The following is a 66,218-nucleotide window of genomic DNA, read 5'->3' on the forward strand; positions in this document are numbered from 1 at the left end:
GAAGGAGAAGGAGGATAATATTTTAGTTCAGTAACTATGGTAAACTCCTTCCAACCAAAACAAACAAGCATGCCACAGTATTTTATCCACACCTCATCCATCTTATCTTTGTTTTCATGCATAAACCTATGCTTGAGAAGATTATATACCCCTTTCATCTGAAAACGAGCATGTTGTCCTCCGACAAATCAAGATATTGCCTAAGTAGCTTTCGCTGAAATAAGAATCCCATTTTTGTTCTCGAAGTATTTTTCTGAAGTCATCAAAATATTTTTCCATGGCTGACTTAACCACAAAATCACCCGTTAAATCTGTGGTACCATGGCACTGCATTCTCACAGGATAACAATCAATGCTGAAGGTTTTGACCAACTCTTTGGCGGAAGAGCTATTAGCATTTTGATCATCTCTTTTGAAACATTCCTCCTCCCCGTGTCCATTATATTTTGCTCTTTATTGAGATAACGCTTGTAAAACAAGCTCATAGAGTGGTGGATGTAGCCTAACTGCTTCACTTGTTCCTTTACTTGGACTTGATTTGGTTTCTTTTCTTTTGGGAGCCATATTATCTTAAATTAACAGGAACATAAAATAGATTATAATTGATTAATGCATCGTTAAAAAGGAGTAAATCTAATATGTACAATAGTAAAATAACAGTTCCAACAGACCACACATCTGTTGCACCAGGTATGTTATCTGTTGCAAAATATAACTGACCTATTGCAACAAATGAGTAAACCATTAGAAACAATAAAAATAGATCATTAATCTATTACACCAGATAGTTTATCTGATACAACATATAACCAACCTACTACAATAGATGAGTAAATCGTTGGAAACAATAAAAATAGATCACTAATTTGTTGCACCAGGTAGTTTAATTGTTGTAATATATAACCAACCTGTTGTACCAGATGAGTAATTCATTGGAAACAGTAAAAACAAATCACTTATCTGTTGCACCAAAAAGGTTATATGTTGCAACATATAACTAACGTGTTGCAACGGATGAGTAATTAGTTAGAAACAGTAAAAATAGATCACTGATCTGTTGCACCAGAAAGGTTATCTGTTACAACATATAACCAATCTGTTGTAATGGATGAGTAATCTGTTGGAAATATTAAAAATAAAACACTCATCTGTTGCACCAGGTTGGATATCTGTTGCAGCATTTAACCAACCTATTGCAGCGGATGAGTAATCTGTTGGAAAGAATAAAAATAGGCCACACATCTGTTGCAACAAGTAGGTTATCTGTTGCAACCTATAAACAACCTATTGCAACGAATGAGTAATCAGTTGGAAACAATAAAAACAGATCACCCATCTGTTGTAAAATGAGTTATCTGTTAGATTTTTTTCAAACGAAAGAGTCGTCTTTCGCAACAGATGAACGATCTGTTAGATTGTTCATCTGTTGCATCAGATTTTCATTATTGCATCTGATTTACATCTGTTGCATCAGATGGTTCATCTGTTGCATTAGATGGTTCATCTATTGAAACACCATTTTTATCAACAAAAACAACAAATCAACCCAGCAACACCAACACAACATATACACACACACTAATAACATCAACGGTGACCAGAAATCACCAACAAATCGAATCAACAGTTCAAAAATAAGAAGAAAAAATGCCAAAAATTAGGGTTTTATTTAGTCTACATTTCAAATTTAAGCAAGACATATTGAAATTGTTAACCAATACTAGAAGAGAAGTTGACTCAAGTTTCTCTGTTTCTTCATAACTAAAAAGACATAACTTTTTACCCCGTGAAAGAAGAAATGGGACGACGAAGAACTCGAAGTTGTTGTCGTTGGAGAAGTCTTCACGTCAATTAACGGTTGAAAGTCGAAAAGAAACTCGCCCGATTATTTGTCGCCGGAGGTTGAAGGGGGAAATTTTGCAGAACTGTTGGTTGGGACAGAGTTGAGAGAAGCTGTCGAGAGAGAGAGGAGAGAGACTGGTTGATTTGGATGAAGAGAGGTGTGGGTTGAGTTGATTTGTATTTTTGAAAAAATTAGAAAGTTCTGATAATATTAATCAAGTCCACAATTAACTTAATCAAGTTTCATAATTATGTTTGACCCTTTAAGTTGGTCAATGTCATCAATCATTCATTCAACACTTAAAAGATACATTTCCTTCAATTTTCTCATGAAAGAAACAACAAAATCATTTTTCAACATCAGATGTTGCCCGTTTATGATGGTTACAATTAATTTGGATAATGTGTGTGTTTGTTTGGGAAGAGGGTTAAGTTAATTAGATGGGTTTGGTTGGTTTAAAAATAGATTAGATGAGGAAAATTGTTAAGCTAATTGAAATTAGTTATTTTGGGTGGATTCAATCCAATTGAGGTAAATTTTATTTAGTTTAATAATGTTAAGGCTAAATTTGACTTCGTACTATCACAAACGGTAAAGTTAACTAATTAATCAAAATAGAGGGATATTTTTAACCCTTTTTTTCCAAAAAATAACATATATTGAACCCGTACTGGTACGGAATATCATATCTAGTAATACATAAAACAAGTTGGATGTTCATGAATTGTACCTGGAATATGACGTTTGAACAACCTTGTTAAAAGAAGCTAAGACAGACTTGAAGAGGAAGAAGCCGAAGCAGGATATAAATTCACGTTAGGAAAGGCCTTATGAAATAGCTCACGTACAGTTTGGGAATCCTGTTGTTATAATGCACGCTGGAACGTTGGAATTCGAGGTTGGGAGAGCTACTTAAATAAAGAAAAATCCTGTTCTTTTTAAGAGTCGGATTGGTCTTCCCTCTTTACCTTAGTCAAACTGGCATGAAGCGTACTTGCAAGCACAACATTGTCTCTTAGTCCTCTTTTTTCTTCAAATGGCCAAACTCTAACAAATAATGCAATGCTTAGGGGTGACAGTAGTGGAAGTAACCAAGTCTCTGCGCAAGAGCTAATTGGGTCAACTCTTATATAATAGCTAGGGAGACGAGAGGATCGACCCCTTCAAAAAATTTGTACTAACAACTTTATATGCTTCATGCTCACACTTGTGGATTCTCAATGGAGTATATACCTATGTGTCTTTGCATGAAGAAGACTAGTTGGTGCACTTGCATTTCATTATTTATACCAACCTTTCTCCTTGACCTCCCATTTAATTTTTTGTTGAAACGCACAATTTCATGTTTGGAATAAGGGAATCTTAGTAGCTTAGTTGGTTAGTTACCTGAACTTTCACCTTGTTGGTGAGGGTTCGATTCCCCACATTGTAATCCCCTTCTCCTACCCCAATTTAAATAAAATAAAAAATGTTTGGAACAAATTATTTGGACTATTTAGGTCTTGATTGGATGGTTTTAATTGAAAGACAGAAGGGTTCAGATGGTTTTGAGTAGCGTATTTCATCATTATTTGATTCAAAGAGAGGAATTTCGTCTACAAGCTTAGGTAATCCATGGTTAAATAACCCCACTATCCACTGAATTTAATGCGTAATGTATGAATTTTTGGATTAGAACATTGGGGATGGGTTGCCCGACCTTTAAGATGTTAAAATTGTCAGATATTATAGTGGATTTGAAATATAATTATACATTGATTAATACTCCTGATGTTATGGGAAAGCCGAAAACATAATCAATTTATGATTTTGACCTTAGAGCTGCGGGTTTGACTTTTTGGCTGACTTTGAGTTTGACTTAGACTACATTTGTTTCTATTAAGATTGTCGTTTGAATTTAAATACATACCTGATTACTAAGATGTTGTCTGTAGATCTGAAAACTGAATGATGACTATTTGTTTTTCAACATCTGAATATGCATAACATTTATCTGTAAACATAATAAATATAAAATTTAAATTTAATAAAATGAAATCATTATTTGATTAAAAAAAGTGAAAAATTGATAATTATTAATGATGATGGAGATAATTTGTAATGATGGTGACAATGATAATAGCTGGTATTAGCAGATAGAAATGGTGGTGCTGTTAATTATGACGGTGAAAGTGATTGACGTTGTGGTGACTGTCACGATGGTGACGATTAGTAATGCGGTGTTGTGATGTGAAATTGGTTGATGTTAGTAGTTGGAGGTGTTGATCGTTGTGGATGAAAAATGTAAGCACAATAGTTGACAATGTATTGGTGTTAGTTGGAGACGCTGTTAGTTATGGTGGTGGAGAGAGTTGTTAATAGGGATAAAATATAGCAATGATGGTTGTTAATAGTAGTGATAGAGGTGGGGACACCAGTGACATCAGTGGTGACCGAAGAATGTGTGGAGGTTGATGATGTGTTAGTGGTAGTTGGCGGAGATGCTAGTGGTGGTAGATGAGTTGGTTGGTAGTAGAGATTGGCCGGTGGTAATTGATGACAGTGGTGGCATTGAAATTGGCGTGTCGTTGACAGTGAAGGCGGCGGTGGCTATAATTAGAATAATGGTGGTGATAGCTGTGGTAGTGGTACAATAGTACGTGGTAGAGATAGTGGTTGTTAATGGTAGTTGTGATAGTAGAGGTGATGGGTAGTGTTGATAATAGTGGCGGTGATAAATGTGGTTAGCGGTGATGACTGGTGATTGTGGATAGAGTGGTGGTAAATATTATCCAACACAAAAATACCTCTTAATTATATTAAGACTAGATTACAGATTTGAATGATTAAATTCTCTTTAGACCTATTAAGAGTTGAAATCATAATAAAAATAATGCACTTAAAGATTTGAGATTTGAACCATGCAGATTCAGATCTCCATTAAGTGCAAAAAAATAAGGCCCTAATATTAAAATTGTAATATGGATATTGACGGACTCATTTAATATAATAAAGTATTCTCTTGAATAGGTCAAAGCTTATGTGATCGACTCGAGGCGAGAAAAGGTAATTTCCTTGAACTACAACAAAAGTTGTTGAGACACACCCCAACTTATAAGAGGTCCTGCTAATCCCCCTCCCCCCTCCCCCCTCCCCCAACCAACTAAATTATACCATATTTTTGTCAACCTTAAATGCCAACGTGGCACACTAATTCAGGTAAATGAAAGACGGTAGTAGACACACACATATATTACACAAAAGGGCCCCACATTTTACTAACTAAACTCCTTAACTTTTCCAAAACACTCTACTTACAACACTTTACCAAAAAGCTAAACCGACATTAAGAAAAAATCATCAACACTTTTCAAATCAAATTACTTTATCAGAATCACTTTTTCAAAATCTAATCCGAATCAGAGCGATCGATTTCACCCCACTTGATCCTAAATCACATTGTTCGATTGGTACTTAGTATGTAAGCTATAGTTTGGACCAACTTCGATTTCTTCAAAAAAGTTTTAGAATTTATTTTCATCCTTAATCTTCAAAATCTAAGAGAAAAGGTTAGTTCTTTATGACTTATAATTTATTTTAAGTTAGCGTTAGGAATGACAATGGGGTGGTGTAGGTATGGGGCAGGGCGAGTTCTAGGATATGTGGGGCGGTGTGGGTTTTAGACTATGTGGGTGCGGGGCGGATTGAAGTAATTTTTTCTAAATAATACGAGGCGGAGCGGATTGCGGGTATATGCAGATTTAAATCAAAGAAAAAATCTAAAATTTAGTATTATTCTCGCCAATCTACCTAAAATTATATGTATTTTTTACTTAAAATTTTATGAAACTTAAAACGACATGTATAATACTATGATTAAATAATTTTATAATTCTTTTTTAAAATTTGTAAATTAATTTTATAACTCAAAATATCAAACAAAAATTTAAAGGTTTTTCCTTATTAAATCACTTTACTGTGCATAACTTATTTAATTTATCTGTAGCAAGAACTTAAATAATCAGATAAACTGATTGATTTCTAATTTTAATTTCTTGATTCATCTTAATGAAAATATGATATTTGATCATTGCTTGTACACCTGATACTTCTCCGATAATTTCTTAATGAAAAGTGATATAATAGAAATTGGTTGTTACTATTTTCTAATTGCAGATTGAAAATATTATGGTTTGCAGTACAGTTATAATTTTTTCAAAAAATAAAAAAATAAAAACATAGGGGGGTGCGGGGCGGATATGCGCGGGTATGAATATGGGCAGATTTAAAGGTGATGCAGGGCGGGACGGGGCAGGGCGAGGCAATTTTTAAGTTTACGGATTTAGAAAAAATTCGAACGCACCCGCCCCGCTCCGTTTCATTGCCACCCTTAGTTAGGATTTTAGTTATATTATGGTATATTGTGTTAGGGTGTAGGATTGAACATTGAAAAAATTAATAACATTTGATGTTTTATTAATATGTTACTGAGTTATGATTGATGTGTAATTTCGCAATGAAGGTATAATATTCGTCTTCTGATTTGTGTTACCAAGCATATTTAGTTAGGATTTTTGTTTCTATGTTGATTTATGATTGAATTTTTCAATATATGTTGATTTCTAGTAGATTTTTTGTTACTATGTCGATTTACGGTTTGATTTTTTACTATCTTAATTTATGCGTCGGTTGTGTTTCATGTGCATGACTACACATATTCATAAAGTCGACTAAGATAGGTTACCTTTTTAAAATTGGAACAATGATAAAAGTTAAACCTTTTGTGTTATTGTTGTTCTTTCTAAATATCCATAAAAAAATAAGAATATACAAACATAAGACAAAATAGTTGGATGATGTGTCTTTATGTAATGCCCTGAAAATGGTCTTGAGACGTCACATGGTGCTTAGGACCACAAGTGATCCCAAGCTAACCTTTCTACTAGCATAACTCATAAGCAACTGAATAATATGTATAAAATGACTGAGTTTATAGCGCGGAAACATAATAATGGTGGAATCTGTGAAAATACAATACTGATACAACTTTTACATTCTGATAAGGTCTGAAAGAGGGACTGAAAATACATAACTGACCCTAACTGACATCTGTGAAGCCTATACTGTACTGACTATAGATAGTTAGGATGCAACCCCAACTATCATTAATCAATATATGAGAGTAATGAAGTAAAGTACATAAATAGCATCTATCTAAAGTCCCCGAAATAGGAGGACTCGTCATCTACTGGCTGGAATCTGCAACTGTCCGATGCTATCTGCACATACTACAACTTGTACCTACATTATGAGAAAATGTAGAACATATACGTATATGTGGATACTCTTTGAGGATGTACTGAATATATGGGGGTGAATGCATAAGTAAAACATAGGGGTCTATGTAGGTCGGGTTGGTTCGATTTTTATTAAAAAAAAAAATAAACCAATCATGTCGGTTTATTAAAACTATAAACCAAATCAAACCAACATAAATTTAATTTTTTCGGTTTAAGTTTTAGTCGATTTTTTTGAATTTTTTGATTTTTCGTTTTTTTGGGTTTTTTTAATAATATTTAGTTTTTACAATTATATTGTGATCGAAGACTAGATCAAATATTTTTTCACTCATGTGCTAATGAAAAACCATAATTATGAAAAATGAGGAGCGAAAAACTCTCTTGAAAATAAAAAGTGAGATGAAGACTGAAAAGTTTAGGTTTTAAGTTTATATTGGGTTTTGGATCATTTAATTAGTAATTAATGGACAAATATTACAACTTAAAGACCCAAATTTAAATATATATCTACATCTACTTTCAAATTATTGAAAATTACTAAAACTAGTTGAAAAAGTATTTAAAGAGTAGATTATAATTAATATTTTATGTATAAAAAAATTTGAATATTATATCTAAACTATATTAAAAGTGTGAAGGGCCTTAAAAATGACGTTTGAACTTTTTTTTCTTCATTAGAAGCCTCTGCAATAGATAAAAACGTCTTTTTACTATTTTTCTCAATTTATTATTTAATTAGATTAAAGACTCCTAAAATATATGAAAAGAATTTAATAACTCCTAAAATATATAGAAAGAATCCTGAAAAACTAAAAACTTCTAGTACTTCATAATTTAAAATCATAAAGAAGAATAAGTAGAATATTTTGAATAAAATTGCAGGAGAAGTCAAAGTTAAAAAAGGAAGAAATCGTTGTGCACGTAAGAAAAAGGAGGCGGAAAAATTTATATTTAATTATATGATTTATAAAAGGAAAACTTTATAAATAGCATAAATTTAATTTATTGTTCCTACGCATGAGTTTTAGGATTTAATAACATATATTTGTTGATTTTGATTATTTAATCTAGGTAGTATTTAGTACTTCTAAAAATAGAATTTGGCCTTATATAAGAAATATTATTTATAATTCTATTTAAGTAATATTTTGGATTAAAATTTATACGAAACAAATTCTTATATTGTACTTTTGCTTTTTATTTTAGTTTTGATTCACGTGTTTTCTTACTATCATTGTCATCATCCCTTTTACCTTTATTTATTTCTTTTAAATCATACCTTTAAAGATTATAGATGAAGAATAATAATCAACAATTGACATTGATTCTCTCTTTTGATAATTTCTTGTGTTTCTCTTTTAGTTGAAAGTTTCTGATCGAAAAATTAGATAAGTATGTTGTCGCCGAATGAAGTTGTCAAAAAGCAAAGGTTTATTGCTCTTTTTTTCTTTTACGTTCTTTGCGTAATCGTGACATAATTTTGATTATCGTGACATAAAAAAGGCTCCAATCCCATTTTTCTTTTTTTAAAAAAATATATCAAGGTCACGAATTAGGATAGGAGGTTAAATTCTTTTTTATTTATGAGTCATGCTTTTTGTAATATCGTAACTTTTATGTACAATTCAACCACTATAGAAATGCATATTATTTGTAAGTGAGACATATTAATTGTTATTTATGTTAAAGAAAATCGTAATACTAATTTATGAGAATAACGTAAAAAAGACGATTATGGAATTTCAGAGAACAAAATAAAATCGAAGCAAAAAAGTTGTTTGTAGTATAGTCATTTTCACCAATATCACATTATGCATAGTACCCTCCTCTATCGAAGGTTGGGTTTGATTGATAGTTTATATGTGAATGTCTTGGTTGCTTGTAATCACATGTGGATATTTGATCTTCATAATCTAGATTTAAAGATTTGATGATATAGAGCCACATATAAATGTAGATGTAGGAATTCGACTAAATATAATTCAAATATCTACTTAAAAAATCTGACTATATAGATTTGAGATATGAACACAAAAATTCGACTGATATTTATGTAAGGAGGAGGATCCGAATGCTTATATATAAAAGACCGTTATTCAACATTCTTCATTACAAATTTTTAAGGTATTATTCTCTCAATTATTTTTGCCTTCGACAATATTGCATTTTTTCCTCTAGGAATATTTCTTTTATCATCTTTTGTGCATGTAATTGATAAGGTTTTAATTTTACTATTGTGTCCAATTTTAGTCTTTTTTGGGCATAAGATTTGCAAGCAAGCACTGTTATTATAATTAGATATCTTTTTAAAAATTTATAATCCACTCTATTTGAGTAAATTACTATTTAACTTTTTATAATAAAGTTATATATAAATATCTATAAAAGCTTTCGCAATAGACAAAATCATCTAATTTTAAATAATCAAAGGTTACACGTGCGAGACACGTGTGGTTAAACTAATATATATATATATATATATATATATATATATATATATATATGTCGGTTTGATTCGGGTTCGATTTGACTTTTTTTTGATTAACACCAAACCAAACCAAGAATGGTCGGTTTTTTTTCTAACTCCAAACCAATCAAACCAAACCATAAGTCATTTTTTTTCTCGGTTTGGTTTGGTTCGTCGGTTCGGTTTGACTTGACGGTTTGGTCTGTACACCCCTAGTAAAACATTATCATCACATTTTATAAAATCATTCATGCTAAATGTAAATGACTCACATAAGCTGGAATATTTGAAATACTGAAATCTGAAATCATGAATAGCAAATCACACTTTATAAATCTAGTGAGTCATAAAATTTAGTTCTAAAAGTTGTGCTAATGTTCTGTCTGTAAATCATACTGTCTAAGTGTAAAAAGTGCTCATTTCTGAATCTGAAATCTGAAAGCTAAAATCTTTAACTATTATCTTTTCTGTAAGGTATAATCTAAGTAAAACTTGTGAGCCTTTACACTTAATCTTCTAAAAGCTTTTCTGTTCTTCTTTTACTATTAAGGAGAATGCTTTATCTTAAAATCATTGTTGTTAGGCTTTTAAAATTTTAGGGAAAAACCGTTCTGCAAGGAAGATTCTCTTAACCAACATAAACCATGCGAGCTATATGGAGTCCAATGTCTCATCCTCCTAAGGAAGAAACCTCATGTTGGGGAGAGGTGTCATACTCTTCTCAGGGAGTATAACCTCAGCTTAAATGATCACAACTCTGCCCACTATAGACACTTAATCTTAATCCTGTGGTGGCACGTAGTTCTGGGACATGAGACCTTGGAATCATACCCAACTCAGTGCTAAATACTACTCCCTTTAATTTGCTACACTCATCTCTTTGGAAATCCACTTTAAAACTCGCATAAGGGTTTATTATGAAATAAGTTATGCATTTATCTGAATCAATCTGTAAATGAAGCTATTTTGTTTTCTGAAATCTGTAATAAATCAGTAAAGTGGATTCTAAAACTAATATGAGGATCAAAAGATCAAAACTTTATTGTAAATCTGATATAATCAGCTCATAAGATGCCTAAAGCATCATTTTTCTCATAGTGGATTCTAAAACTAATATGAGGATCAAAAGATCAAAACTTTATTGAAAATCTGATATAATCAGCTCATAAGATGCCTAAAGCATTATTTTTCTCAAAATCTCAATATATAAACTTAGGGCATAAAACCCATGTATCAAACTCATGTCAAAATATCATAATAATCATGCTTGATAATGAAAAAAATGATAATCCATCTCAAAATCTGGAAATTTTTGCAATAAGCATGAAAATATGAAAATAAACATGCAATTCAACTTCAAAATATCTCAAAATCTCAAAACTTTGCAAATAGCAATAATGGGTATGAACCCTAATTCAAATCTCATGTAATCTCATTCAAAATCATGTAAATTTGTGATTGAAAACTAAGTTTGGGCACAAGGATGAAAGGAGATCCTTGTTGAAAACCCCCACATACCTTAGTTGATGATCTTAGATGAAAAGCCTGAATCTTGGATTCCTATGATGCTTTAAGAGATTGAGTTCTTGGAGCTCTTGAATATCTTGTCTTGGGAATCCTCAATCTAAAGCTTTCTTGGAGAATCTATGGTGGAATTTAGTTTCTTGGAGAAGGGCTTTTGGTTTCTAGGTTTTTTGCTTTTGAAGCGAATGGTGAATAATGAGCATAAGGTGCTTAGAACAAGCTTAAATCTTATGTTTGGACGAATTGGGAGCTTGGAAAAAGTCCAAAGTACCCTCTTTAAACTCCTAAACGAAGCTGGAAAAACATAACTGGGGTCCCGATTTAATGGGCCATCGTGACGCGCCACTATCGCGGTGGCTCACTAGAATTTGACGATTGGAAAATTGGGGGCCTCCGCAACGCGAATCTATCGCGTTGTCCCACTAGATTTTGACAATTGGGATATAAAACTTCAATGCGACGCGCCACCATCACGGTGTCCTATAGGAATGCCATTTTGGCCTTTGGCGCGGAATATTATTCATTTTGGAAGCTATCCCTTAACTTTCTAGGAACGAATTTAAGCTAGAAAAATATGGGATATTACACTTTATCACTTTAATAAACAACTGTAACGCCCCGAATCTGGTACCCGAAATGCTACACGGTGCTCATGACCCTGAAGGACCACAAGCTAACCCATGACTGATATCTATAACTGAGCACTGAATAATATACTACAAATATGCAGAATGTAAGCTGTAAGGCTATAAGGTTCAAAACTGAACTAATACTGAATATAAAAAAAAATCTGTAATGGGGTATAACAATACCCAAAACTGAAATAAACTGTCTGAAACATACTGTAGTCTGAAAACACTATAGTTTGAAAGCCTCTAAACTGTTTAAAATCTGAAGAGTTGATGGGATATGTCCCCAACTAACTCCGAAACTATTGAAATAATAAATTAATAAAATAATTATGCTATCCTCGAATGATGAGGACTTACTGGTAGTCTGGCTGCTGAACATCTGATCTACTAAGGATGCTCGGGAGCTCGTGCTTCTAAACTTATGGTATAAAACACCATAGCGCAAATGCGTCAGTACGTTGAATGTACTGGTATGCAAGTGAGGTAGGCTAAATGCAATGGTTCATATGCATGAACAATACTAACTGACTGAATAATATGAACGTAAAAATACATAAATGAATACGTAACCGTAACTAAGGTCATGACAACGCTGACTCATGAATTTTGATAACATAGATTTACTGATATCTGAGTGCTAATACTGGGATACTGAATGACTGAGTCTATTGAGTACTGAGGAACTGATACAAGAAATACAAGGAACACATGAAAACAACACCAAAACAGTCCGCAAATCTTAAGGATCCAAGGACCTTTTTGAAGACTCCTCTCGGATTCAACAAACAAAAACAAGAATACAAGGGTGTTTTTGACACCAAAACAGTAGCAACACAACAACAACAAGAGGAACAATAGACAAATTTTGGATTCCACATTAACAACACAAACACAGGGTTAAAACATCAACACTACTACAAGATTACAAAGAAATAAAAAGATAGATAGTTAGACAAATTGAAGGTATAATCTTACCAACCTAAAAGCCTATTCCACTCTTGGACCTTTAACATCATACACAATAAATATCTAACTCTTACGTTGGTACAAGAGTGACCACAATCTCCCAACCATCCAACATTTCCAACCTTGAATCCAACACGAGTGATTCCACACTCAAGTTGATTAACCTAGTTACAATTTTGGCCATGGAAGGGCCATTCTCACAAGAGAGATGTTTCTAAGTGTTACTCTTTCATATTCAATAAAAACTAAGACTAAAAACCCTAAGAGGTTGTATATATAGTGTATTACAAAATAGAATACAAAATGACCATAATACCCCTCAAGGGTGAGGTGCCCATCAAGTGTAACTTAGGGGCTATTTTTAATGCATTTAGGACCTTCTTTACACTTCACTTGTGCACTTCCTTGGACAAATTCAATAAGCACTCATTCTCGTCCATCCTCGTGGTCGTACTTATATCATCCAGATTCAATACGCACTCATTCTCGTCCATCCTCTTGGTCGTACTCGTATTATCGAACTGATGTCATATTATAGATAAAGGAAAGACTATTTCTGACATTTCTGATTATGAATAACTGGTTTGATTGACTGTATCTGACAGTCTTAAAACTGAATACTGATAACATGAGTTTCATATAATCAATATACTATTAACTGAGTTCGTGATAACATGATTACTGAGTCTAAATACTGATAATATGAGTGATTATATCTGACAGCCCTGATATCTATAGAACTAAACAGAGTTCTATTACTGAGATTGGATCTGAAACTGAGACTGTGGGAGGTAATCATCTAATCGACATGTCCCGAAACTGAACTGGTGGGGTCCAACTTGTAACTCCACCTGGAAAGATGTCAGTACCGTGCCATAGATAAAGACAAGCTGTGAGTAAACCCTCTCTGATAGGAAACTCTTCCATCAACCCCTCCTGTAAGGAAAAACTCAAATGAGATGTATTAGTAGCCCTACGCATAGGGGTGCATCTCAACCTACGCTGGCTATGTAGTTCTGAAATACAAGAATTGCTTTTAAGGATCACACCCTCCACTGAATAACAGGTGAGTCCCCATTCTTGGGTTCACTCGATGCTGAATCCCACTCCCAACTGAATAGAAACTGAACTGAACTGATACTAATGGTATTATTTAGCGAAGCTAAAATGAGTTCACTAAGTTCCGTTGACTTACGGAATGCTACTGAGATCTGAGGACTGACGGAGAGTACTGAAGTTATTGAGATTTCTGGGAATACTGAGGTTACCGAGATTACTGAGTACTGATATTACTGAGACCACTGAGGTCACTGAGATTACGAAGTAGGACTAGACTAGTACTGAATTTACTGAGTTTTCCTGAGTCATGAGACTGACTGAATTCTAAGGATCATGGCTTGGCTGAGAGTATCGTGAAAACATGACACTGGCTCTAGGCACACAGCTAAATTGTTGGTTACAAGTACCCCCAGGACTCGATAGCATGAAACTGACAGAATCATGACACTTCTTGAACACATGACCAATATCAACAATTCATAATACATTAATTTAGGGATTTCATGAAGCAAATGGTTATCATAGTTTTGTACATGAATGGAATTGCATATAAACATGTCATACTTTCATTAACCTAATCTGATGGACATTCCACCAATCACTCATAATGCACACAATATCATGGAGGTCATTCCTAGTCATAGGGTAAAGCATGCATTTATCACTTGGGTCACAATTAAGCTATAGTGCATAATTTCTATTCTCTTAATCATTTTATGAAACACCTAGGATGCATGACTTAGGGCATAGGCAAGACCCTCAAATTAACACAACAAAACTCCATATTTCAACTTAATTTCACATGTTTTAGACCACATACTATCATAGGTTCATAAATAACACATAAAGATTCCAACTTGGGAATCATTCAATCATAGTCACGTGAACATAATCAACCCACAATAAAATATTCACAATACAATGTTTAAAACTTGATTCTTGGGCTTCATGGATGAAAGGAATCCATGAATGAATACTGTGCATACCTTAGTTCTTGATTCTACGAAGATTGATGGAGAGATTCTTGAATTGAGTCTTGAATTTGAATCCCCAATTGAAAACCCTAGCTTGTTCTTGAGAGAAACTTGAGAGAAACAATATATTTTGGGTGAAATATGGCTGAATCACGTGTTATTGGGTTTATATAGGGGTGGGAAAATGACCCTTTTAACCCCTGGATGAATATTTAAATTCTATATAAATTTCTCGTTTTGGACCTATGGTGCGACGCGGAGCTATCGCGTTGCCACTTTATTTGCGACCTGAAAGTTTGGCGGGACGCGCCACTATCGCAGAGCAACACTGAAAATTGACAATTTCTATTTAAGCTGGCTCCGCGACGCGCTGATGGCTCAGGTGATACACTTTCTCACTAAAAAGGCTCTAACTCTTCGCTCGAGTGTCGGATTTGGGCGAATTTGATATCGATCGAAAACTTATTCAATTTTTCACATGACAAATAGTGAAAATCTTGAAAATACCACATGTATAAAAGTGAATTCATCTTTAGAACATGTCTTTAATATTTCTGGGATGAATTTAAGTTAGGTAGAAGTACGGGGTATTACAACAACCAAATAGAACAAGACTTGAAAATTGTTATGCTGCTAATCCTCATAAAAATCTGTCATTTTTTCTTGAAATTTTTAAAGACTTGTGGTGAATGAATATTAATAATTTTCTTCAACTGTTATGGTTCTAATAATATTATTCTTTGCATATATGTATGAGTGGATTTACATATATAACTTTAAGATTGTATGATAGTGAAGGTGCAAGATATATGGGTGGTTTAATGAGTGGATATTTAAATGTTAATGTGGATACTATTTTTTATTTTTAGATGAAGGATTTTATTAGAGAACTAGGATATAACCCTAATTGCAAATTTAGTATAAGGTCATCCAATAGTTGCATTTTATGAGACATAAATAATGATGTTATTCTGTTAACAATGTGTAAGTCTTTGCAAAATGAGGCTATTTTGAATGTATCTATGCACATGCTTGAGGAGAAACCTTATGGTGCTTTTTATAAAGTTGAAGACCACTGAAAATAGTGCTAGCTAAAAAATAGGAGATAATGAAGTAAGTGAGCCTTCTTTAAATAATGTGGTTCCTGTAGCTTTAAATATTGTCTCAAATATTACTTCCACATCAAATTAAATTGCTCCAAATACTACTGATTCATCAGATTCTAAAGATAGTGACTAATCTGTAAAAGGATGTGCTAAATCAACTGATGATAGTACTGAATCTAAAAATGAGAAAGAAACATATTTACTTGGAGATGATGACTATGAAAATGATGTCCATGAGGAGATAAAAGAGCCTAGGGCTGAGTAAAGGTCTTTTTTAGGAGAAAAAAAAGAAAAGAATCTCTACAGACACTGAAGAAGTACCATGTGTTAAAGTTGGACCAGATTTGAATTTGATGAGACTACCACAATGAAAAATACTTTAGAAGGAAGGTTAGGGGGTGATGAGCCATATTATGCTAGTTCTGATGCTGGTAGCATGAAATTGATACAGATAATAGTTGTTTTGAAGAAGGAGATAACATGAGTTTGAATATGTCTAGAAGAAGGAGAAAAAAGTTGTGACTGATAGAGTGACACGATCCAAAAATTCAAGGGTCATGATGACACGTGTTGTGGTGAACCTTGACAAGTAAGCCTATCACACAAACTGATACAAAAGAAAAAATAATAGTAATAATCCAAGTAAGGCTTCTAGAATGAAGCCGAACCACAAAATATAGCAAAGCGGAAAGACATAATCAATAATACTATAATCCCAAAATCTGGTGTCATAATGTAAGATCATCACTAGTACAACTCAAAATTAAATACATAAGATATCCAAATCAGGAATACTCTATCTCTGAATATGAATAGACATAGTCTAAATAAAGAAAGATAGTAGTCAACTCCGAAAGCAAGAATCCAACCACTTCCTCGAATAGCTTCAAAGATAGCCCAAATCAACCACCGTGAGGCGTACTCGAACCAGATTTTCACCGAAGTGGCATAGTAGGGGTGAGTACAGTCCACTTGTACTCAGTAGGTATCATAGGCCAATTGAGCAAAGTAGGAAATAAAGCATATAAAATACATACTAAAGGTACGTCACCTGCAATAAGAAAATGTCCCACAACGGTAGTCCACATCGTTTCCACTAATAGTTCTATAATATTTACATACATCATAGAAAATATGAGAAAGAAATACAAGTAAACCAATATTACACATACAAGTACTAGAGAAGGAATTACACATAGAAAAGTATACATCAAGAGAAATAATACAACACAAATAAAGGCACAATGTAACACAAATGTAATGAATATGATGATGATGATGGTAATGAAAATAATGATGATGTGATGCACGAGGTTGTCGTACAACCTCTGTATACACCTACGAGGCTAAAGATTTTCGAAGTAGTACCCATTGGGGGTTTGTCAATCCATATACAATCCATATTCAATCTATATCCCTATTTCCTCTCCGACACATTCTTTGATAGCGGATTTTAAGGATGTCACATTTTCTATTAGAAAAAGTCAGTATTTTCAGCACTTCCAGTATTTCCACAGTGGTACCAATGTTTCATGAATGTATATGATATGAGAATGTAGTGCTCAACTAACCAGAATGAGTATTTTCATGTCCAAGCAATATGCCGACCAAGTGACCCAACAATCCACTCAATATTTCCAACCATCCATGAAAAATCGTATGCCAACAGAATGAAATACATAAAAATACACCATTGATATCACATTAGGGTTTTTCATTAATCAAGACACAGTTAATTTCATGTACACAAGGCCAACAATATCATATAAGACCCCACACGATCACACATAACAAATAATATATCAAAAGCATCAAATAACATTATTATAGAAGCCCCCACACGGGCATAACTCAATAATAAATTCATTTTCATGATTAGTTTCTACACCCTTAATATGATTTTGCATCAACATTCACTACCCAACCCAGTCTGAAGAAATTTAAGTTATAACCTACCTCGAATGCCGAAAATCAATCCAGAAGCCTTCACTTTGAAGACTTACATCTTTCGAACGGACTCGAAATCAACTAAAATATGAAAATATAGAATTTATGCATCAAAATAAAGTCAACGATAGCCATATTGCCTATTTTCAAGTCGGGGTCAAAACGGAACCCCGAAAAAAGTATTTAAAAAAAAGGTAAAAATCATAATTTTATTTTTGAAACATGCTTCTCATATTTTTAGGAGTCTACATATAAAAACTCAAGTAAAAACGAGTTAAAAATGAGACCTGAATTGAAGAAAATTATGTTTAAGCTTTACCGGTAAAATTTTCAAAAATTCTTTTTAAAATCAAGAATCTAAAGTTGTTTTGAATATGAAATTGAGAAAAAAAATGATAATTATAATGTTGTAAACTTATCCAAGTGAAAATGAGATTTGAATCGAAGAAATACAAGTATTAGGTCTTCCGGGCCAAAATCCACAATTTTCCACTTTAATCCGCATTAAGACAAGAATTGGATGATAAAATTGGAGTAAAGTAGTTGAAATAGGTTTTTAGAAGCTTACCCAAGCTTTAAAATGGAAGAAATTGCTCAAAAGTGTGAAACCCTAAGCTCCAAGTCTTAAAAATGGAAAAAAGGCAAAACATGGGTATATATAAGGTCTAAGTCTCTGCAGACCCATCGAAATTCATCCGAAATCACGTGAATGCAAACACAATATGTTACCTTATTAAATCCGATACTCTGAACTCAATGAAGATATCAAATTTTTGAAAAAAAAAAAATCATTTTCACAAAGTTGACCCCCAAAATTAAATTTCACAACTTTCTGAACCGAGGGTCGAAATGAGTTTTAAAAGTCATAAAACTACACCAACCATGTTACTAATATAAATCGATGTTTTGGATTTACTGGCGCAGACCGTTTTATCATCCGATGCGCAGATCAATAAATATTGATCAAAGTCAATTATAAGGCTCTCAAAACCACCAAAAATTACAATTTCACTTAAGTCAAGTTAAAATGCATAAAAAATCATGCCAATCATACCCACATCCAGAAATACCACAAAACAACCATAGAGACAGATAAAATGATCAAATCACACAAAAATAAACATTTCACAAAAATCACCAAAAATCAAGGTCGTTATAGTGAAGTATGATCTTAACTGTGATAAGATTGTAGTTGTGTGACAATTGGGTATGACTTTTGCAAGTGTAAAAGAGTTAAGAGGGGCAGTGACTAAGTACGCAATTTAGAAAAGAGTTCAAACTGATAAGTATGTCAATGAGCCAAATAGAGTTAGGATGATATGCAATAAGAAAAATCGCAAATGGTTATTGTATGCAAGCCTTGATACTAAATCCAATAACTTTGTTATTAAGACTTACATTCCATTACATATTTGTGATAAAGCCACCAGAAATTACTTGTGCAATACAAATTCTTGACCACAGTTATGAAAGAGGATGTAATTGAACAACCTAATATCAGAGTTTTCAAGTTGCTACAGTTAATTAGGAAGAAGTTTAAGATGCATGTAGATAATACCACAACCAAGAGAGTTAAAACTATCAACTGATCCGGTCCGGCCCAGATTTGCTTACCGGGCTTGGGTCTGGTCCCGTCCCCTCCTTAATGGGCTGATCCATACTAGGCTCAGGTCTGATCCAGTTCTAACCCCTCCTTAACGGGCTGGTCCGTATTAGGCATAACAGAAAAAAAAAATTCAAACAGCCCACCATCGACCCACTTAAAATTATTAACCAATTTGACAGGTTTTGGATTGAATCAACCCAATCTAGTTCAATAAGTGCCGGTTATCGATCCTTAAAGTAAAAAAAAGGCTAAATTCGAATTTTCATGATTTTTTCAATATATACGTTTAGTATATACTATATACACACAAATATACATATAATATATAGTTATATAGAAGTACTACTTGAAATAATATATATTCAATATATACTACTTAAAAGACTACTTGAAACAATATACATACAACATATATACGTACAATAAATATTATTTTAAACAATATACATATATATATATACATTCAATGATTCAATATATACTACTTTAAAAAATATATACACATATATATACAATATATACTAAATACTACTTTAAATAATATACATACAACACATATACATTACATATTACACTACTTTAAAAAATATACACACAATATACATATAGTATATAGTTACATACTACTTGAAATAATATACATTTGATATATACTACTTAAAACACCACCTGAAATAATATACATACAACATACATACGTATATATATACATTAAATATTTACTACTTTAGAAAATATATACACATATATACATTCAGTATGTATTACTTTAAAAAATATATACACATATATATACAAAATAGACTAAATAATAATTAAAAATTAAAATATTACTTTAAACAATATACATACAACACATATACATTACATAATATATTACTTTAAAAAATACACACACATATATATACAACATATGCTACTAACTACTTAATATAATAATACTTGATACACTACTTAAAAGATAAACTTGTATAAATTTTTTCTATGTCAATACTAGTATTATAAGTGATATTTGCTATGTTTATTATGTTTATGTAAAGTTTGATAGTAAAATATATAAAGTATTTAATTCAAAGAAGACATTCAAGTTAAATGAAAAAAATATATAGGAAGTCGATGAATTTTGTATTTGATTGATTGCAAGATGATCCAAAACTTATAAGTTACAAGAGATTGACAATTCTACAAATTTTGCATCATTTTTTCAACTCATTCATATTAATATTAATGGGAACTGTCTGAGGATAGTCAAAATCAATGGGGCTAAAGCCATGCATCGGACTTGATTTTGTTGAGTTCTACCTTGAAGTCATAATTTCTTCAAGATTTTTTTTGTTTGTCGGCTCCACCTCCGTTTCTTGATTTCTTCGTTCCGATCTAATCCAATCTCTAAGGCAAACTTAAAACATTCATAGAATTGCCTCTCAATGAATGTCTGTTGTTTCCAAACTGTTGCCTTCCCTGACTAAAAACGCTCTCTGATGCAACGATTGACATTAAAACATTCTATATATCTCCAACTAATCCTGAAAGTACTGAACATTGTCTTTCATTATTCTTCCACCAATTCAGCGCATTGATCCTTGCTCTACGATCCTCTATCGGCTGTCTAAAATAATACTTAAGCTTTTCTCGAGAAAGAATTCCGTGTGTTGAAGACGGCACCCTATCCCAAATATTTAAATAAAAAAGTGATCGGGATAACTACTATGTGCCTTTCTTTTAAAAGATGATCGCTCCTCGGGACTTGGAGAGCGTAAGTTAGAGTGATATTTGCTGATACAACATCGTCAAGAAAATCGATATAATGGTTGTATAATACGTTCATAAATTGTTCGCATCACCCATAACCATAAATAAAGAAGGTTCTTCTTCAGGTTGTATAGCTACAACATTATAAATAATAAAAGTAAATTTGGACATAGTATTATTGTTCATACATGGATTCATTATAGCTCCAACCAAGTAAATACAGAAAAACGGATAAAAAGACTTTTTAAATTTATAGCAATAGCTTCTTTGTAACCTTCTTTATCCTTATATTCGTTAAGCAAACAAGTAATGTCGGCTAAATAAGCTAAAATATTACAAACAGAAGGATCATAAACACCCGAAAATTCAATCATAGCTATATAAAATATTTTTAAAAATTTAACAAGATCAACAATCTCAGCCCAGTTAGAATCATGTAACACACTCTAAAAAACAACCAACAAATTGATTAAAAGTCATTGCAATAGGATCTTTATAAACAAGGCAAGTTTTTAAAAAATTATAAATAACATTCCATCTACAACTACTTCTTCATGCATTAATATCGGTCTAAGTCCACTTTATTCCAAAAAAAATTAAATTCTATCTTTTATTTTTTATATGATTTCCTTGAATAAAGCAATCGCAAGCCTAATATTTTTAATATAAATCTCAAAAAATTCAAGACAAACTTTTATAATTAAATTATATATTTGACAAGCACACTTAACATGAAATATTTGAGGTAATGGTAGTGAAAGTTCAACTTTTAACAAGTCAACAATAGTTCTTACTGTTAGATGCATTATCAAAAAAATACATAATACTTTTCTTTCAATACCATAATATTTTGCAGTTTTAGAACTAGATTCATAAATACATCTTCCAGTGTGTCTACAATCTTCATCATACAAAAATGTTAAAATACATTTTTGCATAACATTATTATTATCTATCCAATGACAAGTAATTGTTAAATAAGCATTTTTATTAATAGCATGACCAAGATCTGAAGTTAGAGCACTCTACATGAAATATTTTTTAATAATGCTGATAAATAAAAACATATTGTGCATGGAATATATAAATATTGGACTGACAAGTACTTCTAGGAATACCTTCAAACATGGATTATAAATTGCTTGAATATAATGAATAAAAACTTTGAAAGAAGCAAAAGAGAAAGACGAACAACCCACAACTATCATTTTGACTAATTTTTTTCGATCCTTCATTTTATTATAATTTCTAACTAATTGATCGGTTTTTGGGTTCAATCTATGTTGAGTTGGCCCCCTAACAGTGCCACTATACTTTGCCGCAGCTAGCCTTATTGGTGTTCATTTTTCAAATGTCTCATCTGTCGTACCACATTTCGACACGAGTCAAATTAACGTACAACATATTGAAAACTTCTAAATAAAACTAAGAAAGTCGCCACCTAATTAGTTCTACGGTGAATTAGGACACCTATTATAAATTAAGAGATTAAAAAAAAATAAAGACTTCATTTTAAGATGTACTTATCCTATGATTCTAGGAAAGGGTTCTAATTATCCTAAATGAAAGAGATTAGGCATCCTAAAGGATCCGCTAACTACGGTTAACTAGCCAAACTTAGGTTAGAAATTTAAAATCAAAGCAAGCGGTAAGATTTGAAAAGGCGAGTAATTAAGTGAGAAAATAATTTTTATTTCAAAGTTATTGGTGGAGAAAATATTTTCCAAACTTAAAATTGGGGAGCAAACTTTAACTTAGAAAAAGAAAGCTCTATAGCAAGGACTTGAAAACGATCATTTATAGTAACTAAAAATTTGACTCATTTGCTTTGAAATCTAAAAATAAAAGCTTGAATAACGTTAAAAATAATATAAAACTAGTAAATATTTCAATTATATTAAGTAAATTAAATCAAGTTTTGATGGGTGAGTTATTTGCAAAATTGAAAAGGTTTGACTAAATTAGTCATTATTCCATTGAAAGTGTTAAAAGGTTCTAACAACTCGACTAATCATTCTAAAAGGCATGTTTTTACATACCGAATTTTAACATTAACAATACAAATTAAATACCGAAGCCTAATAACTATGCTAAGCTCAAAATCTAAGAGGCTAGAAGCGAACAAATAAATTTCCTACAATACTCAGATTAATTCAAACAAGAACATACAAAACACAAATTTCAAATAATAACGTGCGAAATATTAAATGAAAATAATGACAAATGTAAACAAAAAAAGCTTTAAAGAGGGGAAGAGGCACTAGACTGCTAAGGGAAATATGCAATGCAATATTTATTTGCTTCTCTGATTTGGACAGAGATGGAGTGAATCCAAGAGACCCCAAACGTGCTCCCAAGTGTACATGTGAAATAAGAAAAGAAAAAGATTAGAAAATCAAACGTGAATGAAATAAATAATTAACTAAGATAATACCATATGACCCCCGCAAGCCGGCTATTTTAAGAAATGGTTTCATTGACTTTTATAACCAACTACTACAAAAGTTTAACACATTGATACGTATGAAAGAAAAGTTCAAATAACCGTGGGAACAGCTAACCTTAAACTCACTTTACTTTATCAATCCTTTTTTTGAAGGAAAGATTTAATACGACTATTAATTGCTTAATACAAAAAAAAAAAACCTTCAAGACACTGTGTGTCCATAAACTCAACCCTCGAATTAATCTTGCCAAAACTAAAATTCTATGACTTTAATAAAATAAAAAAAGTAAAATGTTAAGACATAAAGGGACTAGTGAGGACAAGAACTTCAAACATATTGGGCATAACATCCAGCAAAAACCATTTTTAATGAACAAAACCAAACCTTTTGTGATAATCTCATCTAAAACATATTCCAACAACCAGTTCTAATGCCTCAAGTATCAAAACATGAAAAAACAAGACTCTAAACACAAAAACAAAAAGGGTGTTGGATAAAAACAGAAAAAGAACAAACATACAGTGAGAGGCAAATGAAGCTACCTATTTAAGAGCTAAATCAGACTATATCAAGCAAACATCTAAATGAATATAATCAAGATGGAATATCACTTCTCCTTGAACTTTAACGAGCAACAACATCACACCAACATAAACTCGAAGCCAAAGTAAAATTGATATTCATAGAAACCAGGACAAAACAAGAGAGAAGAAAGCACTAAGGGGAAGAAATTTTACATATCTCAGGTGCTTTGAACACAAAACAACTGCATTGAAATGACAAATATTATGTGCAAACACTTAAAATAAATATGGGAAGATCTTAAGAAAAACGGCTAACTTTTCCTAAAAGTTTAAGACCTTGGAAACGCTTTGCACTCTAAGTCAAAGGCTAAAAATGTCTTGGGTGTGTAACCAAGTAGATAAGTAACTATGATTGCGGCAACATTCAAAGGGAAATATTCAGATCAGATGCTAAAAACAGCCCCAAAAAGCATGCTTTAGAAACAGAAGTTTATAGACAACTATTGTGCTTAAAACTTCAAACTTTACAAAGAAAAAACTATTTTAAGCTAAATGAGCACATGGATACTATACTAGACAAACCGGACATGTTAGGGTTTTGAAATCCTTTAGAACCCTTTTTCATACAAAATTAGAAAGCTGTCAGAACCTTATCAACATACAAAAACAAAACAACACGTAGATAAGTCACTATTTACCATGTTCTGAATATTCAAAACTGACAGCAAACTGCCCTTAAACAATTAGTTATATACATTTGAAAACTCAGACGAATTAGATTAGCGTGTTCATGAACTTTGTGATCAGTAATGTACAACCAGCCAATACATATAAACACGTTCACATATTATAAATGGAAGAAACAGGGAAAGAAAGTAGTTTTTCTGAATCTAAAGGAGATTAAGTAACGATTATGTTTCAAAAGGATCAAGAATGCGTAATAGGGTGGGGTTAGCTCCTGATTTTAAAATGATAACTTCGGACTATACACAAGCTAACATATTTATTAAAAATTCACCGAACAAATGATTTGTGAGTATGAAACGATGAGAAAACCAAATTCAAATTCTTGGTGCTACGTTTTATACTATTTTTGACATTGATTAAATCCATATCCGATATGAATCACATATACCACATGTTTACACATAAGCAGTCGCATAGTGACAAGCAAGGGGGACGAGTAACGAACAAATCATGACAGAATGATTCAGCATAAACTTGAAACTCAAAACAATTCACATGTCCACAAATTCAGTGTAAGGAGAGGAAGGGGAGGAAAATGGAAGTGACACAAAGGATGAATTTACGTAATAGACTTAACATAGCCTACGTTTTCCATTTAAGCACAACCTCCCCCCGGCCATGTTATTAACTCTAAACCAACATGTTATTACCCATTAAAAGACAAGCACATCCCCGCGGTGATTAGCTTGAAACAAAAGGAAGCTCATTCTCACATCCTCAATTTTAAAAAAAATGGCTAGAAATAGCTGATCCTACTATGAAACTCATGGATTCACATAAACAATTTGAAGCGAAAAGCAGGCCAAAAGCAAAGGAATAAAGAGGAATTTCACATTATTTCACACTCTTAGGTGCAAACCAGCCTTTTCTTTAAACACACAATTTAAAAAAAAAAAAAAAAAAATTAAAGAGACAAACATGTCCTTGAGCTCGATTTCCAGAGAAGCAGCAGCACCTTGGTCAAACATGTAACCAGACCACGTGTTCGTGTAGTCAAAATAAACAACTTGGTGTAATTGTGTTTTAACCTTTAAAGCCTCATCATACTAGTTTAGTGGTTGCTAATGCATTGTAAAAACATAGCCAAGCAGGGAAAAAACTAAGTTGCTATTACTATGATCAGAACATCCAAACCAACATAGCAATAATCTTATAATGGACAGTTAACCACACATATGCCCTCATACCTCATAGAGCTAGTTCGAACTAAATCTCATGTCGTAAATATTTCACAAACAGTCAATCTAATAGGGACTAGAAAACTATTTCCATTTCACATTTTTATGTTCATGATTAGCCACACAAGAATGACACACTCAGCCAATCAACAAAATAGCCAAAATTGGACATAATGTGACTAGACGCGGTAGGATATACTCAGTAATTCACAAGTTGCAAATACACGTGATCTCAAATCCATAAAGCCTTTTCATTTCAGATTTTTATAATTTGAGCCAGTCGGCTATCATCTCGACTAACCACATGATAAAGGATTAACAAACTAAGTGCAACGTAATTAAGATAGGATAGCGTTTACCTTGAATGGGCCAGGAAACTAGGGCTTACCCGTCGTCAAGATTTGAAACTCAAACTCCGGATTCGAACTTCACATGAATAATTTCCGAAATGAAAGAAAGTTAGAATCTGTGGCCCGTGCAAGGAGAAGTTATTTTTTGTTTCTCTATCTCCAATCCAAAAATCCTGTCCAACAATGACTTTGAACCTTGGTATTTATAAAGGCAAAGTTAAATTTTGAATTCTTGGGAAGCAAATTGAATTTTTTAGGTTTATCCTTTTCAGACTGATTTGTAGGGAAGAAGAGATGGTTGGGAGCTATAAGGCTTGAACCCATCGGTTTAAAGGGATAACGACCTCAAAGTCTGAAGGTCCTTGAATTTTCCCCACTTCTCAGAAATTGCAGAGCCTTGGGTTCAACAAGAAGTGAGTGACGGAAGGGATTTGATAGCGATGGAAACGTAGGTGACAAAGAAGATAGACGAGAGGAAAGGTGAAGAACACCAGAACTCGCTATTATCCAGTGGTCTAGGCTGGTCGCCGTTAGTAGATAATAGGGAAGATACGCTAGTTTTGTTGAGTTGGAATGAGATGGAATGATAGAGGTGAGGATTATTAGGCTGGTTAGGTTAACGGGGCTATTAATTAGTTGGATTGGATTTGTGGGTTAGGAGTTTTTTTTTTGGGGGCTGCTACTTCGGCTGAAAAAATAGAGCAAATGGCCCAAATATTATTGTGAATAAATGAATTATGTTTGTAAAAAATCAAATCTTTCGCAATCGTTTTCACTTAATTAATTTAACGACACTTCTTCATCCTAATTAATGTTCCAAAAGGTTAGGGATGTAGATGGGTACAAGTTGTGGTACTCTGGTAGTGAGAGGCGTAGGAATGACGTAGGTATCTTAGTGGACGAGGAGCTTAGAGGGCAGGTAGTGGAGGTTAAAAGGGTTAGTGATAGGGTGATGACTATCAAGTTGATTCGAGGGTCTTCTTTGAACATCTGTAGTGTGTATGCGCTAAGACGGGCTTAGACGAAGAGGAGAAGAAGAGATTTTGGGAGGTTTTGGACGAGGTGGTAAGGGGCATGCCTAGTTCAGAAATGATTTTCATAGGGAGGATTTTAATGGGCATATCGGGTCTCTGTCGATGGGTTATGATGATGTGCATGGAGGCTTCGGGTTTGGGATAGAAATATTGAGAGAGCTGCTCTTTTAGATTTTGCGAGGGCCTTTGGGTTAGTGGTAGTGAATTCCAGCTTTCCGAAGAAGGAGGAGCATCTAGTTACTTTGCGTAGTAGGCTAGCCAAGACTTAGATTGACTTTTTGCTGCTTAGGAAGGGGGATAGTGCAATGTGTAAGGATTGTAAGGTAATCCCGAGCGAGAATATTATGACCCAGCATAGACTTTTGGTGATGGACTTGGTTATCAAGAAGGGTATGAAGCGACGGGGTGGAGAGGGTCAACCTAGAGTTAAGTGGGGTGGCCTGACTCCAGTTAGTGCCTTGAAGATAGGGGCGAAGTTAAAGGGGATAGGGGTTTGGGAGGGTAGGGGGGACGTGGATAGTATATGGGATAGGGCTGTGGGATGCATCAGAGAGTCTTCTAGAGAGGTGTTGGGTGTCTCAAGGGGCTGGTCTGGCCAGTATCCAGGGGATTGGTGGTGGAATGAAGATGTTAAGAAGAAGGTAGAGACGAAGAAGACGTCTTATGTTAAGTTGGTAGAGAGTGAGGATAAAGATGAGAAACGGGTAAGCATGGAGGAGTATAAGTTAGCTAAGAAGGAGGCTAAGTTAGCAGTTACAGCTGCTAAGACAGTAGCTTTTGAGAGTTTGTATAAGGGATTAGTGGAGAAAGGTAGGAAAAAGACGTTGTTTAGGCTTGTCAAGGCTAGAGAACAGAAGGGTCAGGATCTGGACCAAGTGAAGTGCATTAAGGGGGAGGATAACAGAGTTTTGGTGGAGGACGCCCTCATTAAGAAAAGATGACAATCGTATTTTCATAAGCTCTTGAATGATGAGAGGGATAGAAGTGTTGTGTTAGGGGAGTTGGAGCACACCGAGGAGTGTCGCGATTTTGCTATTATCAGCGTTTTAAAGTTGAGGAGGTCAGACAGGCTATTCGTAAGATGCAAAGGGGCAGGACGACAGGGCCCGAAGAGATCCCGATGGATTTTTGAAAGTTTTCTAGCAGGCAGGGTTGAGGTGGCTGACCAACATGTTTAATAATATTTTCAAGTCTGTGAAAATGCCTGAGACGTGGATATGGAGCACGATGATTCCATTATATAAGAATAAGGGTGACATTTAGAGTTACAACAACTATCGGGATATTAAGTTGTTGAGTCACACGATGAAGATTTGGGAGAGGGTGGTGGAGCGGAGGTTAAGGAAGATTGTGTCTATTTTGGAGAATCAATTTGGATTTATGCCTGATCGCTCGATGATTGAGGCAATTCACCTAGTGCTGATACTAGTAGAGAAGTATAGAGAGAGAAAGAGAGATCTTCACATGGTGTTTATTGACTTAGAAAAGGCGTATGACAAGGTCCCTAAGGAGGTTCTTTGGAGATACTTGGAGGCGAGGGGGCGAAGACTTGAGTCAGGATGGTGGGAGGAGATTCTGAGCATTTCCTAGTCTTAATAGGGTTGCACCAGGGATCGACTCTTAGTCCGTTTTTATTTATCGTGGTGATGGATATATTGACGCGGAGTATACAAGGCAAGGTGCCTTAGTATATTCTTTTTACGGATGATGTAGTTTTGATTGATGAGTTGCGTCAAGGTGTTAATGATAAGCTGGAGGATTGGAGACAAACCCTAGAGTCTAAAGGTTTCAGATTGAGTAGGACCAAGATGGAGTATTTGGAATGCAAGTTTAGTGACTCGAGGCAAGAAGAGAAGGTGGTAGGGAAGTTGGACTCTCAGGCAGTTTGCAAGAGGGGTAGCTTTAAGTATCTTAGGGCTACGATTCAGGGGAATGGAGAGATAGATGAGGATGTCTCTCACCATATTAGGGCAGGTTGGATGAAATGGAAGCTCGCTTCGGGAACTTTATGCGATAAGAAGGTGGCTCCCAATCTTAAGGGCAAATTTTATAGAGTTGCAGTCCAGCCAACTATATTGTATGAAGTGGAGTGTTGGCCAGTTAAGAATTCTCATATGCAAAAGTTGAAGGTGGCGGAAATGAGGATGTTGCGTTGGATATGTAGTCTTACAAGGGCTGACAAGGTTAGGAATGAGATTATTCAGGAGAAGGTGGGAGTGGTATCGGTGGAGGAAAAAATACGAGAAGTGAGGTTGAGATGGTTTGGTCATGTGATAAAGAGGGGCACGGATGCCCTAGTTCGCAGGTGTGAGAGGTTGGTGTTAGATGGTTTCAAGCGGGGTAGGGGTAGATCGAAGAAATATTGAAGAGAAGTAATTAAACGTGTCATGGAGCTATTTCAGCTCATTGAGGACATGATCCGGGATAGAAAGGTTTGAAGAAAAAATATTAGGATAGAGGGATAAGGTGGGTGGATGAATCGTAGTTAGTAGTTACAAATCAGTTGTTTGGTAATGTACATTATTTTTGTTGATGTCATAACTATGTTAGTTTTATCATGTTTCATACTTTGGATGTTTTTGTATATTGTCCTATGTCTTGAGCGGGGGTCTATCGAAAACAACCTCTCTACTTCTTTAGAGGTAGTGGTATGGACTGCGTACATTCTACCCTCCCCAGACCTCACTTGGTGGGAATTACTGGGTTTGTTGTTGTTGTATATGAATATATGTGCATATGTTTAAATAAATAAATAAATATATTTTTAAAAAAATATTATAACGATACAACCAAATTCGTTTAAAAGTAAAAGTTAATATGCTAATATTTAAATATTTGATGCGATATCAATAATATTTATATATATATACATATATATATATATATATATAGGAAGTAAACGAAAATCATTTTGTTTATGCGAAAATTACTGAAATTAATATGAAGAATAAAACACCATTTAGATAAGTATTCAGGACTAAGAAGCATTGAAAAATTAATTATATGAAAAGGAGAGAAAAAATTAGGTGTCAACATTATCAACGCACCCTTACCTCCTTTATTACCTCCTTTATTACCCCCGATCTTATGCTCATATATCATTTGACAAATATTAGATTGAACCTTAATAGTTCCTTCTACTTCCGTTAAAAAATTTCACACAATACTAGTTTTTCTATGAGATCTTACAAAGGGACAGGGAGGAAGATTAACCAATTCAGATCTAACATTAGCATTACCGACTTCGGGTGTATCACCAATAGCACCATCATCTATATTTAAATCAACTGCGTCTACTTCAGTCTCCTCTTCTATACCATAATTTTCTTGAACTTTTAAATAATTCATATTGTGAGCACCTGTACCTATATCATTATTAAAGGGTTCGCTAATTGGTACCGGAGGCACGCAGACATATCTAGTACTAGAACTACCTCTAAATATTCAACAAATAATGGACTAATTAAAAATAAAAATAAGAGATAGACGGACAATATCAAATTTTTGTAGTATCCAAAAATTGAGACTTTAGAAAACTTCCACTAGATATTTGTAATTGCAAAATAATAAAATAGAATTGAGCATTTTAGGAGAGAACTAAATAATTGAGAGAGAATGAGATTTTGAGTTGTGTGAAAAATAGTTCAAAATGAATGGTATTTATAGGAAAAAATTATTTTTCTTAAAACTCAGTTGAAAATTTGATTTTGCCCATTGGGTAAACGACTATATAGCCGTTGGGATCCAACAGTCAAAATCAGTTTTTCAACCGATTAGGTCATTGGCTTATCTAATTAAAAATAATAATTTATACCAAGCCAGTTCGGTCCAAAAATCGATGGGCCTGATTCGAATTTCTAACTGGACCGGTCTATCCAATTCCTTGAATCAAATGAACCAATCTGGAACTGTGGCCTAGGAGACCGATCCAGCAGCCGGTGCCGGGCCAAATCGATCTGATCTCCTTAATGGGCCGATCAAATCAGATCGGAACGACCCATAGACAGGTTTTAAGAGAGCAAAAGCTAGAATTTTGAATGATATTATGGGTGACCGTATTCTAAAGTATGGGAGAATTCTTGACTATAAGGACGAGTTGTTAAGGTCTAATCCATGGAGTACTTGTGTGGTAAAACTTGGTGAAACTAATGAACTTGATAGACCATTATTTGAAGCAGTCAAGATGACATTCATATCATGTAGAAAATTCATAGGATTGGATGGTTGTTTCTTAAAGGAAGTCTGCAGGGGGTTAATTATTGGTTGTTGTGGCCAAGGATTGAAATAACCAAATGCTTCCACTTGCTTGGGTTGTAGTGGAAAATGAGAACAGAAACAGCTGGAGTTAGTTTAATTCTCTCTTGCTCGAAAACGTGGGATTAGGATATGGAACAAATTTCACTATTGTGTCAGACATACAATAGGTATTTATCTGTTAATTTTATTTTTTTAAATTTTTGTTTGTATTTCTTTCACAAAAAAAATCTTTTTATATGCTTTTACTAATAACAATTATTTTTTTAGGAACTTGATTTATATGTTAAAAAATTGTTATCAAGTTGTGAGGAAAGAAGATGTGCTAGACATATCCTAGCAAATTGGTCAAAGCATTGGAGGGGTCTTCAACAGAAGATGACATTTTGAAAGTATGCTAGAAGCACTTTTGAAGCTTAAATTTAGGAAAAATCTGAATGAATTATTTAAACTTGGTAAGAAAATTATTTCTGATCTACTTTACTATGATAAGAGTATTGAAGCAAGATATATTTTAATTGTCAAGTCAATTGTGATTCTATAGATAACAACATATGTGAGAGTTTTAATGCTTGAATTTTAACAGCAAGGCATAAGAGTATTATTAGTATGCTTGAAGAGATAAGAAGAGTCTAGGTTATGATTAGGCTCGCTACGTTAAGTGAATTTTCAAGAACTTGGGTCATTAATTTCTCTTCAATGCTAATATAAGGAGTTAGAGAAGAATATTGATAAGTCAATGAGTTGTAACGTTGAGTTTAATGGAGTAACATAATTTAAAGTTTTGGATGAATATAAATAATACACTGTGTGTTTGAGAAAAAAAAAGTAAAGTTACAAATCTTGAATATTGAAGGGGATACGATATCCACGTGCCCTAGCTGCCATGTTGCATAGCAGTATGACCCACTTGATTTCATTGATCCATACTACTCTAAAGAGAGATACATGTCTACTTAATCATAATTCACGTAACCTATGAGTAACATGCCAATGTAGCCTATATCTATAAATTCTTTTGTTGCTCTACCAGTGATAAAGTAAATATCAGGCAAACCAAGAAAGTCGAGAAGAAAAGAAGCCGGTGAAATAAAAAATTCTGAAAAAATGCCTAGAACTGGAGTTACTATGGCATGTAGCCAATTCCATGTTAAGGGTCAAAACAAAAGAGATTGTTATATGCTAAGGACTGGTAGAGATGGTGCTACTCCAATTTTGATTACAATTTTGGTGTCACTTACATACTATATTTCTTGTATGAAACAATGAAGCTACTGTTTTGGTGCCACAAAGATACTAAATATTTTGGTATCATTTTTTTTGGTACGGAGTTGTTAAGTTGCTATTTTTGAAACTCAATCTACTTTGTGTAAATGGTACTGGAATTTCATTGATTGAATGTTGTATTAAAGCTTTATTTGGGTTCTCTTTCGAAATTACAATTGTGTTATGTTGTTGATATGGTTAAACTTAATTTGAGTTTTTCATTTGGTATTGCTTGTTTTTGGTTATTTACATCATAATTCACAACAAGCTTTATCTGAAAAAGAAAAGTATGATAATACCAACGTGAGACCAAATTGAAGTCACATTACCATCTATTATATACTATGGTAGCTTAGCATAAATTGAACTTCCAATCCTATAGAAAATGAGTCTCTACTATATACGATGACAACATAATTAGATTTTTCTTCATGTTGTCAACTTGGATAAGGAAACTAACATACACAACACCAACACATATAATCATACAACAAATGAATTTTTCAGTAAAGTGACATGAGCTTCTTTTCTACTTTTTTATTTTTATTCTCTTGTCTTCCAAATCACCCTTGACATTCTCTTTCAAATAACCCATAGCATTTTCATTTGCTTCATCCTTCACATTCGAACAAGTTGAATTGATGGTGAGACTTTGAAATTGAGTTTGCAGATTTTCACACTCATTTTCTTGTTTTGATTCTTGATATCTACTGAATTCATGTTGTGGGAATTATCACACTGCGTCTTTAAGCTTTCAAGCTAATTCAATTGCATCTTAACACGCTCGCAATTTTGTTCTAGCTCCTTAAACTTGTTCACCAATCTTGGAAGAATAAATTTTGATCTTTCGTCAACTCAATCCATGTCTCTCCATCTAAAAATCTTGCAATTCATAGCCTAAAAATTAAGAACATAAAAAATAGCTCTCTACACCAACATCAACATTGATCAATTAAGAGAGAATGAAACACAAATCTCATAATGAGGACAAACCCAAAATCTTTTGTCAAGATTGCGATCTGACCAAGACCTCTGCATTTGAAACAAAATGTCATGTTTGCATCGCACTTCAGCATTGATTATTGGATCATTATTATTCATACACAACTTATTCAACTCGTATTTCGTCATTTCTAATCCTAATATTTCAAAAATTGAAATTTCTAAAATTAGAACTTCAATATCGACATGGAATGGGTTAAAGATAAGAAGGGTTATGAGTTCAAGCTACTTCATTAATAAAGATGAAAAATTAAATTTTGGATGAAGAAGAACAGAGTTTAAATTTATTGATTAAAGATCCAAAAATTATATCTTCACATGTCTTTGGTATGTTAATTCACGCAGTGTTCCACCTAGGTACTTAAGGTTGACAAAAATATAGTATAATTTAGTTTGGGAGGGGGGGGGGGGGGGGTTAATAGGACCTCCTTTAAATTAGGGTGTGTCTCAACAACTTTATTTATAGGTCAAGGAGATAACAATGTCTTTTCTCAAAAATTAATCGTAATCTATTTTGGAATAAAGTATATACATCAATTTCAAAGTAAAAGAATACAAAAGTAGCTAGTCCCTCTATTCGCTTTTACTTGACATATGATACCAAACGGTATCTAAATGAGCACAAAACAGCCCACAGTCTTCGCAAAACAGTCCACATGACAAGACATCAAACGGAAACAACAAACACAAACTTAAACGAAAAGGAAGATAGGTAACTTGACACAAAGAGAACACATAATGTAGTAACTAAAGAGTATATTAAATTCTAAAACCTCTACAAAATAAGTTAACAAGCACCAAGTTCTTACGGTGACCGCCAAGGGAATTAACTCACCTCAAGATCCACCGTTTCCAAGCAAAGAACAATATATATAGCCTTATTACATAATGGAGGATAAAATGACTCCAATACCCTTAATGAGGTGGGGCGGTCATAGAGTGTTACTTGGATAAGGCTAAGTGACCAAGATGTCCTTAATGAAGGGTCCAAAACCATGAGTCCTTAATCTTCAATGCTCCAATCAATCTTCCACATGCGGGATTGCTCTTTGGTGTACTCAAATTGGCCCCCCCATGTAGGATCCCATGTCCTCAATGTGACCAACACTTGATACCCCACGTACTAACTTCGAATGATGTCATCGAAAGCTAAGGCGGTCATTTGACCCGTATCATCTTCCTTTCTTAAAAAGGATTCAACCTCAAATCCAAACCTTGCAAAACCAAAGAAAGGTCAAACGAATACAAACTCCTCATGGCATGAGGGTTAGGGTTAAGCACGACAAATCATCTCAACATGCCAAGGTTGCATATATTTAAAATATAACCAAGGATCTTTTGAACTAAATATTAAATGCTCAATAAAAATGCACAAAGGATTTGGTTACGGGAATTATCAAGGGATAAGGAAGCTACAAGGGTCTTAATGGCATCACTCGGTCCAAAAGGTAGAATTTGGATCTTATGAGCCACAAGACACAATTTCCTTTTTATCTCTTCAAGAGACCACACCAACGGTGGTGATTCAATTATTTCTAAAGTCCACGGGATCCATATAGCACTATTACTCACACAAGTGAACTTACCAACAAATTTTCTACCTCTATATAAAATAAATCCCAAACTAGTATGGACGTCATCATAGGAAAAGAGATAGTCTAGGAATGAATCAAGTGTAGAGACGTACACGGATGAAGACAAACCAATTAAGCACATACACTTTCCTTCTTGCAAACAAATAAACAACTCGGTATCCACAAGTTGATATTCATGCAACTCAAACACAAGTGTGTTAAGAAAGGATGCACATTTTGAAACATTATCCCAAGGAGTTAATGACACTTTTGCCCTTGGGTTTTCAAGAAGGACTATACATTCCTTACCCTTAAGAGTACTCTCATCTTTCAAAAAGATATTTCCATCTTTAGGAGGAGTGTTGTCACACCATAGTAGATTAACATATCAGCTATAGACTTCAAGTCAATCTATACCATTATTTTCTCCACTAAGTTCCATAGGAGTGTGTATATCATCTTCAAATAAGACATTATACCTAAAGAGAGCATGATCTATCTCACGGGCAGATTTGGAACAAGAAAGTTCTTCACTCTCTAAAAGATCAATATCAAGTTTCAAAGAGGTTTTAAGTACAAGATTATCCCAAGAATAGCTCTCGGGTTCACTCCCATTTTATTGACCAAGATTTTTAAGTACTTCACTCACTGGAATTCTATTAATCACATCACACACATACTCAAGTGGTGGACAATTTTCACAAATAAGTTGATCAACACCAATTACACAAGACGATGTACTTTCGTTCAACATATAGGCTTCAATACTAAGTGGACATAAATTGATCTTACAAGAAGAGTCAATTTGGTCATCAAGAGGATCAACTAGTGTATCCATACTCACAACGTGTACATCATCAACAAGAGGCAAAGAATGATTAGACTTACAAGTAAGTAAGCTACTACTCACACTCAATGGGCTACTAGCCACATAATTATCATTCACACGCATAAAAGTGTAAGAGTTAGCTATTTTACCTTGAAGTTCTTGAGTAGACTCTCCTTTGCCGTGTTGTGAAGGTCCTCCACAAGCTTGGGAAACAACTTTACTTTGGCATTGCTCTCCTTCACTTTCCATGTCAGTACCTACAAAAATGTCCTTGGACAAACAATATTAGCTCATTTTGGTGGCAATCCCCTCACTTCGCTCCACACAACCTCTCTTTTTTCCACTCTCGAATTACCACCTAGAACACCGTTACTCCTCTTAATCTTTTGTCTCTATCATCACTTGGATTGGAGTAGGTGAGAACTTCTTTTTGCGGCCCGGGCAGAATGTATGTCACAAGGTGATTTCCCCATCGATCTCTTATAACATTAGGTTAATTTTGCATATTTGGGACTTTATATTGTGCAAACCAATTAGAACCCAAGCTCACATGACCGTAGGTTATGGTAAAAAGATCACACCACATCTCCTCATGGTAATCAAATTGGGAGAAGACAACTTTTACCCTCTCGGTAACCTTAAACCGTCCAAGAAGTATGGAACAAGTAAAGGCTCTCGAAATAACCCCAAGTAGTCAACCATGGATGGAAGGATGTAGTTTCTATAATACCTATCATTTAACACAATGAGGCAGCCCGGTATCCCACAAATGGTCACCTTTACGGAGTGTACACTCCTTCTCGGATCAATATTGTAAGTCACATGATTACCCATTGGTTTTGGAGATGCATATCCTCTTCATCTCGTGGGACAACCTCTACTATAGCTAGGATAACCATTCACACCATGTCGATCTTGATAAGAAGTACTACAAGGTGAAGAAAATAAATTTTCACACTCCTCACATATATCTCATCATATCTCTCATAAGCTTTCTGAATGAAAGGGTTATACCTAACACCAAATCTAGGTTCGAAGTGGGAAGTGTAATACTCCTCACAAGCCCCAACTTCATCACAAGAACTATCACGAGGTCTTACATCATATCCATATTCCCCATAAACGCTAGGCACTTTATTCTCCTCATTTTCTCCCCTAAAACTGTGACCCTCAAATCTGCCCAAGTTTTGATCATGGCTATTTTCATAGCCCCCACAGTCTCCCTCAACTTCGTAGCCATAAAATCCCTCACTACAGTTATAGTCTCCCATGTTGTAGTCACAATAATCCCAGGCTATCGAAGACACGTTCCCCTTATATCACCTTTTAAACCTACAAAAGGAACAAACAAGATTAGTAGTTAAAGCTCCTCTCCAACACTCATATACACTCACATTTGTGATTCTCACAATCAGAGCAGTGAATATTGAAAGTTGCTTATACTCCGGTAGTCAATAAGGGGTCAACACTACTTAGTGGCCGAAATAGATTCTTGTTTGATCGACTCAAGACACGAAATAGAAAATTCTACTTACGAATTTGAAACAAAGAAGTTCAACGAATCAAAATGAGAAAGCACACAAAAAATAAAAACACAAAAAAAAATGGACTTAAACAACTAATTCACAATCTAGTAGGTGATTACTAATTGCTAATTAGTACTAGACTCAAGATATGAAACTAAGGAAAAAAAGAAAAGAAACTTAGAAATCTAAAATTTTAAGCCTAAGGTTGTTTTTGGAAGGTGATGACGTGTCACTTTGAAGATGTGGCAATTTGGTGATGTGGCAGTTTGCAATTTGGATTGGTCAAATTTTAATTTGGAATGGTGAAAATAATCTTTGGGAGGGAAACAACAAGACTTGGAGCCTTTTTTTTTTTTAATTTAAAAAGGTTTGACTTTCTTGCACCCTTTTGGCAAGACACCTTTTTGAAAGGTTATTGGCTCTTTCCTCTTTTGTTAGTCTTGGAATAAGTTCTTACTCCCTTTTGGTAAACAAGACTTTTGAAAGCCCTTTTGTCCTCTTTCCATTTTGGATGTCTTGAGATTGTGTCTTTCAAGATAAATACAAAACCATACTCCTTTCTTCATCCTTTTAGATCAAACCACTCCCTTTTGAATGTTCTTGCTAATACATAAAGAACAATAAGAACAACAAGAACATCAAGAATGGAAACCAACCCAAATGAGTTCCAAATTGAATGATTTTTGTTTTGTTAGCTCACCTTGTACTCCACAATAATAACAACACGTTTCAAACCCACATCCTCAACAACAAACATTAACAACATATTTTCAAGCCATCAATCCTCAAAAAACAGCAACCATTAATGTTCAAGAACAACTCAAAAATGACTCAAAATTCAGATCTAGAAATAACCAAAACACATAAAAATCTCCTAAATATAAGATACAAATTTTGGCCTAGACACCAAAAACGGGACAAAATGTTTCTTTTTGGATTTTTGATTTTTCAACACCTTTTTTTAATGATTTTTGAGTTAACAAGCCCAAGATTGATTCCGTAGGAACGAAATCAATCCTCACTCTGATACCAAATGATACAAAATAATATCTAAATGAGCACAAAACAGCCCACAATCTTTGCAAAATAGTCCACACGACAAGACACCAAACAAAAACAACAAATACAAACTTAAACGAAAAGGAAGATAGGTAACTTGACACAAAGAGAACATATACTGTAGCAACTAAAGAGTATATTAAACTCTAAAACCTCTACAAAATACTTTAACATGCACCAAGTTCTTACGGTGATCGCCAAGGGAATCAACTCACCTTAAGATCCACCATTTCCAAGCAAAGAACAATATTGACTTTTCCAAGTCCTAACTAAAAACTACACTAAGGTGGTCTACTTTTAAGAGAGAGGATTTTTAATGTCTTATATTTTCATCATTCAACAACTAAAGCGAAAAAACCTAAAAGAGACTATATATAGCCTTATTACATAATGGAAGACAAAATGACTCCAATACCCTTAATGAGGTGGGGCGGCCATGGAGTGTTACTTGGACAAGGCTAAGTGACCAAAATGCCCTTAATTAATGGCCCAAAACCATGAGTCCTCAATCTTTAATGCTCCAAGCAATCTTCCATATGCGGGATTGCTCTTTGGTGTACTCAAATCGGCCCCTCCTGCAGGATCCTGTGTCCTTAATGCGACCAAAGCTTGATGCCCCACATACTGACTTCGAATGATGTCATCGATAGCTAAGGCGGTCATTTGACCCATATCAACATACTCATTTGTTTTATCATAATACCTCTAAAAATAAAATAAGCAAGTAACTGTTAGAAGAAATGAGAAAAATCAAATTTAAATATTATCTCAAAGACTAAAATTCATTAAATAATTCCTTGATTTTCTCTGCATTGCCTATTAAGGTTTCACTTTACCTAAAGAAGATAGTTAAAGCTAGTTAAAGAAACCTAAAGGATAAAAACGGTAAATTTTTGGGTCACGAGTCACTCACGTGAACAGATTCGACCCAACCAGACATGATTTATTTGAAAACAGGTCCAGATAAACATAACTTCTGATGAGAAATTTCTGTGAATTTGAAATTGCATGGGAACAATTATATGAAACTGAAAAACTGAAATGTAGTGTTTTCCATCAAATAAACTTTTACGACTGAAAAACATAACTTCTCATTTACTTTTGATGTCAATGAGAAATATTTTCACAAATTGACTTCCTTGTAATATACTACTTAGCGGTAGGTCGTTATTTTACTCAATTAAGCAATGAAATTTTCCACAAAAAAGTCATCTCATTTATCTTTTCATTGTATTTACAACAAGGTAGTTGATAGAATTTGGTTCCCTATTCCTTGGCAAAATATCAGCTATCAGCCAATACAAAGATATTTCATACACAACTTAACTTTTGTCCTCCTATATTCATGATTAAATATGGTGACTCTAATAGCAAAATGTAAGAAATTAAACTCTCAATCATAACAGATATTATGACATATATAGAATTTAAATTATAATCTTAAAGTTAGGATTAAGTAAGCGTATCGTTCAACTCTATTGGTACAATAACATTTAGAACTCAAAAATATTTGTAAGATCTTATGTTATGTTTGGATTATTCAAATCCGTTGTGAGGTTGTATGAATATATTAGGTTGTACGAATATTATTCAAATCCCTTGTGAGGTTGTATGAATATATGATGCTATAAAGGATGACAATGGCAATGGTTGAACATTATTATGCTACATATATAACACGATTGAGAAGTTAAGTTCAAAATAGAGTTAATGATGATACCTAGTTCATAATATGAAAAAAATGGTCCACAAAAAACACCAAATTATCTGCAGAACATGAAAATGCAGGTTTTATATTTACTTCTTATGTTAAAGTCACAACCCAAGCATGGACCGTGACAGAGGAATTGCTGAAATGCACAATATACCAAGTACAACAATAATAATATACCCAGCACAATCCCACAATTAGGACCTCAAAAGCATCATAGACTGTACACAGACCTTACCCTAACCTCACGGAGGTAGACAGGTCGTTTCCAAAATAGAGAGGTTGATTCCAAAAGATCCTTGGCCCAAGCGCAGCAAATAAAAAACATTATGAAAAGGAAATAGCAATGAAGAAAACATGTCAATTAATAAGAAACACAACACAAAGCATCCATAAAAAAGATTAGCAACAACAAAGAGCATAATATATCAAGAGTTTTGGCTATAAGTTACAGACATATTAGCTGAACGCATAGTTAACCTTGTAGTATAGTTTACCGTATATGCATCTAAAACAAGTTAACATGGCATAACAAAAATCATATAATGGCACTAGTAAAGTGATCAATATATGGCCAAAGGAACAAAATATTTCAAGCAAAATTAAGGCACATTGTTCAAAAATTCTGGTCCGTTGAAGTTTTGTTGAATCAAAATATTAAGTTAAATAACTTACGATATCAACTACAGAAACATCAGCTTGCACAATGCAATATTCTTGAATAAGAAAGCCTTTTTTAGGATCATTGAATTCATAACATGGCATAAATGATTGCCAGCCCCAACTGGGTGCAGCAGCTGAAAACCAATTAGCACCACCTGTAAGAGAACAGTGACAAATAATGAAGAAAGTCGGATGTAGAAACCAATAAAATTGAGGAGTCTTTTTACATAGAGTTTGAAATACTTTTAATAACACAAACAATTAGAAATAGACTCAAATTTTAACCATTTTGACTCACGTTATAGTCGGGTAACATGCTAAATGAAACTGATCTGATACAAATTAAAAAAAAAAAAACTAGGTGCTACTATTAAACCAATCTAGCCCTGAACAATACCTTAACCCTAACTTCGAAAGGTGGAGGTCATTTTTGATGTATAAACTTCCACATTTAATTTCTATTTTTCTTTGGGTGTAATAAAGACACAGGAGGTTTCTCAAAAAGAAAATTAGAAATACACTATGCATACACAATGGAAGGATTAATGTATCATCATTTTATTTCTTGTATGCAAATGCCCAATTGAGGAGGTGCAAAAGGGTGGATAAGTGGGAACGTGGAAAGGAAAATGTAGGCCGAAGACGTATTGACGAGAGGTGATCAGAAAATGACATGACGCAGCTTCAGCTTACCGAGAGCAACTGCCCTAGATAGGAGGGTATGGAGGTTGCAGATTAGGATAGAATGTTAGTAATAGTAGAGTATTATATGTCGTAGTAATAGTCTTATTCTTGTAGAATTGCTTTTGATTTCTAACATCATGTGTTTATTGTGTTTCGGTTATTGCTCATGTTGTTGTGTGTTGCTGTTTCCTTTGACTAGTTGCTATGTTTTATTCATTGCCCTTTTTTCCCCTTACATATATTCATGATGTACTCGTGACAAGTATCTTCAAGAAACAACCTCTCCACCTCCCAAGATAGAGATTAAGCTTGTACCCACTCTATCCTCTTCAGGCTCCACTTTTGGGGCTTCATTGGGAACGTTGTTGTTGTGGCATATCCTTATGTATTTTGTCATGCTTCAATCCCCTACGAAACCAAAACAAACAAAACAATTCTAGAAAGAACTAAGTTCAGCGCTTGATTTAAGCAACAACAATTTTCTCTGATTTCTTTGCCCTGCTAGATTAGAGCAACATATGAGATCAATTATGATTAACATAGTATTATTTAAATACATGAAATAGCATAATTATCTCACATAAATCATCTATTTACATCAAATATTTCTACCATATCAAGCACCTACCAAATTCTGCAAGATATTAAGGAACGAGAACTATTCATTGAGAAAAGGGAAACAAGAGAAAGTACCACTCTTGTTGTGATGTTTATCGCCAATCTAATTTTTGTATGGAAAAGCTAAATTTGGCCTTGACGCTTGTTTGGCGATTAAATCGAGACAATTTTGATAACTACCCACTTTAAAAACTTATTTTGAGGGTTAACATCAACTTATTTTTTGATTTATTTTTTAGAATTAGGGTATAAAAAAGGTAAAAAGTGGGTCCGGATTGTGGAGTTATGGGTTTCTTTTAATATTTTTAAAACTTGGAGAAAAAATACAACTTTTTAAAGAATACAACATGGTCCACTTTTTATATTTAATAATTTTTCATAAAATTATTTAATATTTTCAACTACATTTCTCTCTCCTCAAAACCTTCCTTCTCCCGATTTTAGTTCATATTTTTCAACAAAAAATTTTGCACGATTGTTGCTCCCTCAGGTGAAATTTTTTAGTTTCTCTTGCTCGGGTATGTCTAATTTTCTTCCCCGATCAGATTTAGATCTATTTTAATAATTTTTTCGATGACGTTTTGTGTTGGGGTTCTTCAATTTTGACAAAAATTGCATTGTTCTTCATTGAATTAGTCAAAATTTGAGTGTTTTTAGTTAACATTATCGATTCCGCATGTTTAATCATGTTTTTCTTTGGATAATGAGCAGAAAATTTTTAAATTTTTGTACTTATATTGTGTATTGATTTTGAATTTTTTGTACTGAATTAGACCCATTTTAATAGTGTTCTTGTTATTGTGAATTGCACTACCAATATCTGGTGAATTTGAAACATGATTTGCATGTTTGATGTGAGACATTTTCTCATTTTTTCTTAATAGACTAGTGGTCGATAGATCGACCAGTACAGATTTATTTTTGTTGTATTTTTTCGTTCTTATTAATAGACCAGTGGTTGATAAATCGATCACTATAGATTTGTTTTTTGCTGTAGATCATAAATGGTGAGAAGAGTTCATAGAGCAGTTAAAAGAAATCAGAAGAAGAAGACAACAATGAGAAAGCAGTTGACGAAGAATTAATGGTTGAACAGAAGGTTGAAAACATTGAAGAAGAGAAGAAATCATCAAAAGAAGAAGAGAAAGAAAATGAGAAGAAAGAAGTTGAAGAAGAGGAGAAAAAACATTATGAAAAAAAAAGTGAACGTGATGGGGCATTGTTGCAGAACTCAATCAAGAAAATAAGTAGTTTGGTGGATTTGGAACAAACGTTTTTCTTAATGATTTGTTGTTTTTAGTGATTTATTTTTTATGGATAATTGAATTACATATATTTGGCATGTCAATGATGACATTTACTGATAAAATTATTTTTAGTTATTCCATTATCTCGTTAGATTAAATATCTGACTGCATTGCGTTAGCAGTTCATCTATTGTCCTAATTTATAGTGGTTGATTGAAAACATTGCAGAAGTTGTTCTCTATAATTTATAGATTTAATAGACTATCGATTGAGTAAATCATATATTTACAGTAACAATCATGGTTTATAGAGGTCGATGATAAAAGACATAGATATAATTCTCTATTAATTATAAATTACACTCACGATTGATTTAAGAAATCATACATCTATTTATTCAGTTTTTTATATCCCTATTACACCTTTTCAGAAAGCCAACAATAATAACAAACCATACAATAATTTTTTAGGCCTTTCTCTTTTTCCTTGGCCAAAATCAACATTTGCTTTAGTTGATCCCTCTCCATTTCGACTTCTTTTAGTGATCCTTTCAAGTAATCCCTTTGCTTTTCGACTTCTTTTAGCAATATCATGAGTAGATCTCTATTTTCTTCAGATTCTCGAAGCCTTTATAGTATATGAAACTTGGAAGCGCCTCAAAAGTTTGATGTCGATAGGTTGCTCATCGGTGAGTCTTCGTCAAGCCACTTAAAAAAAGAGCATCCGCCATTATCCTTTCCAACTGCACAGTTAAAGAATTTTTGACCTGGATTCGAATCAGTGCGTGACATCCTAAAAATAGATGAATTGCCACAATGACATATGTAGGATACTTTTGCATTTGATTTTGGGATGCTTGAGATATTGTAGTTGTTAACAAAAATTAAAGCAAAAAAATGAGACTGTTAACGCAAAAATAGTCTTCCTTTTATAGAAAAAAGTGAGATATTACCATTGAACGTGGTTTGACGTGTACTTTATTACCGTTGTAAAAATCTGATATTTAGATTTTGTTACTGCCGGACTAGTTTCATAGACCTTATTTATAATCGATGACTTCTCATGAGTTTGGTAGATGATGCACCGCATAGATAGACTGTCTAGCATAAACTAAGAGCCAATTTCTTAATAACCGCACTACACGATGATACATATTCATAGACCATAACTAACACATATTTTGACAAGAATTATTTAATCAATAAAGTAATAAATAATTGGATTTTATGCAATTAAAGGAGTTTGAACAAGTCATGTGATCGTATCAAAGTCCACATAAATTAGATAAGGTGATCAAAAATGTGTGAGGATGGTAGTGGATGAACAACAAACATGCTTGGGGAAATATTTACCCAAAGCATAAGTATGTTGTGGAGAATTCATTTGTTCAACCATAACTCATCACCTCACATCTTTAATCACCACTTTCAATTTATGTGGACTCTCATATGATCACATGACTTGTTTAGGCTCATTTAATTGCATAATATCCAATTATTTATTATTCTATTAATTAATTAATCCTTCTCAAAATACGTTCTAGTCATGGTCTATGATTAAATATCATAGTGTAACACCCCGTATTCAAGTACATTTATTGACGTATTCAAGTACGTGTATTGGTCTTATTTATATGAAATTAATTTTTTTATTTTATTTATACCGGAATTTGCCCGTCGATGGTTCCGTGCAAAGGTTATTGAATAAGCTTTTCAACGATATAAAGATTTCCAAAAACGGATAGGTTTTGTATATAATCGAGCACGTTCGAAACTATAAAACGGTGGCCGGGATATTGGGAATAGTAAATGTGCAGGAAAATTTACTGCACACAAACTACTGAGGCCAGCCAATTTTTTGGGTCAACTTTGAATGATCATAACTCTCTTAATATAATGAACTTCGAGAGCTACAACCTATGAAAAGAAAGATCTTTGAGTCTTATTTTCAATGCAATTGGTTTCATCCAAATACAACATCTGAGTAGGGAGTTATACTCATTTTACTTCAGCCTCTCAAAATAGATTTTTAGGGTCAACTTCAAATGATCATAAATACTTGTGCAGGACGAACTGGGTGGCCTACTTTATATTAAATGAAAGACCTTTGAATTATCTTTCCAACGATACCAATTTCACCCAAATCCCATATCGGAGCAAAGAGTTATGGTCGATCTACTTTAGCTTATCAAAACAGTCCACCAAAGGACAGATTTGACATTATTTAAATTTTAAAGGCACTTTGGTCATTCCCTATGATATTATGGACGGGAATATGTGTATATATACATGTATATGAGTTCAAAAACTCATTTTCATCATCAATCATTGAGAAAGAACAAACCCTAGCCAAATTTGACCTTTAAATTACTTTTGATTCAACCGTGGAAATTCCAAAGTAATTTGATAACTGCGTTTGTCATCTCGAGAGCTTTGAACGACACCTATTATTTGTGCAAACAGGATTGCATAATCGAGAGGTGAATTCTAAGGTATGTCCTACGTTACCAATGAACTTGTTTCCACCCTACCAGATATCAAGACATTACTTGTTTTTCCAAATCTTACATATTTATTGCACTAATGAATGTCAGAAGGTATCCGGTTACTCGAACAAGATCCATGTGCTATTAATGACTCCAAAACGTTTCATTGATATACCAATAAGCTCCTACTTCATTGTTATGGCATTGATGACTCCAAAACACTTTATTGATGTGCCAATGAGTTCTTACTTCATTGTTATTGCATTGATGGTCTATTTATATGTCTCTTATTGATGTATCATTGTTTCAAAGTATCAAAAATGTGGTGGCGACCGAAATAACAATCTCAAAGATTAATTGAACTAAGTGATGGAAGTTCTCTCTTATCGGGTGGTATCCCAGGGGCATAAGCCTATCATGGGTCGATGCCAGTTGATATGTACTGGAGGCAGCCTAATGGTCACAGTACAGTACAGTAATGGTTACAAAGATGATAATAACGAAGGTAAAGTGATTGAATAAATGCAATGTACAGGTTGTCACAAGTTCTAGTAAGTGTGGTCCACTCCTATTACGATTTATTCACTTGTTTCTGATTTCTATTGAGCTCCTATATCATATGTGATTATCTACAGCTTTACATACTCAGTACATATTTCGTACTGACGTCCCCCACGGGGGACCTGCATTTCATGCTGCAGGCACAGGTACCTCAGCTCATACACCGCACAAGTAGGAGCCAGGATACCCAGCTGCTTTTGGTGAGCTCCAGTTTGCTTCGGGGCTTTCCGTGTCATATCCAGTCACTTTTGGTATTGTATAGAAGTTAGTTATATGGCGGGGTGTGTCCCGATATGGCGGGGTGTGTCCCGACCTTAGTTAAACTCTGTGTATTATCTAGAGGCTTTGTACACCTAATGTACAGTCAAGGTGGTATTTTGTTAATAGACGTGATGGCTCCAACGACCAAGTATTGTATATACATATATATATGTGTGCTCGAGCTTATACAGGTGATTATTTCCTTTTATATGCGACATGATGTTGTCCGAATTTTGGGTTGTCATAGAGGTATGCATGGGAAGTATAAGGTTATGAGTTGGTTCTCCCGGGCCTCCTCGATTACGGGTGCCAGTCCGCCCCAATAGGATTTGAGGCGTGACACATAGTCTAGTTATTTAATTGTGAAAGTATTTTACAGTCTGTGCTAGAGTATATCAGGTCGAGTATATAACTAATCATAGTGTAGCATATATGGTGTACAACTTTATTTATAAATGTACTAGACTAGGACACATATTTATAGACCATGACTAACACATATTTTGAAAAAGATTATTTAATTAATAAAACAATAAGTAATTGAATTTTATACAATCGAATGAGCCTAAACAAGTCATGTGATCTTATGAGTGTTCACATAAATTAAAAGTGTTGAACAAAGATGTGTGAGGTGATGAGTTGTCGTTGAACAACCAACATCCTAAAGGCAATGTTTACCAAAGCACAAGTATGTTGTGACGAATTCATTTGTTCATCCGCAGTCCATCCTCACATATCCTTAATCACCTTCTACAATTTACGTGAACTCTCATATGATCACATGACGTGTTTAAGATCCTTTAATAGCATAAAATTTAATTATTTATTTTTTGATTAACTAATTATTTCCTTTTTTTCCAAACATGATACTAAGATAAATAAATCAATACAGTATATTATTGACAAGGCTTACAGTCTATGATATACACCGGACACAATCGATGGACCTCATAGTGGAATGCATCAATTACGTAGATGTTCGCGCATAGATATTGAGCTTCGTAAATAATAAACTACATTAATTTTGCATTTAATTTTGTATAAATCAACATAATCACAAATTGGCCAGATTCATTTTTCATTAGCATATATGAATTAATTTTGACATCTGACAACTGTTTCGTTCATCTTCTAACAGGATAAATTGCAAAAATTCAAAAAAGAAGAAAATTATAAAATTAAAGTGGATACAAATGCAGGAAACATGAAAATACTTCATTCATAAGTTCATTGCAATGGTTTAGCATTATATTTACAGCAAAATAGCCCTGGATAGACCAGATTCATTTTCCGTTATCATATATGAATTAATTTTCACATATCACAACCGTTTGATTCATCTTCTAACAGGAAAAAATTCAAATAAGAACAAAATTACAAAATTAAAGAGGAGACAAATGTAGGAAACAAAGATACTTCATTCATACTTCATTGCAATGGTGTAGAACCATATGTACAGCAAAAGACGAGCAAAAACAGCAAAATAAAGAAGCTTTCATCTAACTTATTCCTAACCATGAAAGCTTCTCATTGCAATGAACCTAAAACAAAAAAAAAACAGAAATTAAAACCTAAACTAAAGGGATGATTGGGGGGATGATCATCTCCTCGGGCTCCATGTTGAGCCGCTCTACAATCGTCCGTAAAAAATGGACGATACACCGGAGTTCGCAGTGGCAGTGCTCCCTGTCCTGTCCTAGACCATAGAAGAGGCAGTTTAGGTTGTTAAGGAGGAAAAAAAGGTCGTTGTTAAGATAGACCCTTCTTCTTAGCCCGCAACATCCATACGCAACTAGGACAAATGTATTTCACCTTGAGGAATTTGCCGCAGCTCTTCAACGTAACATAATCAAAAGAATTTCTCACAGTTGCTATGTCCAACAACAATTTCAGCTCCTTTTGCTGCTAAATGTTTGATTTAGCTGAAAATTAGTTTCGTCGGAGAAGGTGTGGTTTGGACTCTTCTCCCGCTTCTTCAAAGAAAATTAGATCTTCCAATTCCATTGAATGATCGTCCGAATCCATTGGATGAGCATCCAAACTCTCATCTTCAAATGAATTATGTTCGTCGATTATTGGTTGTGGTGGTGGGATTATCGAAGACCCCGGGACGATATTTATCCTCAATAATGGCCTAGAGCCATCGGCAGCGACATCCAACATGTATAAAAACACATGTCGATCATTATTTATGAACGTGGGATGTATTTTACCCCACCCATTTATTACATAGCTAATCATAATATTCTTTGGATCGCATTCTAATTCTCCGCTCTCGATTACGCTTCGAACCATGTCGTCGTACGATCCATTGCGACGCAGGGGGATGGGCATTGCCTCCTTGCTAGATGATTTTCACTTCCAATAGTTAGGACCCTCCTCCTACGCACCCATATAATTACCACCCACGACAACTACCTCAGCTACTGCCATAATAGACCACACAAATCGATAATAGATTAAGGTATCGGTCTATAGTTGGTTGATGACTACAATGAAAATGTCCGTACAAAGACGCGAATTGACTGATTTTGGATATAATTGATGCCCTCCTAACTCTGGGATGGACAAATGTATGTGTAGGACTTCTAAACTACAGAAATATATCTAATGACGATGTATTGAGCGGATTTGGAAAGCTTTTCGAGCTAGTAGAAATGGTGAAATTTTTTTTTTTGCATTTTTTTTCAAAAAGGATGGAACAACAATGGAGGCAATGATCAAGAATGAAGATCTTCAGTTGTGATGGGCCACTTTTCGTTGGAAAAGTGGCCGGAATCGAAAATTATTGGTGAAAAAGGGAGCTTCTATTGGTGGCTTTTTGGATAATTTTTTTAATTAAAATAGGAAAATATGAAAAAATGGTGAAAATATAAAAAAAGTGAAAAATATTAAATATTAAATAGATGAGACAGGGGACTAAAGTGTAAAGTTTAAGACTTGTATGGTAGGTTTGTATGTAAAAAGTAATGATGTCATTTTAGTGTCTAAACACCTAATTTTCCAAGACTTATATCTAAGTGCCAAAATAAGTTTTGAAAATATCTATTTTGCAAACTATCTCGATTAAATCCTGCAGCATCAACTGATTCAAGAAAGATGGAGATGTTCTGACCATTTTGCCAGCTGTCACCAGCAGGGTATAACAAAAGTTTCCTGCATATTCTAAACACATCAAATTCTATTTAATTTACAAGGCAAAGAGAAGTAAGAACATATATGATGGATCTATAAAAACAAGGTTTGAACAATGTACCATTTATAACCCTTTAACAGTAAACTCTTCAGAATACACTTTATTCGTCAATTTTGTGAATTCAGCAATCTTCCATTCGTGCTTATAAGGATCAGCATCATTCAAAGAAAAGCATTCACCTATTCTCTGATTCTTGATGACATATACATCTACTCCAAAGATACATTCGTCATTAACAAGGTAACCATTAGAGGGGTCTTTGAATGTTTCATGAGAGATACATTTCGAGTAACCCCATTCCGTCTTGATATTGCGAAAACGCCTCTCCATTCCTGCGTCAAAGCAAATTTAGTCCTAGCAAGTGTATCTGAATAGTCATAATTAACTTCCATGCATATATGAATTTTGCACTACTAGGATTTTTCTAGTAAACTTTCAACGTCAAGAGGAAAATGTCATTGAGTAGAAAAAGGCTATACCTTTCATTACAGTATAGTTGTCATGAATTTGATCAAATATCAAGAATCTAAATGAGGCATTCACCTCCCAATCAACATGTAAGGAACTTGGCCCAACAATAGCCAAGTATACAGATATATGACCTTGTCCATCTCCATTTCCATCGGAATGAATGATCATTTTCCTATCGCATGTTCATAAACAGTTGAGGAAATTACAAACAATATTCTTCAATAAAGAAAACAAACTATATCTAAACAAGTATCTAACCAGGGGAATATATAATTATAAATATTCACGTACTGAAAAATATTTAATGCTATAGAATATTATAGTTAACAATATACTCAATGAGCAACGCGTTCAGCTTTCCAGACCTCACACTGAAAACCCAAATAATAAAGAGAAAAAGAGCACAAAACGGGAGGAAAGTACTGTCATTTTTGACAAAGATTGCTTGTCCTATGCATAGCTCATAACTTTCCCATTCTTGTATACCTTAACCAATCTATGTTACACGTACGCCGTCTCAACATATATCAAAACTAGCATACTCAGATATTCATCATGGAGTCAGATATGAGTACTGAATGATTCGTGTGGAGCATCCATATATACTAGTTCACGTATAAACAAATTACAGTTTGTCACAATATGAATCTTGACCATAATTTGGTCAACATACGTATAAACTTTATAATGTAATGCATCTTTTGTCCTTAGTTTTGTTGACTTTAGAAATCCTGCCTTTTGGGGTACCCACGAGATCCTCTTCGAAATCTCTCTTCCTTCTTGCCAAATTGTCAAATAGGCAACATATAGATTACTACCAATTATTTTAACTGTGATGTATTAGTCAAATTTTGTTAGCTTTCACTTAATTTGAAGGATTTTGCGTACCCATGTTCTTCACTCCCGTTGTTTTTTTTTTTGTCCTTTCTCAAACTACTTTGTATTGTATTACTTGAGCCGAAGGTCTATCGGATGGAAACAGCAACCTCTCTACCTAATAAGATTAAGTTCTATCAACATCCTATCACTATCCTCCCAAGACCCCAAGTGGGATTACACTGGGTTTGTTGTTGTTTGCCGTGTTATATAACACGAAAGCAGATAGGCAAGTATTATGAAAGCTCATTATCAACTGCAATATACAAAATTCTCAAAAGAAACCAAAAAATGAGATAGAAGTGTAGACAAATATTATTTTGAAATTGAAGAGATGCATAGTACAATTTGTAGCCATGAGACTTGAACTCATTTGATTAATACTTGACAATACCATTTTCTGAGAGCAAGGAAAATGATTCAATCTTCAACAAGTAACGTGTTGGTGATGCGTCTGCACTATTTTCCATGGTTACTTGCAAACTAGTGATAAATCAAATGATAAAAAAGTTGAACTAAAAAGTATATTATTTGATTTGATTGGTCAACTTAACTATATATTGATAACTAAATCAAAAAAGCATAAAATCTATTAAGTGAATAATCCCCTAAACAGGACTGTTCAATTTATAAAGTTCCAAAAAGGTCCAAACTTTTCCAACAAGAAAAAAAAAAAACAAATATAGAAGAGATGTTTTACAATAAGCAAACTTTCTCCGCCAAAAAAGGTAATTATAATTATGCTAAATGCTAACACAAAGCCCACTAGGATTACTACTAGTTGCTTTGTTAACTTCAGTTCTCATTGTGAAAGAGATGAAAAAAAAAAAAAAATTGAACAAATTCATATGCACATCTAGTGGCTACAAATTAAAATTTAAAAGTTAGATTTGTATCTGATGTAAACTACTAAAAGAAAGAGGATTTAGCCACCAAAATTGGCTCAGTAATCCTATTTAGCAATGATAGCACGCATTTCTGTTAGAGCAAATGAGCGACAAAGTTCGTAGCTAATTTCAATTTTGTTTTGGAAATGTTAAAGGTGCATAGTAGCCAAGTTGACACAAATAAAGTAGGGAGAATATCTCATATATGACCTCCCATATCTCTGTTGCTGATCAACTTTGAGGGGCATATGATCACTCCTGGCTCAATAAATAACGTGTTTTATACTTGCATAACTTTGAACTTAAATAGACTCTTGGATAATGTCATGTAGGAGTTTGAGTAAAAGTCTATTTTATACTAAAAATTACATATATATACAAAAAAATAACTTTACCTTGTTACATAAAATCTCATATTGAAAAACAAAATACAAAAATTTTAAATTAATTACTTAAATTCCTACCTTGTTTAGCTTGTCTTTCTTTCTTCTTATGCATCCGAAATAGCTTCATATTTTCCTCTTAAAATCTTGCTACATTATCTCTCCAATTATCTATCTGCATTAAATCTCCTTATCATCTCTCTACACCCACAAATTCCGATCTACAATAATCTCTCTCCAAATAAAATCTTCTCAATTTTCTCCGTCCAAAATCAACAAAATCTTCTCCGTCCAAAATTATCTTTTCTCTGTCCAAAATCGATAAAATCTTCTCCATTTTCATCAAAAATCCAAAAAAAAAAAAATTGCAATTTCATCCAATATATGCTTCTCTGAATCCGGGAATATATGTTTATCTGAATTTCATCAAAAATGAATTAAGTTGAATCTTCTCCATTTAATGATCGCGTATTGTTATTCCCGCTGTTGGTTTCGTTCTTGGTTCTTTTGATTATGAAAAATCCAATTTCGCAAAGAACCGTTCGAAGCACTGAAACAATCCGGTAACAATGAAGAAATTGAGGAAATTTGTCGGTTAAAGTCCAAAAAAGAAAGCTCTAAAATTGTCAAGTAAGAAAAAGGTTGATAATTCTGGACGACCGCGGCTGCCGAAGGTTTAATGTATTAGCAGCACTATTTTATGTATAAGATTTCATTATACAGTTGTTAAGATTATATAGTGAATTGTATAAGGTGTTCGTATACATGTGAAACAGTATTAGATTATATTTATTACTTATATAAGGTTTACACATGCATGTGAAACTGTTGTATGCGGTTGTCTTTTATTTGTTTTGGCAGTATGATTCTATGTATCAGATTTCATTTTACATGTATTAATACTAGTATATTATTAATTGTATAAGGTTTACACATACATGTTTAATAATGTTCTAAAATTTGGTAACTTTATACATTGAAACTATATTGTATAAAGATATTGTAAAATTGAATTGGTTGATCCATACAAACGCTTCACTACATGTATATTACTATAGCATAAAACGTTATAATGATAGCTACAAAAGAAAAGTTTCTCACGAAAAATATTGTACGATGATATAGATATATGTCAAAATATTTCATCATACATAAGTCTATATGTACGATGAGTCATTATACATTAGTATATTGGATTTTTACACATTTTATAATGTATAGGAACAATCAATACAATAGTAATTAAATTAACCGCAGTAACACATTAAAAAACGAACTTCTTTAAAATCTATAACAAATAAATTTTTCATATTTATTCAACGTATAATAATACAACACATATCAGAAAAAAATGAAAAAACTTAACAACTATAATATGACAGTTGCAATTTCTATTAAAATATGTATTAGCAGCATTATTCTATGTTCATATTGATTTTTCTGAGAACTGAAGAAAGCAGTAGAAGTTTTTTTTTTTCATTGAATGCACTTCAACAAAGAAGAAAATTTAATGCGATGTTTAACATATTTTTTGAATTTAATTTTCAGTTACTATATTTAATAATACACCACTAAATGTTGAGTAATTAATGGCGTGAATTAAGAAACAGATTGATATTATCAGATTTATCTTTCCTTAAATATAGCCTAATCAGCTTTATCATACATTTTAACAATGTATACATTCCAACAATGCATGAGGGTTGACCAGATGTATGAGTATCTTTCTCAAAATCGAAAGAGAGAAAGGTTGAAGGGATTTTATGTGATTACTTTCACTTACTAAGGGATTTATGTAGTTTATACATTTTTATATAGTTGTTGATTGTTAGAATTCAATTAAAGTAGTCGTGTAATTGTTTTCAGATCAGGAGTCCCTAGCAGTGATAACTTTGGAGTTTTATTCTCCAAGAAACTCATATTCATTGATTTATCAAGGTCATTATAGGTTAAAGTAACTTGGGAAAATTAATTAAGGGTGACGAAAAGATTTCAAAACTAAAAAAAGTGACACAAGTCTTAAATATTAAGTAAAGGTGACAATTTTAAAATTAGTGTTAATTACACTAATATTAAAACCCTCAAATTTTATTATCTACACAAAGATCCCTACTTTCTCCATTATACCCCACCCCCTCCACACCTCTTTTATCACCGCCACTCCTGCCACCACTACTCTTCATACACCACCAATCTATCCCCTCCACATCTTTTTAGTTGTTACTGTCGCTGCCATCGCCAGCATCATCTCCTCTTCCTCCATCATTGCCACCACCACCATTGCTACCTCTTCCAGATCTACCACCATTTCCATCTCCTACACAACTGTCACCTATTTTTCTTCTTCTTCTCCACCATCACCACAATCAACATGGCAATAACCGTCACCTTTTCCTTTGGTTTTACCACCTGCACCACCTCATCCTCCTTTATCATAAATATCATCTTCTTTGTGGGCTCTTTCTCTACCACATCTTTTTTCAGAAATTAAGTAAATATCAAAATTGTTGCAGCAACAGTCGTAGTTATTGTAGCAACTTCGGTAATTGCTACAATAGCTTCGATAATTGCTACAACAACTACAATAATTATTGTAACACAACAACTAATAGTAGTTGTTACGGTAATTATTGAAATTATTGCAAAAACTAATAGTAGTTGTTGCAGCAATTACCATAACTGTTGCAGCAACTACCGTAACTGCTGCAACAACTACCTAGCAACTATGGTAGTTTCTAAAGTGACTCGCAGTTGCTTAATTTTATGCATTATTTGTTCAATCATTTATTTTTAAAAAATCAAAATTTTCTTTTTAAACTTATCAAAATTAAAAAAAATAGTTCATAAAAATTAAAAAAAAAAGAAGAAAAAGAACTATGAAACGTGAAAGAAAAAAAAAAGAGAAAACGGAGGAAGAGGAAAATATAGAGAAAGTAAGAAAAAATAAGAAGAAGAAGATGGGGGGAAAAGAAATTTGGATAGGGAAAGACAGATTGAAAATAAGAGAAGTGGGAAATTCTAAAATTTGAAATTTAAAATGGGAGAAAATACTTCTTAAAAAATTATGTTTTCCACCTCAATTAACTTAATCAGAATTTAACTAAAGCTTTGACTTTAGCTGATCAAAATTGTCACCATTTTTAATTTAAAAACTTTTTTGTCACCTTATACTCAATTTTTACTGTGAAAGACACAAATTATGCCTATGTTATATACTTGTGGTATGAACTATCATATTTATGGTAGTAAACAAATGCCAACAAAATTTTTATATGATGTCAATACCAGATCAAACCCGGTGTATATGAATTGGTTAGGTAAAGACCAAGTTGTTTTAAGTTGAATTTTTGCTTCTGTTTCAGAAAGTGTTATTTCTTTCTAAGGGTACACAGAATCTGTATATGCAGAACAACAACTTCAACTAGAGTTCAGATAAAAACAAGAACACAATGAAGTATATCAAATACCCTCAACACAAGATCAAAATGACCTTTCCAAGAGGTGTATTTTATTTTTTCCAGAAAATAGATGAAACAAAAATAAATAAGGCTAAGTCGTCCGAATTCACGGAGTTTCCTTAAGGAAATAATTTTCCTCACTGTACCCGAGGTTATGTAATTTTTCCTTCCAAGATAAAATGACCTTCAATTCAAATATAGCGGTACCTCAAATATGTGAACTTGTTGAACACACTCAACAGTTTGAATGATCACACAGAATTTTTGAAGACAAGAAAAGTATTTTTTATTCTAAAATTTTGTATCAAAACCTGTGGATAAAAGCAGGTTTATATAGCCATAACATGCCTCTTCTGAAAAGAGGCAATGGTTCACTCCAAAGGTTACACCTTTGCTGTAAGTTCATGTTTATTCATCAAAGATTACATCTTTTCCTGAACAATCATCTCATTTCATGAATCAGTGTGTCACTTCACTGAAGGATTACATCCTTCTGAAGCATCATTTTGAACTATTGCAAATTTCTGTAGCCTCAGTTCAAAATAATGTATCATTTCTGAAGCACCAGTTCAAAAACAATGCATCAGTTCACTTGTCATGTATATATAAATTGAGGTTCGAAACACTGCAGAAAATTTTTACTATATTTTTTCTTGGCATTCTTCGAAATTCAAATAAAGTTTGTCCGAAAAGATAGATCTCATCGATCTATCATTTGACAAATAAAAATCCAAAGCCGAAGCCGAGCCGAGCGAGCGACGATGACGACGGCACGAGGCATCTATTATTTCTTGCCTCACTTGCCATGTGGAGTAAGTGTTCTTGATTATAAACACTTTCAAGTTCTCTTCTTCCACCAATGTGGGAGAAAGTGTAAACTTTCTAATTTGGGAGTACACTTTCCATTTTAGTGTCTTCTTCCCTTCCACAATTTTATTCTCCATTTTTTCATTCATACTTCTTTCATATAATATGAACCCAACAATCCCCCACATGAATGAAAAATGGCTATTTTTCGTAAAAATTTTACGGACAAGTATGTGATCATCAAGCAAAGACTAATTGCGTCTGGATAAGTGGGTTTCCCTTTGAACTTTTCATAGTGAACATGCATCGGATGCACTCAGTCAATCGGTAGATTTGATATCTTTGAACCGTCAAGCTTTAATATACACGTAGACAATACATCTCACATAACCAGCCTTTTACCGTTTATGGTTCTCATGATTTTATTCTTTTCAGCCATGAACATGTTGTGGTTTCATGAGAGCTTAGAGAATAGGCCTTTACTAACATTCTCTTTGAAACGGCTTCCACTTCGCCCTCACATAGGTGATTTCTAAACGTTCAATTCTGTCGATTAAACTATTTGGTCTAATCTGCCAAATTTACATAATCATTAAAAGACTTTTCACCTTAAGTCTTATCCTTGTTTACTAAACATTGTCTATATCATGAGAATGGGCTGGATAATTGACAATGTTGAACCTGCCATACACAACTTTGCTTGATCTCCTTGAACCTAGCTCTTGGGATCTCCAGTCTTCTAGGAAGAGTTACCGCTATGCTGACTTATCCTAGGCCTTAAACCTATTTCCTTGGATGTTCTTTCCACTCCTTCTCTAGATAGGGCTTTTATAAGTGGATCCGACACATTATCCTTTGACTTTACATACTCAATAGTAATAATTCTACTAGAGAGAAGTTCCCTAACGGTATTATGTTTCCGTCGTATATGACGAGATTTACCGCTGTACATCATGCTCCCTGCCCTACCTATTATCGCTTGGCTATCACATTGTATACATACTGGTGCCACTGGTTTGGGCCAATAAGGAATATCTTCTAAGAAATTCTGTAGTCATTCTGCTTCTGCACCGGCTATATCTAATGCAATAAATTCAGATTCCACTGTAGAGCTAGCAATACAAGTCTGTTTGGATGATTTCCAAGAGATCTCTCCTCCACCGATAGTAAATACATATCCACTTGTTGATTTTACTTCGTTCAATCCGGTGATCCAATTTGCATTACTATATCCTTCAAGTATCGCGGGATATTTATTATAATGCAAGGCATAATTTTGAGTGTACTTAAGATACCCCAAAACTCTTTTCATTTCCATCCAGTGAGTTTTGTTGGGATTACTCGTGTACCGACTCAATTTACTGATAGCACATGCTATGTCTGGTCGTGTACAGTTCATTATATACATTAAACATCCTAATACTATTGTGTACTCCAATTGCGAGTCACTTTCACCTTCATTCTTTCGAAGTACAAAGCTCGCATCCAATGGAGTCTTGGCAATACCGAATCCATATACTTGAACTTGTCAAGTACCTTTTTGATATAATGAGACTGTGACAATGTCAACCCTTGTGAATTTCGATGGATTCTTATACCTAAGATTACATCTACAACTCCAAGGTATTTCATATCAAACTTGCTCTCGAGCATTCGTTTTGTTGTATCATCCACATATAAGCATACAATGACTTGGTGATTTGGAGTGTCTTTAATATAAACACATTTATCATATTCATTTATTTTGAATCCGTTTGCCAACATGGTTTGGTCAAACTTCGCATGCCATTGTTTTGGTGCTTACTTTAGTCCATATAATGACTTGATAAGTTTACACACCTTGTTTTCCTTTTCTGGAACCACAAAACCCTCAGGTTGTTCCATGTATATTTCTTCCTCTAATTCTCCATTTAGGAAAGCGGTTTTTACATCCATTTGATGGATCTCAAGGCCATATACCGCAGCCAAGGCAATTAATATTCGAATCGATATTATCCTTGTTACTGGCGAGTTGTATCGAAGTAATCAAGGTCTTCTTTCCGTTTGAAGCCTTTTACTACAAGTCTTGCCTTGTATTTGTTAATAGTACCATCCGCTTTCATCTTTCTTTTGAAGATCTATTTGGAACCTAAAGGTTTATTTTTGGGAGGAAGGTCAACCAATTCCCATGTATGGTTGCTTAAGATTGAATCTATCTCACTATTGACTGCCTCTTTCTAAAAGGATGAATCCAAAGATGCCATCGCTTCCTTAAATATTTGAGGCTCATTTTCCAAAAGAAATATCACAAAATCCGATCCAAACAAAGTAGACGTTCTTTGACGTGTACTACGTCTTGGATTTTCTTCATTATGTTCATTCTCAATTGGTTCATCATGAGTTCGTTTATACCTCCCACTAGACTGTTCATGTCTAATTTTATACGGATAAATATTTTTAAAGAATTCAGCATTATCTGATTCAATTACCGTATTTTTATTAATATTCGGATGTTCAGATTTATGAACCAAAAATCGACATACCTTACTGCTTTTAGCATATCCTATGAACACACAGTCCACCGTCTTAGGTCCTATCTTAACCCTTTTAGGCACAGGAACTTGGACCTTTGCTAGACACCCCCACACTTTGAAATATTTCAAGTTGGGTTTTTTTTCTTTCCACTTTTCATAAGGAATTGATTATGTCTTACTATGGGAAACTCTATTGAGTATACGGTTGGCTGTAAGGATAGCCTCCCCCACAAGTTTTGTGGTAAACCAGAACTTATAAGTAAGGCATTCATCATTTTCTTCAAAGTTTAGTTTTTCCTTTCCGGCATTCCATTAGATTGAGGTGAATACGGGACCGTAGTTTGATGGACAATTCCATTCTCTACACATATTTGCGCAAAGAGAGATTCGTATTCTCTGCCCCTATCACTTCTAATCATTTTGATCTTCTTCTCTAACTGATTTTCAACTTTGATTTTGTATTGCCTAAACGCATTTATTGCTTCATCCTTACTATTTAGCAAGTAGACATAACAGTATCTAGTGCAATCGTCAATAAAAGTTATGAAATACTTTTTCCCACCACGTAATGGTGTTGACTTCATATCACAAATGTCAGTGTGCATTAAGTCTAGGGGATTGGAATTCCTTTCAACGGACTTATAAGGATGTTTTGCATACTTCGATTCCACACACGTTTGACACTTTGATTTATTGCGCTCAAAGTTTGGCCAAACTTCTAAGTTAATCAGTTTTCATAACGTTTTATAATTAACATGACCTAAACGTTCATACCATAAATTATAAAACTCAAGCAAATAAGAAGAATTTGTACTTTTATTTATTTCAACAGTCATTACATTCATCTTATAAAGGCCTTCGGTCAAATAGCCTTTTTCTACATATATTTCTCCTTTGCTAATTACAATTTTTCCAGAAACGGTTACACATTTAAATCCGTTCTTGTCTAGAAGTGAAACAGAAATTAAATTCCTATGTAACTCCGGAACATACAAGACATTATTAAGTGTCAAGACCTTTCCTGAAGTCATTTTCAAGCATTTTTTCCTGTTCCTTCTACCTTAGCAGTAGCGGAGTTAGCCATGTAGATTATTTATTTTACTTGAGCCGAGCGAATGACGAAAACAACTCTTTGTGGGCACATACATGGCGGGTGGCACCAAAATCCATCCACATTCGCGAGGATTCCCCACCAAGTTGCATTCTGAGAACATAGCACACAAATCATCACATTCTTTGTTGGACTCAACCATATTATCTTGGTTCTTTTTCTTGCCTTTCTTAGGGGCACGACAATCCATGGACTTGTGGCCAATCTTGCCACAATTGAAGCATTTTTCCTTGAATTTCTTCTTGGGTTGATGGCTTCCTTGTTCAGCTTTCTTTCTTTTCTTAAAATTGTTTTGGTCATCTTCTACAATATGTTCTACATTAATTGTAGAATTCCCTTTTGACCTTCTCTCGGCAGCTTTATTGTCCGCTTCAATACGCAATTGGACAATAAGATCTTCGACAGTCATCTCCTTGTGTTTATGCTTCAAGTAATTTTTGAAGTCTTTTCACAAAGGTGGTAGCTTCTCAACTATTGCTGCTACTTGAAATGCATCATTCACAATCAAACCTACAAAACAGTTTATGTGAGTATTAAAAACTTTTTAAATTTGTTCAACTAAGGTATTTTTCAAAGATATACCTTCTGCTAGGAGATCATGTATGATGACTTGCAACTTTTGCACTTGAGAGACAACCGATTTCCTATCTATCATTTTAAAGTCCAAGAACCGTGCAACAAGAAATTTCTTAATTCCCGCATCCTCTGTTTTATATTTTCGTTCAAATGCCCCCACAATTTCTTCGATGTCATTGTAGAGGTTATCTTGGAGACCACTCAGAATATAATTCCTGCAAAAGAAGTCTGAATATTTCCAAGCTTCTACAATTACGAAACGCTCTTTGTCCGAGGTTTCCTCGGACACCTCAGGAGTATCTTCACTAGTGAACCGTTGCAGACACAAAGTGGTGAGGTAAAAGAACATCTTTTGTTTCCATCGTTTAAAGTCAATGCCTGCAAATTTTTTGGGCTTCTCCGCCGGTGCCATTGTAGGCGGAGAATTTGTGCGACTTGATGTGGCAATATTAGTTGCCCCTACAGACGTTGCCGCATCTTGCATTTGACTATCACTTGTCATTTTTCCTGTCACCACAAGACAAAAAGTACTTAGCATTTTCAGAATACTATTTATAAAGTTAAGCAACTTTAAACTTTTCTTCTTGTTTCTAGTTGACAATAAAGTTTTTATGACTTTCAATTGTCAACCGAATGATCTTTAACTTGTGATGAAGTTTTTATGACTTCAAATCACTAGTTAAGTTCAGGCGGAGTAGAAAGTTAAAACTTTAATCTCCAAAAATAAGCTATACAGATTCTGAAAGTTGTCTTCTTAAGATTATTATTTCCTTCTATGGGTACGCAGAATCTGTATATGCAGAACAACAACTTCAACAAGAGTTCAAGTAAAAACAAGAACACAATGAAGTATATCAAATACCCTCAACACAAGATCAAAATGGCCTTTCCAAGAGGTGTATTTTATTTTTTTCAGAAAATAGATAAAACAGAAATGAATAAGGCCAAGTCGTCAGAATTCACGGAGTTTCCTCAAGGAAACAATTCCCCTCACTGTACCTGAGGTTATGGAATTTTTCCTCCCAGGATAAAATGGCTTTCAATACAAATATCGTGGTACCTCAAATATTTGGACTCGTCGAACGCACTCAACAGTTTGAATGATCACACAGAATTTTTAAAAACAAGAAGAGTATTTTTTATTCTAAAATTTTGTATCAAAACCTGTGGATGAAAGCAGATTTATATAGCCATAACATGTCTCTTCTAAAAAGAGCTCATTTCATGAATCAGTATGTCACTTCATTGAAGGAGTACATCCTTCTAAAGCATCATTTCAAACTATTGCAACCTTCTGTAGCCTCAGTTCAGAACAATGTATCATTTCTGAGGCACCATTTCTTCAGAATTCAAATAAAGTTTGTCCAAAAAGATAGATCTCATCGATCGATCATTTTCCAAATCCAAATCCAAATCCAAAGCCGAAGCCGAAGCCGAAGCCGAAGCCAAGCGAGTGACAACGACGGTGGCACGAGGTATCTATTATTTATTGCCTCTCTTGCCATGTGGAGTAAGTGTTCTTGATTATAAGCACTTTCAAGTTCTCTTCTTCCACCAATATGGGAGAAAGAGTAGACTTTCTAATTTGGGAGTACACTTTCCATTTTAGTGTCTCCTTCCCCTCTACCATTTTATTCTCTAGTTTTTCATTCATACTTCTTTCATATACTATGAACCTAACAGAAAGTATCCTGCCTCAGTTGGTTGAAGCCACGACTACTTGTGCTGCATGGGACAAACTTATTCCTGCATATGTTTCAGGATCAAGGGCATACATTCATGAACTCAAGACCCAGTTGCACACTTAAGTTGTGATAATGCCAATATTGAGTCGTATATAAAAAAGTAAAGGGAATGGCAGATATGTTAGCTGCATTTCCACACCGATTTCTAATGATGATCTGGTAGAATTTGTTCTTGCAGGACTAGAACCTTCCTATCATTCTTTTTCCAGGTCACTTGAATCACGTTAATAGGAAATTACTTTTGATGCGTTGGATGAATTGATTTAAAATGAAGAAAAACAATTGAAAAATGATGAAGCCCTTACTTTCATTTCACTTACAACACAGTATACTCTGAGTTCCTTCTCTACCACCCGTGGACATAGTAGAGGTTAAGGGGCCGAGGTCGTGGTCGCCCCTCCAATCGAGGATTCCAACTATCTCAAAATGTGGGTTTTAGAACTCTGCTTTCTGTAATTATTTGTCACAACTGTGAAGGTAAATGTCATATTGCACATCTGTATCCATCTCCTAGGATTAACAATGGCAACAAAGTTGCTGGACCACCTGTTTTCAATTTTGCTAGAACTTCATCTCCACAAAATCGGTTAATAGATAGTGGCAGTGCACATTATGTTACACCAGATCTTGGTAAATTGGGTACTCATTACGAATACCAAGGTCTCGAGGAATTATAAAAGGTAATAATTTCAAACTTACTATTTCCCATGTTCGTAAAAGTTAAGTTGTTATATCTAATGGAAAATTTGATCTAAGATGACATCCTACATGTTGACAATAGTTACTCAAAAATTTATTGTTATTAGTTCTTTTGGCAACAACCAGCTTCCAATATACTTTAACTACACACTTTCTCAGTTCTGAGAACTCAACTGGTGGTGTACCCGATTGTAAGTATGTCTTGCTTAACCACACATTGTTAAATTATTAATTAGCCCTTTATTTTTTTCCATCACTTAGGTCACAGTATTATCCTTGAGATAACATTTAGAACACAACCAACTACAGGATAAAGTAAGACTGGTTATAAATACCTCCTATAAAAGAGTCACAACCCAAAGATCGGAATGTGACGGTAGAATAGTTGAATTACAAAATATGTCAAGTGTGTGAGATATATAGTCCAGATGCATTAGCTGAAACTCAAAGGCAATGTTACTTATAGTATATTTTTCCAAACATACAGCTTAAACAAGTTAACATGACAAAACAAAATTAATTAATGGCACCAGTAAAATAATCAAGCTTAACTGGCAAAATCTCAAATTGGTGCCGCCAAAAAAAATAGAGAAAAATTTCAAGCAAAATTAAAGGTCGTTCAAGAATTCTAACCCGTTAAGTCTTGATAAATCATGAGATAATTTACAACACCAACTACAGAAACATTAGCTTGCACACTGTAGCAGCCTTCAACAAGGAAGCCATTTTTAGGATCATTGATTTCACAATATGGCATAAATGATGGACAACCCCAACTGGGTGCAGCAGCTGAAAACCAACACGTTGACCTCACCCCTAACTTGAGAAGGTAGAGAGACTTTGGGCATAACAAGGACACAAGAAGTTGCTCAAAAAGAAAATTAGAAATAGACTATGTATACACAGAAAAACTTAGTGAAATGAATTGGTTCAGAACAATTGAACCAAACAGAACACTAACAAAAAATACTCGACAAATAATATTGAATATTCAAAATAAGACACAAGAAAAATTTGACAATGGAGTTCAGCCAAAAAAAGTCTTAATCTCCGAGCACCACTCAAGGCAACCTTTTCTTTTAATTGCGGGAGAAGAGAATAAAACCTCCTTCCCAAATAGTAAAACTACGATGTAGGAGAAAAAGAGCCAAAACATAACAAATCTCCACCTTGGATCAATTTCAATCCCACTAAAATACAAATCTTCTCAAACAAATAAATAATAAAAACAGTCTTTTGTGGTGCTTCCAATTTTGCGCTGTGAGGCGCCAACTTCAAATGTGTAGGATATTAACTAAGTTTAAACAGTGTTTGAACTTGGCGCTTGTAACCACCTTGGTCAACATATCTGCAGGATTCTCCGTAGTATGAATTTTCTGGAGAAGTATCTCCTCCTCTTTGAGAATTTCCCGCACAAAATGATAGCGAACACCAATATGTTTTATTCGTGCATGAAAGACTTGATTTTTTGCTAAATGAATAGCACTCTGACTGTCAGAATACACCTCAAGTTGTTTCTAATCAACTCCCAAGTCTTTAAGCAACCCATGAAGCCAAATCGCTTCCTTCACAGCCTCTGTAATCGCCATATACTTTGCCTTTATTGTAGACAAAGCCACTTTAGACTGCAAAGTAGACTTCCAACTAACTGGGGCCTTTGCTAAAGTAAAAAAAATAGCCAGTTGTAAACCGTCCCTTATCCAAATCACCTGTATAATGAGAATTACAATATCCAACTATGCATTGACCAAGTGATTTATCCCGCTCCAATGTCAATCCAACATCTATGGTATTTTAGAGATACTGTAGAATCCATTTCACAGCTCGCTAATAACCATTGCCTGGATAATGCATGTACCTGATAACAACACTAAAAGCTTGTGAAATATATGGTCTTGTACACACCATTGCATACATCAAGCTTTCAATTGCATTTGCATATGAGACTTTTGTCATGTATTCTCGCTCTTCATCAGTTGTCAGAGATAATCTGCTACTCTGTTTCAAATAAGGAGCAAGTGGGGTATTTACAGGTTTTGTATCATCATGCATACCAAAACATTATAGTACCTTCTTCAAATACTTCTTCTGTGACAGCTAAAGTTTGCCCCTCTCTTTAGCCCTGCTTATCTCCATGTCGAGAATCTTCTTGGCTTTCCCAAATCCTTCATCTTGAACTCTTTACTCATTTGAGCCTTTAATCTGTCAATCTTAACTTGGTTCTTTGCTACAATTAATATATCATTAACATATAAGACTAAGTAGATGTAAGAACCATCTTGAAGTTTGTGCAAATACACACAATGATCGTATTTGCTTCT

At 33.9% G+C, this 66,218-nt stretch overlaps 2 protein-coding genes across 2 annotated transcripts; one reads left to right on the forward strand and one right to left on the reverse strand.

Moving 5' to 3' along the window:
• Window positions 1–27,803: 27,803 nt before the first annotated feature.
• On the forward strand, window positions 27,804–28,567 carry LOC124898446. Its single transcript, XM_047412095.1, has 2 exons — window positions 27,804–28,315; window positions 28,432–28,567. The coding sequence occupies exons 1-2, from the start codon at window positions 27,804–27,806 to the stop codon at window positions 28,565–28,567; spliced, it is 648 nt and encodes a 215-aa protein (XP_047268051.1).
• Window positions 28,568–41,149: 12,582 nt separating this feature from the next.
• On the reverse strand, window positions 41,150–51,010 carry LOC124898447 (ubiquitin C-terminal hydrolase 12-like). The gene is made up of 5 exons (XM_047412096.1): window positions 50,851–51,010; window positions 50,442–50,703; window positions 50,234–50,331; window positions 41,332–41,474; window positions 41,150–41,164 (listed from the first exon to the last, which is right to left on the reverse strand). Exons 1-5 carry the CDS (start codon window positions 51,008–51,010, stop codon window positions 41,150–41,152), a joined length of 678 nt encoding a protein of 225 aa, XP_047268052.1.
• Between the last annotated feature and the right edge of the window lie 15,208 nt (window positions 51,011–66,218).

This window comes from Capsicum annuum, chromosome 5, assembly GCF_002878395.1.
Source record: "Capsicum annuum cultivar UCD-10X-F1 chromosome 5, UCD10Xv1.1, whole genome shotgun sequence".
Classification (NCBI taxonomy): Eukaryota; Viridiplantae; Streptophyta; class Magnoliopsida; order Solanales; family Solanaceae; genus Capsicum; species Capsicum annuum.

Bases quoted from the DNA above. Each gene is read 5' to 3' on its own strand.
- LOC124898446 (XM_047412095.1), top strand. From the start codon at position 27,804: ATGGACTTGGTTATCAAGAAGGGTATGAAGCGACGGGGTGGAGAGGGT. The intron at 28,316-28,431 runs GTGCATTAAGGG...GTGTTGTGTTAG, and splicing joins CAGGATCTGGACCAAGTGAA to GGGAGTTGGAGCACACCGAG.
- LOC124898447 (XM_047412096.1), bottom strand. From the start codon at position 51,010: ATGATCATTCATTCCGATGGAAATGGAGATGGACAAGGTCATATATCT. The intron at 50,704-50,850 runs GTATAGCCTTTT...GCTTTGACGCAG, and splicing joins CAACTATACTGTAATGAAAG to GAATGGAGAGGCGTTTTCGC. The intron at 50,332-50,441 runs GTTATAAATGGT...TAGAATATGCAG, and splicing joins GAAGAGTTTACTGTTAAAGG to GAAACTTTTGTTATACCCTG.